Source organism: Lactuca sativa, chromosome 9 (assembly GCF_002870075.4).
Source record: "Lactuca sativa cultivar Salinas chromosome 9, Lsat_Salinas_v11, whole genome shotgun sequence".
In the NCBI taxonomy this organism is placed as follows: Eukaryota; Viridiplantae; Streptophyta; class Magnoliopsida; order Asterales; family Asteraceae; genus Lactuca; species Lactuca sativa.
The window spans coordinates 156026659-156098747 of record NC_056631.2 but is presented as its reverse complement, the minus strand read 5'-3'; the positions used below and the strand labels follow the sequence as shown (position 1 = coordinate 156098747).

Genomic DNA, 72089 nt, shown 5'->3' with positions numbered 1-72089 from the left:
GTTGGTGTAACAACCAATCCAGATGGAAAGAATTATTTTCACAGGTTTTATATTTGTTTCAAAGCACTAAGTGATAGCTGGAAAAGAGGGTGTAGGAGAGTAATTGGGCTTGATGGGTGCTTTCTAAAGGGGCAGGTGAAGGGTGAACTGCTAATAGCCATTGGTAGAGATTCCAACAACTAGGTTTATCCAATTGCCTGGGCTGTTGTTGATGTGGAAAATAAGTGCAACTGGACTTGGTTCCTTGAGCTACTCAGTGGTGATCTAGACCTTATTGATGGAAGGGGCTTGGTAGTTATATCAGATCAACATAAAGTAAGTTTCTTTATAACATATTAATCCTTTTCAAATTACTTATAAATACTTACATGTATGTTGGTTTTTGTATAGGGTTTGTTGTAATCTGTTAAAGATATATTGCCACATGTGGAGCACAGGCAATGTGCCCGACACATATATGCAAATTTTAGAAAATCTTACACTGGGGTGGAGTTGAAGAAGTTGTTTTGGGCTGTAGCTATGAGCTGTGTGGAAGGTGATTTCAAGAGACATATGGACACAATTAAAAAGCTCAATCCTGGTGCATATGAGCATCTCCTGTCCAAAGAACCCCAAACATGGTGTAGAGCTTACATGAGTACAGGGTATGTATGTGAGGCAGTGAAGAATGGTATATCAGAGTGCTTCAAATCCATCATTGTGGATACTAGGAAAAAACCATTGATCACAATGCTTGATGAAATAAGGATATACATCATGGATAGGTTTGCTCACATGATTAAGGAAATCACTAAATGGAATAGCCGTATATGTCCAGTAGTGTTAAAGAAGATGAAGCTTTTGGGAAGAACATGAGGTAGCACTTTAACATGTAACTTTTGTTTTAATTTCATTAGGTAAAACTTTAACATGTAACTTTTCTTTTATTTTCATTAGGTAGACCTTTAACATGTAAATTTTCTTTTAATTTCATTAGGTAAAACTTTAACATGTAATTTGTGGATGTAGGTTTTGGTTAGTAATTCATAGTCAACAACATGTGTTTGAAGCAAGGAGAGGATGTGATAGCTACATGGTGGATTTAGATGGAAGGCATTGTACCTGCAGGTTATGGGATCTGGCTGGGATCCCATGTGTTCATGCCTTTGCAACCATCAACTATATCCAGCAAACACCTGATGAGTACATTGATCACATGTTTTCCAAGGAACAATTCCTTAAGTGTTACTCTGCTAACATTACTACAGTGAATGGTTCAAATCTATGGCCTCAAACTGAATTCATAAAGCCCTTGCCACTAGTGTTAAGGAGAATGCGTGGTAGGCCAAAGGTCAATAGAAGGAGACATGTAACTGAAAATGATGGAAGAGTACACACCCCAAGAACTGTAAGGTGTGGTAAGTGCTTTGAGTATGGCCATAACCAGAAGGGATACAAGAATGCAATCAGGGAACCTGTCCCTATGCCACCAAAGAAGAAAGGAAGGCCAAGGAGGGAACAATGTGAACCCAGTCGAACATCATGTGATAGGTCTGAGAGGCAGGAACCTGTCCCTATGCCACCAAAGAAGAAAGGAAGGCCAAGGAAGGAACTATTTAAACCCAATCAAGCATCATTTGATAGGTCTGAGAGGCAGGAAGCAGTTCTTATGCTACCAAAGAAGAAAGGAAGGCCAAGGAAAAAGGTCCAATTTGACCCAAATCAAGCATCAGGTTCTAAATTTGTTAGAAGCAAAAAGAAGTTGGGGATAAAAAGAGGTGGTGGCATTGTTGAAGATAGAGTTCTACTTGATGAGCATGATGGTTTAGATGGTCATGTTGAAGGTAGGGGATGTGAGGAACAAATGAAAGATTTGTTTGACAAAGAAGATATTGATTATGACAGTTTGGTTGATATGATGTGCACTTTTGAAGCTTCTCTTAGCCAAGCAAAATATAATTATCAGAAAGGTGATGGATTCCAAGATGCAATGGATGCTATTATTCAAAGTATTCATCATGCTAATGATGAAAAAGGTGTTGAGGATGTTGAACCTGACCTAACAAAAATAGTTGATGAGGTTGAAGATGCAATGGATGCTATTCTTAAAGGTACTGATGAAAAAAGTCAATATGAGAATGAGGGTAATCCTGAACCTGAATTCACTGAAGGAAATGCAAGTGATGTTCTCCCAGAGATGGTGATGCTAGATCTAGAAAGTGTAGCAGATCTACTTGGGGCAGAATATAACATGGCAGAAATAGAGAGCATGAGAGGGTTTCAAGATGAATTGGATGATATGCCACCAGTTGAGATGGTTAGTTTGACTTCATCATTTTATAATTGCTAACATTAGTAACAAACATGCTTATATCTTTTATTAATAAGTATTTTTCAAATTTTTATTAACAGGATGTGAATGAAGTTGAGGATATTCCATATGTTGATGGTGTGATGGAAGGAAATGAGGGTGAGGTTGATGCTGATGATGCTGATGAAGTAGCAGGTGAGGGTGAGGGTGTGGGTGAGGGTGATGGTGATGGTGTTGGTGAGGATGATGGAAAGGGTGATGGTGATATTGAGGATGAAGGTGATGGTGCTGGTGAGGATGATGCAACAGATTTGGAGGGAAATGATGCTGATGATGAAGGGCATGTACCACCTAGAAGGACAAGAAAGCCCTCAGAAAGGATCATCCTGCAAAAGCTGAAGAAACCTTGTTTTGACAAAGATGGAAGGGGTTCCACATCTAGCTATCCAGTAGATTTGGAGTAGTTACCTAGGTATATGGGGGCAAAAGTGGGGATGGTATCATTGGGCAATTGTATAGGTAGTCCTTTTTGGTTATTTTTTGATATACACCCACTACTTGCAACATACATCCATTTGTTTATGGCTTGCCTTTTTTGGATATTTTTTAGGCTTTTGGGTACATGTTTTGGTATACAAAATGGATGGTTGCTACATGCTAGTAAAACTTATGTAACGGATGCTTTTTATTAAGGTTTATAATGGATGCCCCCTATTATGGTAACCATGATGGTTTTATTTTATTTTCTAGTAAATGTTAAGCATTAACAATGTACTTTCATTAGTGCAATTCCTTTTATGCAAGTTAGTTCAATTCCATTCATGCAAAGTTTACTTTCATTGTGAATGTAACTAATGTACTTTCATTGTACTTCCATTCATTAGCCCTTCCTTTTATGCAATGTACATCCATTCATGCAACATATACATGAGATAGCAATTAACTACCATTAATAACATTACCATTAATACCCGTAATACATTACAAACATGTAACATTCAACCGTTCAAAAAAAAACATTACAAAGATGTAACAATTCTTCATTTCATTAGTGAAATTCCTTTTATGCAAGTTAGTGCAATTCCATTCATGCAAAGTTTACTTTCATTGTGAATGTAACTAATGTACTTTCATTGTACTTCCATTCATTAGCCCTTCCTTTTATGCAATGTACTTTCATTCATGCAACATATACATGAGGTAGCAATTAACTACCATTAATAACATTACCATTAATACCCTTAATACATTACAAGCATGTAACATTCAGCCGTTCAAAAAAAAAACATTACAAAGATGTAACAATTCTTCATTACCCTTAATATATTACTAACACATGAAAAACTAACAAAACTACATCTTAATAACCACTATTGCTAGCATCAACGATATAACCACTAATAACCCTATGATCACTTCTAACAATGGCTTGATCTCCTCTGTATGACACATCTCCATATTTGATCTTGTTCTTCTTCCGCCTATTTGAAAAAACCACAGTTACCTCCTTCCACCTACAACAAAAAAAATTAGGGTTCTATTACATACGTTCCTCTTTAGGAAGTTAGAGCAGCCCTAAAATTTAAGGGAGAAATTAGTACAAAAATAAATAGATTTTTACTTGATAATTAGGGTAGCCCCAAAATTTTCATCCTGGGTTATCAGGTGTTCGTGAGATTGATACACCACAAACATCACCACAGTCGCATCTTATTACCTTCTTGTTCCTCATTCTTGTACCACCATTGAAGCTTGATCTTGAAGACGAAGTTGTCATTTTTCCGTTGTAGCTCTGTGACTAACTGTGGGGGTCGAAGGGATCAATTGCACACGAGGATGTCTGTGAATGAGTTTTTAAATGATAAATGCCACATATCTTCCACCTAAGCAAGTGGTAACCGGTTGATTAAAGGGAAACCGACTACTTGGCAACAACGACACATTAAATGCAAGTTTAAGGCAAAAATGGACCTAAATTTGAACTTTGGGCAAATCCGTCAATTTTGTGAAAATTTGAGGGTTTTTATGCCATTAGCCCATAAAATTAATCCAAATAACACTTCACTGCCCATTGGTTGATGTGATTTTTGCATCCAAATCCCTTCTTAGCACATCCATATGGAACCGACCATTAATAGAATATGAGAAAAGCCATTTGTCCGAGTGACCAGCAAGGTTGAATCAACCGATTTCAAAGTATAATCAAGATAGCTTCATCATTTTCGTGCCATTACATGAATTTTTTTTCCAACGCCAAACGGGGCCAATAAAGTGGATTTTGTTAGAAACTCTACAAGTTTTTGAACTTTCCAAAGCAGAAAGACATGAAACATGATCTTTGAATGAACCACTACCAACCAATCTTCCATTTAGAAAAAGTTTCATTTCCTTTCCCGATATTTCTGCGGATTAAGGATATAAACTCAATGCTAAAACTGGACATCTCCTCCTTATCCTAGCAATGTTGCTCTAAATCGCTACAATTGAAATGTTAGATAAACAAATGAAGGTTACAGTCCGACTATGAATGCTTCTAACTATTCGACACCAAATAATCCCTTTATCTACTAGAACTTGCCAAATCCATGTGGTAAGAAGTTCCGCATCAAGTGTTTTGAGGGATCCAATACAAAAACCTCCACCATCTTTGGGAGCAAGAACCTCTTCCCAATCAGCCCAACATATTTTTGTTTTTTTCACTATCACCCCACATAATTTTCCTTGTAGTTGATTCAAGTTCTTTTTTTCTTTTTTATCACACAAGGCCACATAAATTTCCTTCTATTTGATTCAAGATTGTTTATCACACAAGCGGACACTTTAAAAATAGAAATATAGTATAAATGAGGACTTCCCATAATGGATTTTACCAAGGTGAGACGACCCCCGAAGGATAGGTTAGAATCTTTCCAACTAGAGAGCTTGCATTGAAAACGATGTACAACTGGGTTCCAATTCTTTTTAAATTCATGTTTACTCTGACTGGGGTTTTTAGATATGTAAATGAAAATGATGTCGCATCACAATCAAGGATTCTTGCGCACCGAGAAATCTCCTACACGACACAATAATTCTGAATACTTTGGATTTATGAAAATTCACTTTTAGTCCGGATGAGATGTGAACACATCTTAGGATATAGACCATGTTTTTGAAACTTGATCTTGACCACTCTCCCGCAAAAAACACATTGTAGGCGTAAAATATATAATATATGGTGGGGTTGTTTTTTGGACCTTAAATCTTAGAGAACAACCTGTTGTTGCATGTAGATCTCATTGCCACGTTAAGACCCTCCATAAAATTATATAAAAACGGAAAAAGAGGATCGCCTTGGCCGACACGTATTGTAATAGGGAACTCCTTTGGTGGAGAGCCATTTATCAAGATCGAATCATGAGAAGATGCTAAACAACCTGAGATCCACATCCATTAGCCTCCATTCGGTCCAAACCCCAACTCTAGATATCTCCAATTGGTTAAATCAAATGCTTTATCAAAATCCATTAAGATCATCGGAAGAATCAGATCTGAGCTTTGGAGCGCATGGGGTCAGTAGAATATGGCTTAATCCATTAAGTTGCCTGACCCAACTTCAATGACATGGCGACTGGTTGCCGCAACGTGGCGGATGGGGGAAATGTGCGGCTGTTTTGTCCTTATTAGGCCACAACATGGCCAACAGGAGGCCACGATGTGGCGACCCTCTGAATTCAACTTTGGACAATTAACTTTGACCATTAACTTTAGGTATTAACTTTGATTTAGGTTGACTTTTGGTCCAAATAACTAGTTTTGAAGATTAGACTAAGGTGGGACCTTGTTTGATCTAATAGGTCTTGTAGTGTCGTTCGTGTGGTAATGAGCTGTGTTGTTAGCTGATTTCATGAGACAGGTGAGTCTTCTCACTATACTGTGTATGATGCTAGCTATCTTTGTGACACTTGCAAGTATATGTAGGGCTGGGCCTATTTGTTATATGTTGGGTTGGATCCATTTGTTATATGATGGGATGGGCCCATTTCTTATATGTTGGGTTGGGCCTATTTGTTACATGTTGGATGGGGCCCATTTTTATATGTTGGGATGGGATTATTTATTATGTGTTGGGCTGAGACCATTTATTACATGATGGGCGGGGCCCATTAGTATGGTATGTGGTATTTTGGGGAACTCACTAAGCTTTGTGCTTACGGTTTTGTGGTTTGTAATGACCCAATTTTCAAAAGAAAATTTTCATTTTTAAATAATCAAAACATTTCCAAATAATTACAAAATCACAAGAACAATTGTTTTCAAATTCATAATATCAACATTTTTATTTCAAATATCAGAGTGTCTCATAAAACGGTTGAGAGAGTGCATGCCATGCCATCAAGCCTTACCCTTGACCTTAGGCTCAGAAGTACCTTAAACAATCAACAAACTGTAAGCTAATGCTTAGTGAGCCCCCCATAGCATACCCCACACAATCCACATAATCATATAATCCATATTAGCTATAAAAGCTACATAAAACATATAAGCCATGCATACTACATATAAGGATGCCATGGAAACCTTACAACGTCTTACACCTAGTGTCACTGGAAGTCTGGAAACCCCACGTGGTCTTAACTACCTGCCATGGGAACCCCCACATGGTCTTCCTGCCATGAGAACCCCCACATGGACTTTACTACCAAGAAATATCATACAAGCTAAACATGCAAATATACTAGAATGCCATGGAAACCCTCCAAGGTCTTACACTAATGCCATGTGAACCCCCACATGGTCTCAATCTACTGCCAATGGAACCCCCTGGGGTCTTCCATGCAAAATTCTTACTAACGTAATGCACAATCAATCAACAATCCACATAACGTAAAATGGGCCGACCTTAGTGCCTTAGACCAATTGGTATAGTGAATTAACTTGTGATTAACTTGCCAAATTTCTAAGATCATATAAGTCCCAACGCCCAACTCCAATTCAACTGCCTATAATCAACATGTGATTAAATTGCCAAATCTCGGAATACCATAAATTCCCTCACAATCAAACTTGGTCAACCCTGGTCAAAGTCAAGGTCAACAGCCAAGGTTAATAGTCCATGTTTGTAACGCCTGCAAATCCGGGCTAGTCAAATTAGAGGCAATAGGGGTCGAAAACGACTTTTCTACAAAAGATTATTTAGAATAAATAATCTTAACCAAGTTTTAGAATATGTCACAAGGTTTCTGTACATATAAAGAACGCCGAAATCCGAGTTATAACGAAGAAGTTATGACCCGTCGAAGTTTCGCGACGGAACCGGCACGACACCGGGAAGCGTAAATAGTGAATTTACAATAGAGCAAGATTTAGCCTTAGTGCTCTAAAAGGAAGTCGTATAATATGTTAAACTAAGAACATCGATAAAAAGAACGCCCAAATCTGACTTCGTATGAAGAAGTTATGATTTTTCGAAGTTTCGGACTAGCAGTGTACAACCCGAAATTCGAATATTAGATCGAGCGGTTTTTAGCCGACGGAGTCTAAATGAAAGTTGTGGAGTACGTTCCCACCTTCGCGTGGATATAAAGAACGTCAAAAACGGTGCTCGTATGCGAAAGTTACGATTTTTAGAAGTCGAGAGTGAAATTTGCGAAGCCTGTTATTTGATTGATGACGTGTCCGGATCCTAGCCGCTGCTTGTTGATCACGCTTCGCCTTCGGATGCTGACACCTGTCTTTTGGACGCCCAGTGTATCCAAGAAGCGCCTCGCGTACGAGGTACGCCCCGCGTGCGAGGATGGAGCGTTGCGCGTACCCTTTCTACTTGGTCCGAGGAGTGGCCACGATACACCACCAGCGAAGCGATGCGTGTCGTACGGAGCAAGCCTTACGCCCGGCATAGCCGAGGACTACGCCCAACGTATGTCCGAGGTCTCGCCTATAAAAGGGAACCGAGGGCTGCCTCCATTTTCACACCATTTCTTCACTCTCTCTCTAATTTCTTTCTCTCTCTACAACCCCAAACCCCCCTAAACCCTAGGAAAACCCCCTAGCTCCCGAGAGAAGCCCCGAGGCTCCCGGAATCCCGAGAAAAAGGAGTCTTTCGGTTTTGAAACGCTGCTCCAATTAAGTTCCGGTTTTCGATAAAATTCGCTGTAAGTGTGCTACGCTTATGCAATTTTTAATATAGCTTTCAAATAATTATAGGAATGTTATTAGGTCCTTGAAATAATTATTTAGGCTATTATTATGAGTTATATTGAGTGTTATTTAACGCTTATATAATAATAACAATAGTCAAACTATTAATTTGTCGCGGTTATCGTTAGACTAAACCCTAGTGGTATTGGTACTAGGTTTTATCGAAGGAAAATTGTTTTAAGAGTATCGAAGCGCTGTCCGAGTGCTGAGTCACCACCTACTCAGGTGAGTGCATAGTCCCTTTCATCTTACACATAGATATGAAGTATTTTATATAAACTACGTGCTACGTGTGCATATTGTCTAAATACTTGCTGTCTATGCTGGATGAACGTTTTATACATGTTTTAAATGATTTAAACTGTATACGTATTTTATATATACGAATATGTTGGGTATGACATAGGTAGATGAATGATGAGAGATATACGATGATGTGAGTATACAGTGGCAGCTACAGACTTAGTGCCTATGGGATGAACACCGGTAGCTATGGACTTAGTACCTGATAGACATTGGTCGCTATGGATTTAGTACCTGTTAGGAATTGGTAGCTATGGACTTAGTACCTATTAGTTAGACGCTGGTAGCTATGGACTTAGTACCTGTTAGGAATTGGTAGCTATGGAATTAGTACCTATTAAACACCGGTAGCTATGGATTTAGAACCCGATGAGTAGAATATAGCAGCTATGGAATTAGTGCTTTACGAACGAACGTTGGCAGCTATGGATTTAGTGCCAGTCCTATAACCCTGGAAGTAAGGGACTTCGGAATAAATGAATGCAGGATAGATGACTCTTATGTTAAATCCTTAAGAGTAAAGAAGATAATGGGGATGAGCAATTGGGTTGAATGTTTGATTGTTTAAACATAATAATTATATTATTGTGGGTTGCAAACCCTATGTACTCACCAGGTTTCCCAACCTGACCCACTCAGTTTATTTATATCACAGGTGACGATATGAAGTGACATTACACTGAGAGATTTAAGGAGATGTAGATCACTAGTGTAAATAATTGTAAGTTCTGTTTATGCTTATGTTTTTGTATTAACGATGACATCCCAAATGTTTTAAAATGAAATAAATACGTTTCTTCGAAAATGTTTTAATAACGTATTTATCATGTTTTTCTAGGAACAAATTCCGCAACATTTTTATGTAAAGAAGTACTCTGATTTTTATAAAGCATAAACAAAAAAAATCGGTCTTTTCTGGCCGTGAAAATGGGGATGTCACAATGTTGACCCAACTCTTCGAGTTCATCTAGCAATTCATCGAGTTCCTTGAAGGTTTATAAAACTGAAATCCCGAGTCAACTCACCGAGTTACTCGAGTAACTCATCGAGTTCTTCAATGTCCAAGGGCCGAAAACTCTAAGCCGAAATCTCTAGTCTGAAACCCCTAATTAGCTCACCGAGATCACTCAGGACCCCGAAAATGGGTGCACCTTGCCCGAATCGTCGAGTTGGCTAAGCAACTCGCCAAGTCCCTTCAATCATTTTCATGTCCAGTCCTTTCCAGTGGAACTCAAGACTCCAAACTACAGATCCAATCCCCTAGGGTGTAGTTTCCATGTAAAGTTGCCAAATTTACGTGCATGTAAGGCCTTAAGAGGCTAAAACACTCAAAACTAAGGTTTATACAAAATTTAAGGCATGGAGAAAGGCTAAGGCTAGATAAAGTGAGCAACTTTATGTCCATAGAGGTCTAGGGATGTCCAGATCTGAAACTCTATCCTCATAACAAAACCAAATCCAAAAATGACACCATTATGCACCAAAAGTGACCATTTACTTCCATAAAATGAGACCTAAGAAACTAAAGGTCAAGATAGCGACTTTATACCCCAAGATGGTCGCCAATATAGAGTAGATGTCGGAGCTACTGCTTCTCTCTTTACTCCTTCTTCTTCAAGCTTCAAAATCCTTTACAACCACACCAAAATCACTCTCAAAAGCTCTCTGTCACACTCAAGAAGGTATAAGACTCGAACTAGGATTTCTATGGGCTGTAAGAACGATGAAAGAGGCTACAAATGAGCCATAAGTTCTTTAAATAGGGTACAAATCCCTGAAAATTAGGGTTTCTCTTGACAGAGTCTACTCGTCGAGTTGGGCCTTCCAACTCGTCAAGTAGATCTTAAGTCCCGCATCCAAAAACGATTTCTACTCGATGAGTGAGAGCTCCCCAACTCGTAGAGTTCTAGTCTAAAACCCTAAATTACTTGGAAAATCAAATGATACCTGGAATAGGCGTTACATGGTTTAACATTTTCAAGTACTTCCAGCTCCAAAGGGAAGGGCCAGACTGGACTGCACAACATCCCTTTTATGATGTCCGAACCGATGTTTATTATATGACTCTGATGGATGTGATACATTTTTACTATGATTGGTCTTGAAACATGTTATGTAATGATATGATGGTTATAAAAACAAAAAAATTTATCTTTGTTTTTGGGACGTTACAAGTTGGTATCATAGCCTTGGTTTGAGAGATTCAAGCACACTCTCAGGTGTGTCTGAACTCAAACCGAGGAATTGACAATCTATTTGAAAAGGAAAACATTTTTTAAAAACATTTTTTCAAAAAGGGATGCGATGCGTACAATCAGCCAAGCTCAAGTAAGTGATTCCCAAAGTAGCCATATTTGAGTATTATGATTAGTATGTTGTTATATGAATTTCATGCTAGAGTTGGGCTAAGGATACCTTTAGGATTCATATGATAGAATTTCTTGATTTGTCTGATGCATGGTAGCATAGGAGGGTTTGGATGATATGAATTACTTGGAATCTATATCGACAGGGTTAATTGCTAAGTGTATGTTTTAAAAATTGTAAATGGTTAGGATCATATATAACCTTATAATGATTGATTTAGCCTTATTTCATGTTCCTTGTTTGGTTGTGGGTTTAGGGTAGAATCATTATTCGACCATCTATCTGATCCCGTATTGTGTACAATTTTCATGCATAAGGCAACCAACAATGTTGGTAGAAATTCCTTCTATTGAGAGGCCAGCGAGATGAGGATTCCTAGGAGAGCCTAGGGAGTACTTCAGTGGGGTTATGAATGTTGCTTAACATAGGGATTGTGTGAATTGTTTTAGTGTAGTGACTTAGAGGATTTGAGACGGTTCTTGAGGAAAGTAAAAATATGTGTGGAAGGTAGTATTGGGTCCGTACTACTAAAAGCATATGATCTGTACTCAAGCCAAGGAGAGTCTCAGAGATTCTAAGGAGAATGCAGAGTGAGAGTTCCCTCAGGTTTAGTTTAATCATTTGTTTGTTTGTGTTTCAATATGGTGACAACTCAAGGAGGAGGTTCTGGATCAACTTTTGGTTCTGGATCTAGTGCCAAACTAATGTATGAGATAGTGCATGAGTTCATCATGTCTAAGATCACTCGGGATATCTTGGATGCTACTCCTATGATGTTTGGGACCATTAAGGAGGGTATTATGGAGCTTCTAAACGAGCACCTAGGGGCCTTTTAGGCCGAGATCATTACAGGGCAGTTAAGGGCAGAAACTCTGTTATTTTAGGAGTTTAAGGCTTGTAGAGCTCGAGAGTTATTTAGGGAAAAGGACTCCATAGCTAGCTATTGATTGATCATTGACATGGAGAATGGTCAGCGAATGAGCTTCTGCCATGAGGGTTCGAAGGCGGGGTTCCCATCCTGCCTTTTGAGGAACCAAGCTCGTGATAGGTGGGAGGAGGTTAGTCATGCATTGGGACCTACGGTCATGGCAACCATGATATGGGATGATTTCATGATGAGGTTTCAAGATGAGTTTGCACCGACGATTGGGGTGAAACAGTTGGAAAGGGAGTTCTAGGACCTTCACAAGACTATTGATATTGTGGCGAAGATCACCACCAAGTTCTAGGAGAGAGCTGTGTTAGTGCCGTAGTATGCAGCAAATGAAGAGACGAAGAAGACGAGGTACCACGATATGTTGAGGGATGAAATTAAGGAGTTTGTGATTTTGTTGGGGTGCAAGACCCTGGATGATATGATTGCTAGAGCTCGGAATTAAGAAATTGATTTGGAGCTTCTGAGGAAACGGATGTCAGTACAAACGCCGACATCAGAGGGTCAGGCTAAGAGGCCGAACATTGTTGACTTGAGAGCGAGGGGTCATTAGTGTCGGGGCTGTTGTGCCAAGTATGGGAAGAATCATGAGGGAGGATGTCGAGAGAAGGAAGGGAGTTGTTTTAGATGTGGCCAGTCAGTCCATTACAATAAGGATTGCACTCGTGGAGCATTGATATGTTTCTACCACAGTCAGACGGGCCATAAAAGGCCGATTGTTCGAGACTGTCAGGGGAAGCAGGGGAGGCTCCTGCACCAGTCAGTTTGAGGATTACTAATGGACACCAGGTCAAGGAGGAGGCTCCTGTGGTAAAGAGTAGGGCATTCAAGTTGATAGCCGAGGAGGCGCGAACAGCTCCTGATGTGGTGCCCAATATGTTTTATTACCATATCTTTTACTGTTTTCCTTGTTTATGCTTATATTTTGATCATGTATAAGGACTTTCTTAGTAAATGGTTTGACTGCTCATGTTCTGTTCGATTCGGGTGCTACCCGATATTTTGCATCTCTTGCGCTTAGCAAAAAGTGTAGTGACGCTCCAGGGACTCTGGATTTCCCTTTGGAGGTAGAGATTGCCGACGATCATTATAATCAATGCTTTGAGGGTTCATCAGGGGGTTTGTTCTTAATATGTTCAATGAGAGGTACTTGATCAATTTTGTTCTAATTCCTCTACGAGGGTCAAAGGTTATTGTGGGTATGGACTGGTTGGACCTCGATGGGGCTATGATTTATTGTGAGAACCAATTGGTGAGAGTTCGAACCCTAAGTGGGGGAGAACTGGTTATTCGTGGAGATGGTGCTCAACATGGACCAACAATTTGCTCAACTACGAGAGCTAGGAGGTGTAGTCAACAGGGATGCTTCGGGTTCCTTTCTTATTTGATTGATACGCGAGAGGAGGGGAAGAAGACAGTGGATGATGTGAACATTTGTTCTGGATTTCCCCAGTGTATTTCCCAAGAATTTTTCGGGAGTGCCTCTTAAGAGGCAAGTTGAGTTTTGTATTGATATGATTCTGAGTGCGACACCGATAACCAAAGCACCGTATCGTGTAACACCTACGGAGATGCACGAGTTGTCTATGCAGTTGCAAGAGTTGTTAGACAAGGGATTCATTAGACCCAGTAGTTCTTCGTGGGGAGCACCGATCTTGTTCGTGAAGAAGAAGGATGGTTTGCACCGGATACGTATTTATTACCGAGAGTTGTACAAGCTGATAGTGAAGAACCTTTATCCGCTCCCGAGGATAGATGATTTATTTCAAAAAAAACCGTTTAATATTTGAAATAATCATCATGATCAACATTAAAAAATTGTCAAATATGTAACATCCCAATTTTCAAGGCCAAAATTTTCATTTTTAATTAAGTAACTCATAAAACAGCTTACCAAAAACATTGCCAATGTCAAATCAATTTATAAAAGTGTATCAACATGTCTCAAAACCATATCATCAATAGTAATAAAAATCAAAGTACAATCCCAAGAAATCCCATAGTGCGGAAATCATGCATGTATGTGATGTGCCGCTACCGTGCCAGCTCCTTCCCCTTTGACGAAGAGGTACCTGAAACCAAACTAAAAACTGTAAGCATGTAGCTTAGTGAGTTCCCCCATCATACTGCATACCATACAATCACATAGCATACATACTGTCGAGCAATTCTGGGGTGCCCGACCTACCCGGTCCGGCCATTCTCGGGTGCCGACCTACCCATGTCAAGTAGTTCTTGGGTGCTGACCAACCCATGTCAAGCCATTCTGAGGTGCTGACCTACCCATGGCAAGCCATTCTGGGGTGTTGACCTACCATTCGGTCCTAACAACCGAAATACGAGGACTGTTTCACCTCCTACTACTACCACATGATATCATATCACATAATCATATTTTTAGCCATATATGGGGTGCCCGACCTACCCTTCGGTCCTAACAACCGAACTGGGGGATAATCCCCTCCTTCTATCTTTATCACATATAACAAATCTTGCTAGCACATACTCACATCAGGTAGTAGCAACCCTAGATGAATACCACAAAGACAATCATCTAACAAAAAACTCCTACTAGTGGGCCGACATTGTGGCCGTAGACCCACTTCTACTGGATGGTAACTCACCTCAATGTCGTGTAGTGTCTGCACCGATCTCGATGTGGAAATCGACTCTCCTCGACTCCTCAGTCCCTACACGACAACTATTCCAAGTTATCAACTCACCTTATGTGTGTTTTTCTTGATGAAGGGAAGGTTGTAGATAGAAAGTTTCAAGTCAAGAGCACTTGAAGAACACTTTGAAGATTTCAAGATCCAATGAATAGTAACAAATGATAATGTGTGTAAATGGATTGAAACTAGTATAGATGTGTGTAGAATCACTAAATTAGGGAGGAAATACTTACCAAAAACTCAAGAACAAACTTGGAAGAATTTAGATATGGAAGATGAGAGATTTTTCTTGGAGAAAAAGATGAAAATGAAGAAAATTATGGTGAAGAAGGCCTCTTTGGCCAAGAATAAAAGAGAGAGGGGGAAGAAGCGTGGGTAGGGTGGGTTACGGGGGTGGTATGGGGGGACATGGATTTAATTAAAGGTGTACTAGTCTAGGTTAGTGTAATGACATAAAGGTTGTTTGTTTAGGATGGGGAACAGTATATTAACTAGTAACTTTTATAAAATAAAATAAAATAAAAAGTCAAACCTTTATAAAAAAAGTGATATTTTTATAAAATGATGGTGTTTTATAAAATAAATATCGTATAAAGGATGTATAAAATATTCAATTTGAATTATAAAAATTCAAATTATTATAACAAAAATGATTATCAAAATAATAATATGTTATATTAAAGTTAGGTTGAATTTCCAAGTTCGTTTCCTTAAAAATTTGGTGATTAGTCAGGTATAGACTTTGTCGCATTTAGTGACGAAATCACCAAAAGCTTGTGTTTGTAGCCTTTGTTATGAGTTTCCCCCTAGTGTTAGGTTTATGAACTCCACTATATTATGTTACGAGTATTATTTATTCCCAAATAATATATAGTTGAATTATCGAATTTCACGTTGTTAACCGTAAATGGATTTGTATTCAATAATTGGTGGAGATAGAGGTACTCTATATTAATACTTGTAAGTTGTACATTAGGAACATTAGGAAACATAACGCTTATCCTAAAATCCTAATATTGGTCGAGTTGACATGGTTGACTTGTTGACTATATTTGACCCAAAATTGACGGTTGTCACATGGCAAGTTACTATTGGAGGTTTATTCAGGATTTCTCCAAGATAGCAATTCCTCTGACTCGATTGATGAAGAAGATTGTCACTTCTCGCTCGGGGCCTGAGCAGCAGGCATCTTTTGAAACCTTGAGGCAGAGATTTTGTAAGGCGCCGATTCTGACCCTACCTGAGGGTGCTGAGGATTTTGTGTTTTATTGTGATGCGTCGATCATGTACTTTTCCCCTGCTGATCGTACGCCTAGGGTACGTGAGTGCCTCCGTGATCATCCCATCTAGCCAGTACGCCTAGCGTACTCGGCTAAGGACCAATTTGCAAAGATTTTTAAATGAAGGGTTACAAGGAAAAATACCAAAAAATGCAAATGTTACATGTGGTGTGTAACGCCCGCGTTTCCAGGCTAGGCATTATCATTGATGTAATAGTCTAGGTTAACCTTTGTAACCCATTTTGAAATAATAGAAGTGTATTATTTGAGTATTATGTGTTTTGTGTTTAATTGCTTAATTATGTGGTTTGATTAATTAATAATAAAAATAAACGTCAAAATTTAAGTGCAAAATAAACTTGTTATCTTTGGATAATGTTGTAGTAGTTGAAACGAGGTTTCCAAATATATATAGAATGCCCAAATCTGACTTCGTATGGTGAAGTTATGATTTATTGAAGTTTCGACTTAGCGGTATGCAACCCAAAATACTCGATTTGAGATCGAGCAGTTTTTAGTCGAATCGATCTAAACAAGAATCGAAGATCTCGTTGTTGGTATTGAAACGATGAAAAGTTAGGCGAGAACGGACGTCAAACGAAGAAGTTATGAATTTATAACGAAGTTTTTCTGTCCCGGCCTACTAAAAATAATTAATAAAAATAAAGTCAAAATTAGCCGACGGAGTCTAAACAAAAGTTGTAGAGCATAGTCTCACCTACGCGTGGATATAAAGAACGTCAAAAACGGAGTTTGTATGAAGAAGATATGAATTTTAAAAGTTTATTAAATAATTAATATTTAAATTTAATTATAAAATCCGGTATGATCCGAAGGGGAATCATCGGACTCATCCGAAGTACGCCCAGCGTACTGCTGTACGCCCAGTGTACAGCGAAGCGTGACGTCCCTCGCACTCGAGTTCTTCGGATGACGCATGCCATGACGATTCGGACGCGTACACCCCGCGTACTGCTGTATGCCCAGCGTACTCCGAGGCTCCAGCCTCCTATAAATAGGATGCGAGGGCAGCCGGCTCATTTGCTCTTTTTCTCTCTTCTCTCTCCCGTTTTACATCGTTTTGCGTGCCAGAAGTACCCCAAAGCCCCGGTATTATTCCCGAGCCCCGAAGCAAGTTTCGAAGTCCCGAAGATTCCGAGAAGTAAGATTCCCGAGTCGAAGCTCTGCCCGCGAGGAGTCCGGTTTTTGTGAAGATCTTCCAGATCTGCTGAAGAATACTACTTCTACAAGCCGTAGTGTTGCCCGATCATCTTCTGATCAAGTGAGTGTGTAGTTACTTTCTTCTAACGCATAATTATGAAGTATTTTTTACGAAATACGTGTTATGTGTATAATTTTGTTGTTATATGTGTGAATGTATATTCATTCTCTTCTATCTCATAGATCTGATTATTTTCTATGAAATACGTGTTATGTGGGTGTGCCTCATCTGTTATGTGGAATATGTATTGAATGAAAATGCTATACAGGTTTTTAAACTATGTAAGAAAATATATATTTTTATCTACTAATATGTTGGGTAGAACATGGGTAGATAGTTGGTGTGTAATAAACAGATGAGAGGCCTCGATGTTGTTGTTGTTGTTGATCTAGTTATTCAGCGGAGTATGGATAACGACCATAGACTCTTTCTAGACAGTCCTGTGGAAAGCTAGCAGGTTAATAACATGTAGGTGTTGTGAACGATGTGTTCACCGGTGTACTCTATCCCCCTCATGGTTGCCTTTAGGATATCTATTGTTGAGGAAACCCCTTAGCAATAATGTCCGTCCCGATGAAAATCCTAGATTAGGTCCCTTGAGATAGATGTTGTTTTAGGGACGTAAAGTGAGGATAACGGGAATGGGTAATCGGGATAGTGATTGGTTGGTGAAATTAAATATAATTTATTTATTGTGGGTTGAAAGCCCTATACGCTCACCAGACTCCCAAGCCTGACCCACTTAGTTTTATTTGTATTACAGGAAGTGGCGCAAAGGCGTAAGATGGATGAATCATCGAGTTGTTTTGTTTACAAGTCTGTATATGTATATATTTGTTGAATGACTTGTAATGTTATCGTTTATGCTTTATGGTCTGTATCGGAACATGACATCCCGAGTTTTGATTATATAATGAAAATGCATCTCTTGATGAAATGCTTTGATAAATATTATTTTATCATGTTTTGTTTTGGGAACAAATTCCGCAACACTTTTAAATCAAAAGGATTTACTCTGAAATTATTTTAAAAAGCATAAATGAAATCGGTCTTTTCTGGCCGTGATTTTGGGGATGTCACAGTTGGTATCAGAGCATTAGTTTAAGCGAATTAGGAATTTGTAGGATTTCTAGACTTAAACTTAGAATGCTAAGTAGAATTTTGAGATGTGTGTATGTTGGATTTTAGACACGAGCACTAGTTTATTTTTAGGAAAGTTGCCTAAAATGCTTTTATGTGCTAAATGTTATATGTTGCCATATATGATATTATTTGTTCGGATCTACGGTTTGTTGCCAACTGGATCTGAAGGTTTATGTGTTTAGGATTCTAAGCGTATGTATACGATATTAGAACTAGCATGTAATCATTTCGGAGTGATAAGGATGATTTGAAATCTATCGTGAATGAAGATCTAAATTTCACCTTATTCGGTGTGTAGATCAAAAATGGTGAGAACAAGGAGTGGCGTTGGAAACGCGGATGAAAACAGGAATCAACTACCAGTGATTGAGCAAATACCTGTTGTAGCAGCAGCACCAGAACCAATAACAATGGTTGGGGTGCAAGCCATGATTCGGGCTATGTTAGCCGAACAAAGGGATGAGATGCGACAGATGTTGCATGATAATAGGGACGAACCTATCATACCTATTGAGGAACCCAAATTGATTCCCGAGCAATCGGAGGAAGGGAACAATAGTCGCATTATGAGTCAAGTTGGGACTCAAGGAGAACGAAGGAACGATCCAGAAAGGAGAAACAACAAGGATGGGCGAATGTACAAGAACTTCTTGGGCGCCAAGCCGCCAAGTCTTTCTGGAAGCCCAAAGCCTGTTGAGATAATGGATTGGATCTCCGAAATGGAGATGGTATTTGAAAGTTGCGACTGTAGCAACAAAAAAAAGACTATCTTTGCAGTTAGACAACTGAAGACTAGAGTATTGAGTTGGTGGAAGTTGTTGGCAGATACTATGCCACGAGGGGAAGCCCTGAAAATGTCATGGGAGGAGTTCTTGGAACAACTAAGGGTGCAGTATTGTTCAGAGATAGATCTGATTGATCTGAACAATGAGTTCCAAAACTTGAAGAAAGGGAGGATGAGCATAGATGACTATGCTACTGCATTCACTAAGAAAATGAAGTTATTTCCGTACCTAGTGCCAATGGAACTCTCCAAGATTGAGAGGTTTGCTAATGGACTGCCTGCCGACTTTGGTCCGACAGTCAAGATGGCAACTACTCTGAAAACAGCTGTTCGTGCAGCTAAGAATGTGGAGGCCCAGCAAAAGGAAAAGGGTCTGGAAAGGATAGATGTTGGTGAAAAGAGGAAGTTCGATGGAACTTCAGGTTCCAACAAGAAAAACAAGTTCTCAAAGTCTAGTTCGAGAGGAGGAGGAGGTGAAGCGAAATGGTGCAAAAAATGTAAGAAGAAGCATCATGGGAAATGTGAGGTAGTGGCCACGTGCTACAAGTATGGAAAGCCAGGGCACTATGCCAATGAGTGTACCCTCGCAAAGAAAGTTTGTTATGGTTGTGGTGAGGAGGTACACATGTCGAGGGACTGCCCGAAGAAGAAGGAGGCAGCTAGACCCAACATTCCCCCAAAGCTGAAGGCGAGAGCATTCCAGATGACACTGGAAGCTGCTAAAGATGAAGCTGATGTCGCTTCAGGTACCTTTCTCGTAAACACATTGCCTGCCCAAATTTTATTTGATTCTGGAGCCAACTACTCCTTTATATCGCATGAATTTGGTAGAAAACTAGCTTTGCCTGTTGTTAGACTAGATAATGCCTTATTAGTCGAAGTTGCTAGTGGCAAGTTTGTACCTGTTAGCCATCGTATGAAAAACATCTTAATTGATCTGAATGGGAATAAGTTCTACGAGGAATTATTGCCTATCGAACTTAATGGTTTCGACATCGTGCTTGGAATGGATTGGCTTAGCGCCAACGATGCCAAGATTTTATGCAAGAAGAAAATAGTCAAAGTAAACCCGCCTAGGAAAGAATCGTTTATGGTGTATGGAGATAAACGCAGAGTAAATTCTGGAATCATTTCTCTAATGAAAGCGAGAAAATGTTTGACCAAGGGGTGTACATCATACTTAGCATTCGTGATCGATGCTAAGAAGGAAAAAAAGGTGATGTAGAATATTCCCGTTGTGTGTGATTATCCGGAAGTATTTCCCGAAGATCTTCCTGGATTACCGCCTGATCGACAAGTGGAATTTCGTAGTGACTTGTTGCCCGGAACAACGCCAATTGCAAAAGCACCTTATCGATTAGCAGCGACGGAGATGAAGGAGCTGATGATGCAACTTCAGGAGTTATTGGACAAGGGTTTCATTAGACCTAGTTCATCACCTTGGGGAGCTCCGGTGTTATTTATGAAGAAGAAAGATGGAAGTATGAGAATGTGCATTGATTACCGAGAGTTGAATAAGGCAACAATAAAGAATAGATATCCGTTGCCGAGGATTGATGACCTGTTCGATCAACTGCAAGGTTCAAGTTATTTTTCAAAGATCGACCTAAGGTCAGGATATCATCAGCTGAAAGTAAGAGACCATGATATAGAGAAGACTGCATTCAGAACCCGATATGGACACTACGAGTTTTTGGTTATGTCGTTTGGACTAACCAATGCTCCAGCAGCATTCATGGATTTAATGAATAGGGTTTGTAATTCGTTCCTAGATAAATCTGTGATAGTGTTCATAGATGACATTCTGATTTATTCGAAAAGCCAAGAGGAGCATGGCAGACACTTGTGAGAAGTGTTAGAAGTTTTGAAGAAGGAGGAGCTGTATGCAAAGTTCTCCAAATGTGATTTTTGGATTCGTGAAGTCCAATTCTTGGGTCACGTGGTCAACCAGGAAGGGATAATGGTTGATCCAGCAAAGATTGAAGGTGTAATGAAGTGGGAACGACCGAAAAGTCCCACGGAGATCCGAAGCTTTTTGGGATTAGCCGGATATTACCGAAGGTTTATCTAAGGCTTTTCTTCGATCGCTACTCCGTTGACAGCTTTGACCCACAAAGGAGCTACCTATGCTTGGAGTGATAAGCATAAAGAAGCATTTGAGAACCTAAAGAAGAAACTATGTGAGGCACCGATACTTTCTTTACCCGATGAAGTTGAAGACTTCGCTGTTTATAGCGATGCGTCTGGGGTTGGATTGGGTTGTGTTTTGACCCAACGAGAAAAGGTGATCGCATATGCGTCTCGACAGCTGAAAGAGCATGAAAAGAACTACCCGACTCATGATTTGGAGTTGGCAGCGGTGGTTTTCGCTCTGAAGATATGGAGGCATTACCTCTATGGCACGGACTGCAAACTTTTCACTGATCATAAGAGTCTCCAATATCTCTTTGGTTAGAAGGAATTGAATATGAGGCAACGACGCTGGCTAGAATTACTTAAAGACTACGACTGCGAGATACTTTACCACCCCGGTAAGGCTAATGTTGTTGCTGATGCTCTCAGTCGGAAAGTCAATCTTGAAATTAAAAGGCCAAGAGCGTTGAGAATTGAAGTTGTCTCGACCATTGTGGAAAGTATAAAGAAAGCTCAAGAGGAAGCTTCTAAAAATAATGACCGCAAGGAGGAACGTTTGGGCAAAACGTTGGTGTTCGGTGTAAACAGTCATGGACTGAAGGTGTTCCTAGATCGGATTTGGATACCTAATACAGGAGGAGTCAGAGATCTTCTGATGGAAGAAGCTCACAAAACCATGTACTCGATTCATCCCGGTAGCACTAAAATGTATAGGGACCTAAAACCCTACTACTGGTGGCCGACGATGAAGCTTGATGATGCAAAGTATGTGGCTGAGTGTGTGACTTGTGCGAGAGTAAAGACACAACATCAGAAACCGTACGGGAGTTTAGAACCATTGCCTGTGCCTATGGGTAAGTGGGAAGACATTGCTATGGATTTTGTCACTAAACTGCCCAGAACAAAGAATGGTCACGACATGATTTGGGTGGTCGTTGATCGATTCACTAAGAGTGCGCATTTCATAGCAGCTAAGGAGAAATGGTCTATGGAGAAGCTTGCAAATTCTTACGTGAAGGAAATTGTGAGGCTTCACGGTGTTCCGTTAACGATTGTGTCGGATCGTGATAGTCGTTTCACCTCGAGGTTTTGGAAAAGTCTACAAGAGGAATTGGGTACCAAGTTGTGTTTAAGTACAACTTACCATCCGCAGACTGATGGTCAGAGCGAACGAACGATACAAACACTTGAAGATATGCTGAGAGCATGTACTCTGGAATTCCTAGGTAACTGGGATGAACATTTACCTTTGGTAGGATTTTCCTATAATAGTTTTCACTCGAGCATTAAGATGGCACCTTACCAAGCTTTGTATGGACAGAAGTGTCGTACGCCGTCTTGTTGGCTTGAGGCTGGGGAAAAGCAGTTTATGGGACCGGAGATGGTTCATCAAACTGCTGAAAAGTTGAAAATAATTAGGGAAAGAATGTTAGCAGCTCAGGATCGTCAAAAGAGCTATGCTGACAAAAAGCGAAGACCGATGACTTTTGAAGTTGGGGATTCGGTTTTGCTTAAAGTCTCGCCGTGGAAGGGACTTATAAGATTTGGTAAAAGGGGAAAATTAAGTCCAAGGTTTATTGGACCGTTTAAAGTTCTTCATATGATTGGGAACCAAGCTTACAAGCTCGAACTACCAGAAGAACTGAATGGAATTCATAACACTTTTCATGTGTGTTATTTGAGGAAGTTCACGGGGGAAGTTCCCGACATGATTCCACTTTCGGAGTTGAGAATCAATGAGAACAAAACGTTGATTGAAGAACCAGAGGCAATCGTTGACCGAAAGACTAAGAAGTTGCGACGCAAGATGGTCGAGTTAGTGGTTGTCCGATAGAAACACACGAATGGGTCGAATCTCACTGGGAGACGAAGAGTGACATGATGGGTCGCTATCCGCATTTGTTTGTTGATGTGTGATTTCGGGGACGGAATCATTCAAAGGTGGAGAGAATTGTAACGCCCGCGTTTCCAGTCTAGGCATTATCATTAATGTAATAGTCTAGGTTAACCTTTGTAACCCATTGAGTATTATGCGTTTTGTGCTTAATTGCTTAATTATGTGGTTTGATTAATTAAGAATAAAAATAAGCATCAAAATTTAAGTGTAAAATAAACTACTTATCTTTGGATAATGTTGCAGTAGTTGAAACGAGGTTTCCAAATATATATAGAACGCCCAAATCTGACTTCGTATGAGGAGTTATGATTTATTGAAGTTTCGACTTAGCGGTACAGTGAAGCGTGACGTCCCTCGCACTCGATTTCTTCGGATGACGCATGTCATGATGATTCGGACGCGTACGCCCCGCGTACTGCTGCACGTCCAGCGTACTCCGAGGCTCCAGCCTCCTATAAATAGGATGCGAGGGAAACCGACTCATTTGCTCTTTTTCTCTCCTCTCTCTCCCGTTTTGCATCGTTTTGCGTGCCAGAAGTACCCCGAAGCCCCGGTATTATTCCCGAGCACCGAAGCAAGTTTCGAAGTCCCGAAGATTCCGAGAAGTAAGATTCCCAAGTCGAAGCTCTGCCCGCGAGGAGTCCGGTTTTTGTGAAGATCTTCCGGATCTGCTGAAGAATACTACTTCTACAAGCTGTAGTGTTGCCCGATCATCTTCTGATCAAGTGAGTGTGTAGTTACTTTCTTCTAACGCATAATTATGAAGTATTTTTTACGAAATACGTGTTATGTGTATAATTTTGTTGTTATATGTGTGAATGTATATTCATTCTCTTCTATCTCATAGATCTGATTATTTTCTATGAAATACGTGTTATGTGGGTGTGCCTCATCTGTTATGTGGAATATGTATTGAATGAAAATGCTATACATGTTTTTAAACTATGTAAGAAAATATATATTTTTATCTACTAATATGTTGGGTAGAACATGGGTAGATAGTTGGTGTGTAATAAACAGATGAGAGGCCTCGATGTTGTTGTTGTTGTTGATCTAGTTATTCAGCGGAGTATGGATAACGACCACACACTCTTTCTAGACAGTCCTGTGGAAAGCTAGCAGGTTAATAACATGTAGGTGTTGTGAACGATGTGTTCACCGGTGTACTCTATCCCCCTCATGGTTGCCTTTAGGATATCTATTGTTGAGGAAACCCCTTAGCAGTAATGTCCGCCCCGATGAAAATCCTAGATTAGGTCCCTTAAGATAGATGTTGTTTTAGGGACGTAAAGTGAGGATAACGGGAATGGGTAATCGGGATAGTGATTGGTTGGTGAAATTAAATATAATTTATTTATTGTGGGTTGAAAGCCCTATATGCTCACCAGACTCCCAAGCCTGACCCACTCAGTTTTATTTGTATTACAGGAAGTGGCGCAAGGGCGTAAGATGGATGAATCATCGAGTTGTTTTGTTTACAAGTCTGTATATGTATATATTTGTTGAATGACTTGTAATGTTATCGTTTATGCTTTATGGTCTGTATCGGAACATGTCATATATAAAACAATTTTACCATTTATATATATATATATATATATATATATATATATATATATATATATATATATATATATATATATACATACATACATACATACATACATATATACATACATAAAGTAATTTAAATCATTTAAATTTTATGTCTATTTATTCTGATTGGACATGTAAGGACGCAATGCCAAAAATTATTACATCCAATCAAGATCCAATTTTGTGACTTTTAATTACTTTTAATTATTTAATTAAACATTTAATCAACTAATTAAACCAAGAAGTATAATGTTTTCCAAATTTAGTAAAATTGAAAATTTTACATGTTGAACTAAATCAAGACAGATAACATAAAGGGAAAGCAAACGAGGCAACTAACATTTTTTTAATAAACCAAATAAATATGTGAAAAGTGTTATCATGTCATGGCATAGTAGCCACTGCGTCGTGGTGACACAAAAACGCATTTTTCTAATCAGACCCAACACGTCGTGGAGGAAGACCTACCACGTTGTGGTGATTAGAACATAGTAAACACGGTTTTTTTTCATATAGTTCTATAACATTCCAAAAATTTCAAACAAAAATTTCATTTTTAATTCATTTCAAAACATCCAATAATCATGTCAAAACAACCGAAAGTGTATCATAGTGAAATAATATCAGAGTAAAAATCCCAAAATTACATAATGCGGAAAACATGAGCAGATGCAGTACAATCAAGCCGAGACCTTCCCCTTCAAGATGGAAGTACCTTAAACATAAACTGAAAATCGTAAGCACGAAGCTTAGTGAGCTCCCCCCAAAATACCCCATACCATGCATACATAACAGTCAAAACATAACTAGGTCTATTTCACCCCCACGATATCTCTCAATCGGTAGTGGGTCTATTTCACCCCCCCTTCGGTATCTTTCAACCGGTACTTGGTCTATTTCACCCCCTGCTGTATCTTTTAATCGGTATTTGGTCTATTTCATACCCTTCAGTATCTTTCAACTGGTATTGGGTCTATTTCACCCCTACAGCTAAGCATACAATCATATCAGCAAAAGTCACGAAGACAACAACCATAAACATACATAACATGAAATTGTCATGAAGACAACTATCATCCTACTAACATAATCTAGTGGGACAGAATTGGTACCTTCAACCCACGAGTACCATGAGGAAACTCACCTCGCAAAGCAGCTTAAAAGCCAACATGTTCTCAAAATCCCACAATTGGTGCTACGCCACCTAGATAATCACACAATACGACCAAATAGGCGGGAAAATTCCAGCCTGTCATTAGCTGAAAAAAATGTCTGCAAGTCAAAAGTCAATCCTCAAGGTCAATGGTCAAAGTCAACAGTCAATGTTGACTTCAACCGGTCGCCACGACATGGTATTCCTGGGCCACGTCGTTGTCCCTATACGACCAAACAGGCGGGAAAATCCCAGCCGCCACGTCGTGGTGACCTAGGACCACGTCGTGGTTGCCGAGGTTCCAACAACTTAATGCATTAAGTTGTTTTCTTTGATTCCAAGAATCCCAAGGCTCAAATCTGGTCCAAAATGTTATCTTGAAGGATAAAGTTTCTAACTTTATCCATTAGGGCCATCCAAAGGTCCTAAAAAGGCTTAATAATGCAAGAAATTAACCAAGAAGCACTTATTCAGTAGGGTCCAAAATCCATCCTTTCCAAAAGTGATTCTAGCACCAAAACTAACTTAAAAGTTGGTGCTTTATAGACATGCATGTCCAATGGATAAATTTTCTAACTTTATCCATTAGGACCATCCAAATGTCCCAAAAAGGCTTAATAATGCAAGAAATTAACCAATAAGCACTTATTCCATAAAGTTTGAAATCCATCCTTTCCAAAAGTGATTCTAGCACCATAACTAACTTAAAAGTTGGTGCTTTATAGACATGCATGTCCAATGCATGTCTTGAACCCATATTAGGTCACAATGAGGGTTTTATGACCTAATCTCATGCATGGACCAAAAATCCAACCAACGTCCAGATCCATGGCACAAAATACTCCAAATGGCCCAAAGATTCATAAAGTGGCAAAATTTATGAGATCTCATCTTCTCAACAAACAAGAACCAGAAGTTAATGGGACAAAACTCAAGATCTAGCAACCTAGCATGATAAAAATCGAGTATTAGACACTTACAATGGTCCAGGAGAGTGCTAGGGAGAAGAACGGAGACTTGCTTGCTTGATCTTTGTTTCTTTTTTCTTCCTTCTTCCTCCTTTAGCTTCAAGGAACACCAAAACTAGCTCAAAATGAGCCAAAACCACCAAGAGAGAAAGGATTAGGGTTTTTCTAAGTTTGGGGGATAGAGTCAAAAACACGAACCCTACAACTGAGTTAGGGAGGCTTAAATACGAAGGGATCCCTAAAAGAGTCGTGAGCTTGGGCCTGATCAGTTGCCACGTCGTGGCTTTCCTTGGCCACGTCGTGTTGGTCCAAAATATCATGCGAATCATTTAACCAATGCCATGTTGTGGCCTTCCTTGGCCACGCCGTGGCACAGAGTTTCCTTCAAAACTCTATCTTAGGTCCTTTCTACGATTAAGTTTATCCAATCTGGACACGAGTGTTACAAGTTCAGTTTCTAAATCATGCAAAACTATTTAAAATTATACCCTACATCAAATCTAAGCATACAAACACAATTAAACACACAAGAATGAAAATCCTAAAGTGCAATAGATATGTACAGACCGCTTTGATACCACTGATGGGTTATGAGGATCATTAGACAACAATAAGGGATAGTGAAAGCAACATATTTTAATCCTCAATAGGACCTAAAACGGATCTATGAACAACCTCTCAATTGAAAATTTAATATATTAGAATACATACCTTTTAAGGTTCGTCAAAACCCTCGTAAAATCCTTGATTAATTTATGAGCGCTAAGAGTCCAACGTAGAACTCCTCTTTCGTAGTCTCACCCAAAGCACTCAGATCAGCGACATCCGACAACAACCAAACTTCCGAACACATTGAACGAGAATTCCAAAACTCGGATCTGCTGGAACTACGTCGTCAGGTTGTGGCCATGAAGCCATTACGACGTGGTGTCGTGATTTTGGTGGTTACTGGAATAAAAAGAGACAGCCGAAATTTGATTAGGGTTTTGAGAAAACTCATCATCCAGTTTCGTCCATATGTCTCTCTATTTATAGGGAAGGGTGTAAAACCTTAAAAGATAATTATTTAGTCACCTAATAATTATCCATATAATTGGTAATATCGGACTGCTTAAATTATGTTCTTTAATCCTCCAAAACATTCCAGAGCTTATAGATTTCATTTAATTAATTAAAGACTATTAATTAGTTAACAAATCAAGTCTATATAATTTCACATGTCATTTATTGCTTAAATTTGCCCCTGCGTGTAACCCAAAATGACCTTACCATTACTAGTAATATTATCAATTGTTGTGATTGTGGGCACCATTCTCCAACAAAATTATGGTACAGGAACCAAAGGCACACAACAAATTAAAGGCGACAACGAGATGTGAATGTGAGGAGTAATAAGCAACATGTGAGTTCTGACGTTCTTTCTTTCTATGTTACGAATTTCCCTGCTTTCGTTCAAACCAGTGATATGTAGCATGTTTGTGCTCAATTAGGCAAAGTAGTGGATGTTTGTATTTCTAATAAGAAGTTTCGCATGGGGAAACATTTTGGTTTCGTAAGGTTTTTAGGTGTACATAATGTGGAACATATGGTCCAATAACTGAGGCGAGTTATTTTAGCACCTTATCTGAGTCTCAGGCACTGTTTCCTCATGTTCCTTTTTATTGAGATGAAATTAAAAGGGTGGTTTTGGATTGCGGGTCATGTAAATCACTTATATCTAATGGTTTTTCTTTTGGTTTTATAAAACGCTACTTAGATCTGGTGTTTGATGATGTAGTGGAATTTGTCTCGCATTTTTATAGTCATTCCTCAATTTCGAAGGGATGTAATGCGTCTTTCTTTACTGTTATTCTGAAAGTTAAACACCTGAACACTATCATAGATTTTATACTTATTAGTCTAATTGGATGCCAATAAATATTATTCATAAATCGTTGGCTAATAAGTTGGCATAGGTTATTGACAGTGCTGTCAGTTTTGAGCAATCACCTTTGTTAAAAGCAAACAAATTTTGGATGGTCTTTTTCTTCTTAAAGAGGTGGTGGCTTATAGTAAGGCTTGTAGAAATCCACTTACGATTTTTAAGGTGGATTTTGAGAAGATGTATGATTCTATTTTGTGGGAGTACCTTCTTGAGATTATGCAAATCATGGAATTTGGTTCGATTTGGTATGAATAGAGTTTGGAGCTCTTGCGGTCGGCTAGGGCTTCGGTCTTGGTTAATGGGTCCCCTACCAAAGAATTTTAGTTATATAGGGGTTTGAGATACTTTGATCCTCTTTTTCCTTCTTATTTATTCCGACTATGGAGAGTTCCATGTTGCTTTTGTTCGGGTGCATCTGGAAAATATCTATAGGGGGATCTGCATTAGCAGGATTGAAATTTCCACTTATTTTACGCTAATGATTTGGTGGTGTTGTGGTCTTCTTGGGATCCTGAGAATGATAATCGGATTGTTCAAATTATGAAATGCTTCTTTCTTGCATCGGGTCTTAGAATCAATTTGCATAAAAGCAAATTGATAGTACTGGTAGGTTTTTTTTTCTCAATTTGAGGTAGTTGCAGAGAGGGTGGGGTGTGCATCAGATTCTCTTCCTTTTGTTCGTCTAGGTGTACCAATGGGTCACAACATGTCTCAGGTTAATGTTTGGTCTTTTATCTTAGATCGCTTTTGGAGTAGGTTGTCGGGTTGGAAGGCCAAATGTCTTTCTTTTCGTGGTTGGCTTACTTTGTTAAAGTCGGTTTTGGGAAGCTTGGGTAATTATTTGGTGTTGATATTTCTAGTCCCGTTTTCTGTTCTTAGATACTTGGAGGCATTGAGAGCTAGGTATTTTTTTTGGTGCAGAAAGTATTGATGGAGAGGTACGACGTATACGATGGTGGTAGGAGCGACGACGTATAGAGCAGTGGTGGTGAGAGCCCTATAGAATACGGTGATCTTTCTCTTTAATAACGGTTTCTTTAAGAAGCAGTTGGCGTATACGGTGGTGGTGGTGGTGGTGAGAGGGCTTTTGGGTCAACTATGAAGAAGAAAACCGATAGAAAGAAACGCAAAAACAATGGGGAAGCAACGTAGCAAAGGAGAAATGTATTAAAAAAACAAGGTAACCGAACTGTTCATAAGGCTATTGCTTTTTATTCTATATAATAATAATAATAACAACAACTAGTAAAAAAACCATGCTTTACACTCGACAGAATAGGGAGAGCAAAAGGAATGTTTTTTGTATATAAATAACCAAAAATAAACATTAAAAATAGGGAAAATCGCAGAAAACAGCAGCATACTTTACTCTTTTTATGGGCAATATACTTTACTTTTTTAACCATTTAATAGCAATCTAAACAGTAACTTTTTTCTCGGCTACATGATAGAGTTAATTTTAGTTTAAGTCCGTGTGCTATATCACAATTTGGACATGGAACAAAAATTTGAATTTTTTTGTCCCTAAATCGTTTTTTGGTCATCCACCCTTTTGTCCATGGGCCCTTCAACAATGAATCTGCAATGATGCAATAGACAGTTATACCCTCCCTCATTAGTAAAGTTAAGAAAAAAAAATGTGCCTTTCACCTAATCTTGCAACTCCCTTTTTTTTTACTCCAACGAACATACATACCTGATGACCACCTCTCCTTGATCCTATTATAGACAGACATGCATGACCTGTTTCAAACAAATTACAAAAGCTAAAATTACAAATCGGATTATAAATGATAGTAACAGATTAAAATAATGTTTTTACTACATACATGTTTACATTTTAAAAGATTAACATCTTACTTACCTTGCATTTAGAAATAGGAATAGAGTTATAACAACATAAATCAAATAGGGATCATTTTAGGGAATGAAACATAATTCCTGCTAAGTGCTAATTATCCATTTCATCGGTGATAATTTCAGCAAATGTAATATTTTTAGTTGACTAATAAAGAATGTCTGAATATATAAGCATGATGTTCGTTGTTTAATAGAAACAATGGTTTTTATCAGTTTTTATAATTTTACCCAAATGCATTTTACCTTATTATTTATCCACACAAAACATTAACATAATATAAACTAGAAAGGTTACCCCCGCTACGCGGGGGCCAAAAGCTTTCAATGTTGTTTCCGAATCGATAAATATGACAGACGTAGAAAATGCAAGGATGACAAGCCCGGGCTTTGACCCGGACCGTTTTGTTCATGTTTTTATGAAAAAAAGTAAAAGTTTTGACTGCAAGGACCAGAAGTGTGAAAATGGCTAAAGAATTAAAGCGGTAGGAATTAGCAAGTTTTTAGAAAAGGGATCAAAGTTGTCGAACCGTTAAAGTTTTGTGGCCAAACTTTAAATATTAAAAGGTTCCTAAATAGAAAAGGGATCAAAGTTGTCAAACCATTAAAGTTTTGTGGCCAAACTTTAAATATTAAAAGGTTCCTAAAAATGTAAAAATATCGATTATAAGGACCAAAAGTGTCAAAATGGCTAAAAAGTGAGGACCAAAGTTGTCAAACCGTTAATGTTTTGTGGCCAACCATTAAATATTAAAAGGTTCCTAAATAGAAAAGGGATCAAAGTTGTCAAACCGTTAAAGTTTTGTGGTCAAACATTAAATATTAAAAGGTTCCTAAAAAATGTAAAAATATCGATTATAAAGACCAAAAGTATCAAAATGGCTAAAAAATGAGGACCAAAGTTTTCAAGCGTTAAATTTGTCAAACCATTAAAGTTTTGTAGCCAAACTTTAAATATTAAAATGTTCCTAAATAGAAAAGGGATCATAGTTGTCAAACCGTTAAAGTTTTGTGACCAAACTTTAAATATTAAAAGGTTCCTAAAAAATGTAAAAATACCGATTACAATGACCAAAAGTGTCAAAATGGCTAAAAAATGAGGACCAAAGTTGTCAACCGTTAAAGTTTTGTGGCCAAACTTTAAAAATTAAAAGGTTCCTAAATAGAAAATGGATCAAAGTTGTCAAAGGGTTAAAGTTTTGTGGCCAAACTTTAAATATTAAAAGGTTCCTAAAAGATGTAAAAATATCGATTACAATGACCAAAAGTGTCAAAATGGCTAAAAAATGAGGACCAAAGTTGCCAAAGTACAAGGACCAATTCTGCCAAAAAAACAACATAAACTCCAGGGACTAAAATAGACAAAAATTGTAGAAGTTCATTATTCATAAGAAACAATTTCCATTATATATATATATATATATATATATATATATATATATATATATATATATATATATATATATATATAATACTAGCCGTTTACCCGCGCTAAGCGCCGGGCGGTAAAAAGTTTCTTTCGGAAGATAGTTTTAATGTGATTATTAGTTTCCTTTAGACGTGAGTTATTCATTGCGGCCAATTGTTAGACTATTTTGTGTCGAATAGTTCATTTCAACATATAGTTTCTTGCTAGGTGCATAGTTATACAATACGACAAAAGTTGAGTCTGCATCTCAAATAATGCATCTAATAGTTCATACTTGATTTTACAATATATAAATAGCAACAATCTGCAACCATATAGTTTTATACATTTATAATATGTCCAATATATAAGTTACACCAATCTGCAATCATGTTGCTTCATCTGCTAGCCCTGCATTAAACATCAAATAAGCATCTAAGATACATATTTGAAGAAATTGTCAAATAATAAGTTGTTGAATGTACATTGTTAATCACATAACACTTCTTTGTACACAATGTTTGATGTGTAGATTCCATCATTATCAAACGTTTTTTCCGGCTTTACTAATACCTTGGTATTGACACGTGATATTCCTCTGGACAACGCCACATAAAGCTGGCCATGTGAGAATACCGATTCTGGTAGATAAACACCTACATTTGGAATTGTTTGTCCCTGAGCTTTATTGATTGTCATAGAGAAACTAAGCTGAATTGGAAACTGCTTTCTCTTAAGTTTGAATGGGAACATCTCATCGTCAGACGGACATAGAGGAATTCTTGGTAAAAACACTCTTTTTCCAGCATGTTGGCCAACAGCTATCTCTGCATCAATGACATTTTGTTGGAAAGCTCGACATATCAATCTGGTGCCATTACATAACCCATTTGAAGGATCGATATTTCGCAAAAGTATTACAGGGCACCCAGTTTTTAACCGAAGATAATGAGGGGGTACACCACTAACATTTAGCGAGTTCAAATACTCCATCGGATATAAGTTATTTTTGTCATCTTCCGCTTCATCAAAACTATAGTAAACTTTTTGTTCGCCAGAAAATCATTCAATCAACTTATTATTAATCTCATCAACACATTCATTTTTAGTTGACAATATCGCCCTCGAAATGATAAATTTTGAATCGGCATCGTTGGATTGCAAAGAAGGAAATATTGCATAAATCAGAGCGTCCACTGATTTAGTTTTATCAGTGTATCAAATGGACATGTTATCAGGTATACGAATATAGGACTCGTCCAATGTTTCCTCCTTTCCATCACCGACTCATAATAAAAAAATCAGAAAACCATGGGTCATTTACCGCTCTCATGTTGATATTTAATCGAAGCCTTTTAACTGAAGCCCGTAGAGGTGACATTCGTAAGCTAGAGTCGACAATTTGTGCTCGAGTGCCACGTCTCACGACCGGCAACACTTGTCTAAAGTCACCTCCCATAACCATTATCTTTCCACCAAAAGGGAGCTTCTCATCTGTGATGTCTTGCATTGTCCGATCAACTTCTTTTACTGCCTGCCTCTTAGCCATTACTGCTTCATCCCATATGATTACCTTTGCCTCGCGAAGTATCTGATCCTTCCCACTTTGTTTAGTGATCTTGCTCATCGAGTCATTATCAAGATTGAGGGGAATTCCAAATCGTGAATGAGTTGTTCTCCCTCCTGGCATGTTGTTAGCCGCAACACCTGACGTGGCAGTTGCAAGTGCAATAAGACCACGGGCACGAATATTGGCCAACAAAGCTTTGTACAAAAATGTCTTTCCAGTTCCACCGGGACCATCTATGAAGAAGACACCCGGAATATTTTGATCCACATGCCTCATTATCTCATCATATGCAAACTTCTGGTCTGGATTGAGAGAGTCCCGCGCATGTAAGTCTTCATATTCCACATTTATAAAGTATTCTTCTTGCACCTCACGATAGCCTCTTGATTGTAAATCAATGTGTGCACTGACATTTGGAAGGTCGTAATCACTAAGCTTTTTACTCATAGATTCTAGGAAGACTCTAATGTCGATGAGGACCATATTTTGCACTCGCTCGGCACATCTATATTGTTTCCTATAATCTTCGGAAAGAGAATCATAGTGGTCATCCCATAACTTGCGAACATTTCCTGGTTCACAAAAAATCAGCATCGTCGCAAATAACCTTCTAAGTGTGCTGGGAAATTGAAATAAGGAAGCCTCTTCAAGACACTGTGATAAATTATCATCCGTCTCTATTAAACCTCTTTCAAGAGCTGTTTTTCGAAATGTAGGGTGTAATACACCATTGGCTGTGTATAAATCTTCAAAACAGGTAGGCCCGGTGATATGACACAAAAGCAGGCGTAGGTAGTATCTCTCTCCTTCAGCTGGATTAGCATAAACAAGTCAACCAACCATTGATTTATGTGCCAGGATCCTCCAACAATGGTTGCTCCGATTCCATGTAAAATGTTTGGGAAAATCCTTATACAAATATTCTCTCGCTTTTGAATCTTCTTTATTCTTCTTGAAAAATGTCGTCAACATTGAATCTTTTTCTTTCTCCCTATCAACAATGTCTTCCATTCTGTCACCGTCGTTGAACCTAACCAACTGTTGATTCGGGAGATGTATTTGCAAGGCCATCACACAAGGGTGGATTTTTGAAAGAGGAAAGCTAAAAACTCGCCATAATGCCTCAGGAGGGGACACATAACGTGTGTCTTGAAACTTTTTTATCTCATTAATAACAACATTTTCTTGGTCTTTATCAATATGGATAACTTGTTTGTCATGGCCCTTATAAACATATTTGAAGAGGTACTTCACAGACTTTATACTCGAACAAACCTCAACGTTGATATGACAATTAAACATCATTAACAACTTCAGGTTGTATGGAGCCATCCATCTGTTATCCAATGATGTATTTCTTACAGTAACCTCAATTCCATTATTTATCCTTCTATATAATGGATATGAGTCCTCTCCTTGTGATGTATTTTCATTGAATTGCCTAGGATATCTGAAACGACATATTTTTGGCACACCCTGCATACACGGACTTTTTTCTCGTAAGCTACCACAGGGACCGTGCATCATGTGACTTTTGACAAGATCATGCATTTCAGGAAACCTTATTGGGTCGGGAATTTCCGCACACACAAGTTTGTCATAATCGTCTGGATTATTCATCTTATATCTAGGGGTCATTATTAAGAGGAAATGTGCATGTGGCAATCCACGCTTTTGAAACTCTATCACATACACATATGACCCCACCACACCGATTATATGTCTCTGCAATAACTGTACCTTGAGATCCTCTAACTTAGCATGAAAAACTCTTGCAACAAGGTCCGGTCGATCTTGAGTTGACTGTCCAGGCAATAACTCATCATCGATTTCTTTCCATTTTGGGTTTCACGTCATTGTAAGAAATATTTCAGGCCTCCCATCATCTTGAACTAAAGCCATGGCATCCAGAAATCTTTGGCACATGTCACGTGGACCTCCAATGAAACTTGCAGGTAACACAACTCTCTGTCCAATCCTACTTGGTTGAGCCTCACCGGCATTGAAGCAATCAACAACGCCCTGGTATAAATCGGCTCTAACTTTTGTTTGGTTCTTTTCAACAAAAACCAAACGTGTAGTCTCAATCTTTATATAGGTATCTACTGCAAACTGTTGGAACAATCTCCCTCCCATCAAAATCACATTATCATTCGTCCGTATCTGGAACTTGTAACAATAGTACTCCCGCATACTTACAGTATTTCTACCTTTTTTTGAAGTAGATTCTGTGATATCATAATTTATGTGAAAAATATAAATTTGATATCCATATATTTAAGGCAATAGCTGTTACATGTTTTAAATATGTAAAAGAATGTTAAAGGCGTACCTTCTAAACCTTCATCATTATCTTCATTGTCACTATGAATTTCATCCATGGCGACGCCATATCTTGGTATTTTAGGATGCCATCCAGACTCACCATTGGGAAAGAATAAAGGATACGACAAAGGATCATAACAACCAAAGTGAGGTTGAATTTTAGTACTATAGTTATACCTCCCATAGACAATAATACTTCTTTTATATGCAGTGATGTTGTCATTTCCTTCAACCCAAATACCAGCAACCTATGCAAAGGTGTAGTTCAATAGGGTGATTAATATGATATGTATAATAATAAATATGACACATTTAATTTTAAAATGAATAAAGATAAATGTTAATATTCACACCTCAGATGTGGTCGGCTTATTGTACACCCTTTGGTCAAGTTCCACCGACGCATTCAAAGTCACTCTATAATTATCAAGCGGTCCTAGATCAGAAAGACGTTTAAATGTTCTAACGTACGGATTCGAAGCTAGAATACGTGTTAGTTTTTGAATGATTCTTCTATCAACATTCTTCCAGGAGGATCTCTGTGATATTTCAGCTTCACCGTCATAAAAATACAACTGTAAATACCTCGATTTTCCATCCCTTGAAATTAACTGATCGATATTATGATAGAGTGTTCCGTGCGCACAAAAAGTGTAAACTCCAGAATTCATATTGGCCAATTCTTTATCCACCTTTACACCCAGTGATGCGAAAGAAAAGTTTGAGTTATACGTCATTATCATACATACTTATAAAGCTAGCATTTTTTCTTGAATCTCATGCATTTGAAACCCCGATTATTTTTTCCTTTCACCACATTCATTTGAAACTCCCATGACTTTTCAATTTCTTTATAATAATAATAATAATTATAATTTGGTAATTAGGTTAAATAAATATCAAACCTAAAGTGTAATCATATATAAACTAAACTTCAATATTAAAATAATATTTTTACTTCTACTTATAAAATTATGTTTTTTATTAAAATAATATATTTAGTTCTACTTATAAATGATGCATTTTTCCTTTCACCACATTCATTTGAAACTCACATGTATTTTTCATTTCCCCACATTCATTTGAAACTTCCTTGACTTTTCAATTTTTTCTAATAATAAATATAAGTTGGTTAATAAGGTTAAATAAATATCAAACCTAAAGTGTAATCATCTATAAATTAAATTTTAATATTAAAATAATATATTTACTTCTACTTATAAAGTTATGTTTTTTAACTTTTAACATATTATAGTTAATTTATTAGTTTTAATATATTGTTGGATGTAACTATTATCATTTTAAAGATACAATTTTGGGAACAATTTGTATAATATACTTACATTATTAATTTAAATATAATATTATAGGGTCAACTTAAATATAAATTTTAGTTTAACTTAAACAACCCAAAAAATATTTTGTAAATAGTTAAAAATGATAAATTGTAGTGTCTTTCTAATAATGATTATAAGTTGGTTATTAAGGTTAAGTAAATATCAAACCTAAAGTGTATTCATAAATAAACTAAATTTCAATTTTAAAATAATATCTTTACTTATACTTATAAACTTATGTCTTTAAGTCTTAACATATTATACTTAATTTAATAGATTTAAAATGTTGTTATATGTAAACCATTATCAGTTTAAAGCTACAACTTTTGAACAGTTTGAACAAAATACTTAAATTGTTAATTTAAATATAAAATTACAGTGTCAACTTAAATATAAATTTCAGTTCCACTTAAAAAACCAAAGAATATTTTGTAATAGTTAAAAGTGATAAATTGTAGTGATGAATGCAAAAACTAAATTGTAATATCAATTTAACTAAAATATTTCCTAAAGATATTTTTATAATCGTGAAAAAAATTTCAAATAAGTAGCTTAAAATAATTTACAAAAAAAATAGTTAAAAATAAATCTATATAAATAATTATATTGTTACCTTTAAAATAAAAAAAAAAAACAATGTTTGATATTTTAACAAGTTATGATGATAGAAATTAAAATATTAAGCAAATAAATTTTAAAAATTAATTATTAATAACAACAACTATAAATAACATTAAACCAGATATTATATTTAAATGTATTCATAAGTAACTCGCTAACAGAAGTCATACAAACGATTGAGATTATGCAGTTATAATAGATTTATATATTATCATATAATTCAAAATAATATATAAATTATATCAATTTAGTATACAAATTATTATATCAAATTTAACAATAACGTTATTGTTATATTTTATAAAAAAAAAAAAAACATATGTTTGTAAAGACTTCAACTATATAGGTGTTTCTGCGCAACGCGCGGGTATTCGCCTTGTATTGTACCTGAAGCTTTCTTCTAGCTGCTCTTGCCTTGTGAAGAGTTGGTGCAATTCTGTGGGAATAGGGGAGTGTGTCAGTTTTGTCTTCCCACTCATGCAACAAAAGGTACGGAATTCATATTGTAGTCGCTTTGCTCCACAATAAACACAAGGATTTTGAGCCTTTAATATACGATGTTCCATACGGATATTTTCGTAAACAAAATCATACGGATCCTCCTGAAAGGCGTATACTCTTCTTTTTGTCATCATAGTTCGTTCCTTTCTTCGTTGATAATATTCTTTATTATAAGTACTCGTCCTCTAAGCAGCACTTATAACACTCAAAGAGGAATCTTCGTTGATATTTGTTTCGTTTGTCTCCATTGTAGTGCAACTTGTGAGTGTTGTAGGTTGACTACATCCTTCACCGTTAGCTATCCTTCTCATTTTGTTTTTCTCCTTTTTTCGTGCATAATAGTTTCTATTGTATCTTTTTCGATTTTCGACAAATATATTATTTGGATAAATAGTCATATATTATAAATGCAAATATATACTCATATAAACGACATACCTTTTTCTATATCTATCGGGTTTTGGGAATCATCACAGTTTTCGTTTCCCTTATCTACGGTCCTCATTGAACACTATAATGGAAATGTTAAGAATAAGAATATATTATATCATCAAGAATGTAACATTTTGTAATGTAGACCATGTGATTTAGTAGTGATGTATGTGTGTGTTTCAAAAAGCAACACAACCCTTAATAAATAACCAACTATAAAAACTTGTAATCCAAAAACATAATAGAAAAATAAACCACACATGAAGATTTTCATAGATATCCAAAAATTATTATTTATCAATTCATAAGTCAACACAAGAAAAATTATTATTTATGATAGAGTGTTCCGTGCGCACAAAAAGTGTCAAAATGGCTAAAAAATGAGAACCAAAGTTGCCAAAGTAAAAGGACCAATTCTGCCAAAAAACAACATAAAGTCCAGGGACTAATATAGACAAAAATTATAAAAATTCACTATTCATAAGAAACAATTTCCATTATATATATATATATATATATATATATATATATATATATATATATATATATATATATATATATATAAAGGCGAGTACAAGTATGTATGTACCTGGTTTTTCTAATCTTTTCGTGACTTTATGCAGAGAATCTAAGCGTAGACCCATATGGCATCTTTGTATGATTCAAAGCCTGAGATCACCGTATTTAATTTTAGTTTAATTTTTTATGTAGCATTATAACATAATGGATTATTGTTTAGTTTTATAAATAACAATTTCTTGTTATTTACAATTTTAATTTCATTCAAGTTTCCATTAATTGACTCAAGATTTAAATAAATAAGGTTAAATGATCGAATGGTACTTGCATGATGAATAGTCATTTCTTCAAGGTTAATATGCCTAAAGTTTAGGGAAAATGACTTATATAGGTAAGTATGTTTCAAAATCGTTCAAAAAATAACATTGAAGTTTGGTGTGTCTAGAAAACACCATCCAAGTAAAGCATTTGTACAAAAAACATCAACGAAGTACATTCTTTGTTCAAATTTGACCGTATGGTAACCGGCAATTACCGGTAAAAATAGGTAAAGGAAAAAAAAAAACAATAGGAAATGACTAAAATGGGAAACTATGTTTCAAAATCGTTCAAAAAACATCATCCAAGTTTGGTATGTTCAAAAAACACCATCTAAGTAAACTTTTTGTACACAAAACACCAACAAACTATATGTTTTGTTCAAATATTACCCACCGGTAACTGACTCTTACAGGTCAAATGAGGACTTGGTTTAACTATTATAACATGGTATAATAATTATTGACAAAACAATAAATGATATATTCTTCCTTTAAAAGTCGATTTAGGGTTTCTTCATGAACGAATGACATTATCTTCTCTTATGATTGCTCTTCTTCTTCTAAAGTGATGATCTTAAACTCAAGTCCAAAACCCTAATTCTTGACTTAAGGCAAAAAGGGCTCCAATAGGCCTCCCTCCCCCCTAAGGCCCAAATCCATAAAAAGCCCAAAAAGGCATCCAAGCCCAACTACAAGGCATCTAAGGCCTAATAGGTTGCTCGTTGTTAGAAGAGTTTATAGTCTTGACTGGTCCTTCATTTATTATCTGGTCTATAGATAGGCACGTCTCTTGTCCCTTCCTTGCTATTTTATTGTTTATATCATTTCTTTTGCATGTTTCCTGGGATATGGTTCCGATACTTGTGTACGATGTATTCGAATTTATATTTGTTTGTAACAAGTCGTGGTGTTTGTAATGCCCATTTGGTGATGGATAATGTAGGTTTTGGGGACCGAGTGTTCGGTTTGTGTTGGAGCCCAAGGACATATCAATAAGTATCAATTCGAGCCTTTATGAGGTTTAGGTTTATGTTTGAAATTTTGTAAGGCAAGGGGGAGTTTATAGAAGTGTAGAGCTTCTCGTTTGCTTCCTATGGATATAAAGAATGACGAAATCGAACTTAGAATGAAGAAGTTATGGTCTTCAGAAGATTGACGGTTCTTGACCCTAGCCGAGTACAATAGGCGTACGCTAGAAGTATGTCGAGCGTACTGGCTTGAAATCCAGATCGTAGAGGCTTCAACATATATTGGGCATGTGCATGGACTTGTTTAACTTAGGCCTCAGTCCCACCTAATTGTAGCAGGTCATTTTTTAGGCTTAAGGTCATGTTGGGGTTCTTGGGCCATATTGGGCCTTAGAGGCCTTGTAGTTGGGCTTGGATGCCTTTTTAGGCTTTTTACGGATTTGGGCATTAGTCGAAGGGAGGCTTATTGAGACATGGGTAAAGGAGCCCTTTTTGTCTTAAGTCAAGTACTAGGGTTTTGGACTTGAATTTGAGATCATCACTTTAGAAGAAGAAGAGCAATCATAGGAGAATATGAAGTCATTCGTTTATTAAGAAACCCTAAATCGATTTTTAAAGAAGGAATATATCATTTATTGTTTTGTCAATAATTATTACGCCATGTCATAATAGTTAAGTCAAGTCATCATTTAACCTGTAAGGGCCAGTTACTGGTGGGTAATATTTGAACAAAACATATAGTTTATTGGTGTTTTTTGAACATACCAAACTTGGATGGTGTTTTTTGAACGATTTTGAAACATAGTTACCCCTTTAAGTCATTTCCTCTTGTTTTTTTTCCTTTACTTATTTTTTACCGGTAATTGTCGGTTACACAAAATCAAATTTGAACAAAGAATGTACTTCGTTGGTGTTTTTTGTACAAATGCTTTAGTTGGATGGTGTCTTTTGAACGCACCAAACTTGAATGGTATTTTTTGAACAATTTTGAAACATAGTTACCCATATAAGTCATTTTCCCTAAAGTTTATCTTTTGCCAAATCAATAATATCACTGTAAAAAAATACTAAATTAATTCGATAAAAACAATTTTTAAACTCAAAAAAAAATACCAATAAATATTAATATTTTTACCTTCGAGAGTGTACATCCAACAATGAGTCATTATCATCAACTATAGGAATTGAGATAACTTCAGCTGCAAAAAAAGGAAGAAGATAAAACTACATAAAATCTGAAAATAATCAAAATGACCGATATACCCTTAATTGCCAAAAAAATTAAAAAACATAGAACTGTATAAAACCTAACATAGTCAAAATGACGGATATACCCTCAATCCTAAAACTAAAACACACCTTGCACAAACAACTTTAGTGTTGCTTCTCCAATTTTTGGAACCCATATAATACCCAAAAGTACCCAAAAGAGGTACTAACAAAAAGTAATGAATTAATAAACTTGAGATTGTCTTCTAGAAATAAATTAATGAACTTTGGAACTCGATAGAAAGATGTCATAGAGGGAGGCACTAACAAAAATCTTAATGAATTTAATTTAAAGAATAAACACGAACATTTTCAAACTTTTCTTTTTAATAAAAACCTATGACAAGAAATAATCAAAGGGCAAATCAAGACACCACGAAAACATTAAAAAAGGGCAATTAAGATGCAAAAAATTTCATTTCATAATGATATTACAAAACGGGGAGTTTTGTTAACATTTGACCTACGCTAATTTCATACAACTTGTCCAAGAATCACCAGTCCGGATGCAAAATTCTATGCCTTTTTGGGGGATTTTGCGGCTTTTTTGGGAGATTTAGGCGTCTTCTCAGCATCGACAGCTGCAGATTTCTTGGGCAACAAAACTGGATTGATGTTTGGTAGAACACCTCCACTAGCAATCGTCACACCAGCAAGCAATTTTCCCAATTCTTCATCGTTCCTCACAGCCAATAGCACATGTCTAGGGTTAATTCTCGTCTTCTTGTTATCTCTTGCTGCATTTCCAGCCAACTCCAAAACCTAGATTTCAATTTTGCAAAACAAATCAATCGCTAATTTCAACAACTATGAAAAAAATTAATAAAACAAAATCAAAACTTTAAAATATAAAAAAAAAAAAAAAAAAAAAAAAAAAAAAAAAAGAACTTGAATACTAACCTCAGCAGCGAGGTACTCAAGAACAGCAGCAAGATAGATCGGCGCACCAGATCCAGTTCGTTTAGCGTATCGGCCTCTTTTCAAAAACCTTGAGATTCTACCGACGGGAAACTGAAGCCCGGCCTTAACAGACTTTGTCACCGATTTCTTCCTCTCTCCGGCGCCTTTCCTTCCTCCCGCACCCTTTGTTGTCTTCCCGGACTCCATGATATCAGAATTGGAATAGTAATAGAGAGATTGAATTTATGTGTGTGATTTTGAATTTGAAAGCTCGATGATAAAACAAGAGAGGGAAGAAGAGTATATATAGTGGTGTTCGGTTGAATTGAATGTGGTAAGATCTAAATTAATCTGACGATTGAAAAGCATGCCATGCTGGCAATCCGTAACCAAAAAAATGAGCCCCGGATTTGGAAGGCGGATTTGTGAGATTTTTATCCAACGGTCAGAGATATGACATGCTGGCATCCGTGATCAACATGGTTCAACTGATTTTGTATTTAAATTTTCGATGTTACATCATCCACGAGGCCACAACTCCTTGTAAGATTTTCATATTATTTACCATACACTGGAGGTATTTTAGCTGCTTTTAAATATATTTGTAAGAGTAAATTACACAAATGGTCTCTATGGTTTAGGGTAATTTGCATATTTGGTTCCTAACTTATTTTTTTAACTCGGAAGGTTCCTACCGTTTGTTTTTGTTACGCGCTTGGTTCCTGTCTTACCTAAAAAAAACTATTTTGCCTTTGATTTTTTAATTTATTTAAATAAACACGCATTTAACCCAACCCTCATCACCTTACATTATCTACTCATTATTTTTTTCTATTTAAATAATAGTCTTTTTAGGTAAGAAAATGACCAAGCACGTAACGAAAAAAAACAACAGGGACCAAAAGCGTAACAAAAATAAATATTAGGGACCTTCCGAGTTTAAAAAATAAGTTAGGGACTAAACACGCAAATTAACCCAAACCATAAGGACCATTCCTGTAATTTACTCTATTTGTAACCAAACGATCAACGATCTGAGTGGCATTGATTTTCTTTGGTGACTACATTTTTTTAATAATCTTCACCCAAATCCTCAAAAAAGATTAATATGTTTCATCTTTATAGAATGGTTTTTTTTCGAAATAATAAAATTAAGGAGGTGTTGCAAATTCTTTTCAAAGTGTTTTTTTTTTAATCAAACAAAAAAATTTTATCATAACAATAATATCATTTTTAGTTAAAACGTTTTAGTTATCATCGTACAACGAATGAGAAGACAAATTGGGTCAAAGAATAAAAACTGGATCAACAATAAGCATGTGGACCATGAACAGTGAATCAACCAAGAGTTTGGGTCAGATCAAAATATGATACGAATAGATCCAATTGGGTCAAACACAAAGGACTAAAATCAATTGATTTTTGCATTAAGCAAATGAACAGATCCATCATGAACAGAAAAATACCACGATGGACAATATAATACACCATAAATATTCATGAACAGTAGCTTGAACAGAATTTTGATTTCAATACACCAAAACACCTATAATCTTCAATAACTTATGCAGAAAATCATCAAACCAAGAACCGATACTTTAAAAATCAATAGATCTTCAAAGACCCACTCTGATACCACTTTGTTGAGATTAAAACCCTAATTGTGATTTGATGAACAATATACGGAAAATAAGAACACACACAATAAAGAAGATATGTCGAATGATCACTCGATTTATTCAAAACATGAGGAATAAATTACACTTTCACAATAGACTAAAGAATCTAACTCTACATAAGAAACCTCAAAATGTTTGGCGGCTACATTTTGCCTTACTCTTAACCCTAATTATGAATAATACATGATTATTTATAGGGAAAAGACAAGTATTGGACTTTTAACCTACACTTTATCAAGGGGGCCCGTTGCCATAATCCATGGAGTACTTTGAACCTTACAATATATCGACTTAATGCTTAGCATGAAGGATATCGGTCTACTAAGAGGGTGTCATTTGAACCGCTATGTATTGAGTAAGACACAATTATGTAATTTTGCTTGGATAGAACTTTACATGTGTATGAATACTAATTGCTTTTTGTTTTCCACTATGGATTGTATTTGATGTACTATGTGGGTTGAAGATGCATAGGATGTTTAATATTGGATTTGTAATGTAGCTTTTGGTGAACTTGTGGTAGTCATCATTCAGCCCTATGGTTAGTAATTGCTTTTTAGGACAAGGATAATTGTCAATGCAATAGTAGAGGATGTTATGGGCTATAAAATTGGTACAAAACATGTTTAATTATGGGATAACGGTACACTTTAAATTTGTTACATCATTAGTTACCTAATGGTATTTGCATTTCATTAAAGATTGATGCAATGGTTATTGAATAAGAGAAATTTTGTATATATGAAATGTGTGAAGGATGATCTCACACTGGACGAATTTGCCCCTAATTACCAAAGGATGTTGTATGGTATTACTTATATATGATTGCTAATGTTAGGTTATTTTGTTGTTCCTAAAAACCAAGTTGATGTTGGTTGGGAACCTCACAACTATTAAAGAGCAACATTGAAAGATAACTTATAAATGAGATAGATTCTTGATGAGATACATTATAATCGAGAGATGGATCACATTCAAAGATAGACTAGTTATGAGTAATTTTTTATATTAGATTTGTAATATACATGATATATATATATATATATATATATATATATATATATATATATATATGATATATGTGATATACGATACATGAATTATATAGAGATTTAAATAATTTATTGTTGTTGAGAAACTAATCATTACTATGAATTAAATCATTATCATAAATAGATTTTAATTAATAAATTAACTACGATTGATAGATAGATCATGATTGAGAGATTAATTATCATTGTGAGAGATAGATCTTACTAGAGATGTTTATTAACATTGAGAGGGATAGATTATGAGAAAGAGATGGAGAGATAAATATATATCGAAATAGAGGGAGAGATAAATAGAGATATTGAATAAAAGGCTGGTCGTGATTGAGATAGATCACGATTGAAAATTGATTTCGAGTGAGAAATTGATTATGATAAAGAGAGAAATATCATTAATGAATAATAGACCATTATTTAAACACTAATTATTATTATTATAGCTAATAAGAGGATATGAGAATACCACCAATTGTTGTAATTTAGTTGTTATTGTTGGATTATGTGGCTAAGCCGATAACTAAATTAGTATAATCTTTAACTATTAGCAAAGTTCCATTTGGGTTGCCCTCGTAACTTGAAATAACTATAAATGATATTAGGATAAAGAAAGATAAATATTTCGTTAATATGTTATGTGATTAATACATTAATTATAAATTGATAATTGATAGGTTAATTTATTATGTAATTAATAAATTATCATGAGATCAATTGTTATATAATTGATTTGTTAATTTATATGATTAATAAATTAATAAAAAATCAACTAGATTTAATTAATAATTGATTATAATTAATTTGGAATTAATTTGGGATCAATTGGAGTTAATTGATTGTACAAGGGTTGCTTTATAATTATTCATTAGTTGAACAAGAGAGAGATTCTAGAAACCTCCATGCTTGGACGATTTTGATACCTTGTTATGGTTATCTAGAATGCTTCAAATGGATAATTAGGAAACTAGATAATTACCTATTTATGGGTTTTCATTATCTATGGTTTCTTAGGGATATCCAACAACTATATAAAGACCCCTTGGGCTAGAAATTTCGTATGACTCCTTCTAAGAAGCATATGAACAAAAATTCTTAGTCTCTTCTCCCTCTCTTCCACATTCTATGGTTTCTAGGGTTTTCGGTGTGAGCCATTAGAGGCACGATATTTTTGGTGTTTGTTTTCCAAGGTTTTCTATAAGGAGTTTGAAGTGATTTGTTTACTACAACAAATCAAATGTATGTAACTCTAGTTAATGTATTTGATTATACTAGGGTTTTATTAGGGTTCAAATTATGTTGTTGTTCATAGCATGTTACACTCAAAGTGATAAAGACATAGATTCTTTAGGTTGCATGTGCCTTTAATTGTTAAGTGAAATTCTGCAAACTGATAGTTATTGTAATCTATAAAGCCCATCAGTTACATATTTGTGATGATTAACTGATTACTATATATAATTTATATGATTATGGTATTGTAACTGTTATTCACTAAGACGTGAGGCTTATGTTGCTATGATGATTTATTTTGCAGATAATATATTGTGACGCTAGACTCGATCTTGTACTTGAGGCCAATACTATCTTTGTGATTACTACTTGTCTTCTTAAGTGCTAATGTACACCGAAACTGTTGTAAACTTTTAAATGATAAATGTATTTTTTGGGGTGTACTTAGTATACAAACATGGGCATTACATCTCAGTCTCCCTTAGTCTTATAACAACCATTGAGAGAAACCTTAGCCTCATTCGAGTGTTGTGAGCTCATTCTTCCCCCTTAGACCATTTTTGGTGCTTATTTTGGTGTTGAAATCAAGAAAGGTTGTGCATGGAAGCTTGAATCTTGTGGATCTATGTCATTTCTACACTTATGGACCCTTGTAAGTCACAAGGTTTCGTGCTTTATTGAGTTTTTGTCTTTGGATGTAAGAATATTTGGAGTTTAAGTACATCATTTTGATGTTTTGGTCCCTTTAATGGTTTGACCTATGGAGTCTGGACAACTCTATGATCTTTATGTTATATTTTACTTCAGATATGATATTGGGATGGAGTAGAGAATGCATGCAAGAGCTCTCTTTACTCCATACATGAAGAAAATGAGATCTTGGACTTTTAGGAAACTAGGGTTTTTTATATATAGTTAGCTTGGAGTGTTTGAATGGATAAATTTGGAAACATTGTCCATTAAGACATCATTTGGGTTCATATATGAAATTTGGAAGCTTGGACTTAATGGATTAAGTCATTTTGGGGTTGCTGAAACAGAGAATACACAACATGTATTTTAGGGCCGCGGCACACCTTCTGGTTTTTCTGATGTGCGCCTTTTTAGTGAGAAATACCTGACTATTTTGTAGTGTAGTGATTGCGGGGTGGCCAGGAAATGGCACAACACGCCTGGTTGACCGGGAGTTGACTTTTGACTTTTTTACTAAGTTTAACCTTGGGTCAAACTTTAGGGTTTAGGTCATGGGCTGATATTTAACCTTTATTTAGTGTTAGGTGGTTTGTGAGATTGATGTTTACATTTTTTGTGTGTTGTGGTGATTATCTAGTTTATCTTCAAGGTGAAATTTCTCACTGAATTGCTTATGGCATAGTTTTTGTGGCTAGGTTGTGTGTATAGCCGAACTAGAATGGAATTGTTTGTTGCTTGTATGTTTACATGTGTCGTTGAGTCAGTACAAATTCATGGTTGATACGGACCTGTTCGTTGGAGACACACCGGTTCGGTTGATACAAACCTGAGGTTGATACAGACCCATTGGGTTGAAAACAAACTCGTTATGAATGTTTATTCTATGTTATATGTGATATTTTGGAAAACTCACTAATTTTTGTGCTCACAGTTGTGGATTAAATATTTTTCATGTATTTCTTCAAATTGTATGAAGGTGAAGGCGTGACCATACAAACATACATAAAAATTTTATGATTCAAGATTTCACAATGCTTTTCTTTATAACTCTTATTTTTATCATGATTTACAAACAAATGATTTTATTTTGATTATAACTTTATGAAAAACAATGTTTAATTTTATAATAAAAATAAAAAAATTATACTGAAAATTGGGATGTTACAATGTCATTGATGAATAATTATGGTTGTAAAACTTTAATGAATTTTATAATGTATTGTTATAAATTTCAATATGAATGTTTATTTCTATAAACCTTGCACTAAACATACGTTTGTTATCAACATTTGTAATGGTATTTTTGGTTGTTTAGAACAACAATGTGTGCAGTCTCTTCCTCCGTACAAACATATATTTCAGTATTGTTAATGGTATTATTGGTTTGTTATAATGCACCAGGCATATCTATGTTGACAGCATTGGCAATGGTATTTTTGATCGAGTAAAAACTATAAAATATTGCAAGTCACGTTACTTACACCTAATATATCTTGGTACGAAGTCAGAATATATTTTGATATAATTTTTTAATTTAATGGTATCCTTGAGTCGAGTAAAATGTTTGAAGTTTCTTTTTGTATACAACATATTTATTTGATTAAGGCTGTGTTTGGTGCGCCACAGCTAGCTAATAAGCAAGCTTATTTTTCGAGCTTTTTTATGTTGTCGTGTTTGGTAAGCCAAAAAGTAGCTGATAAGCTAGCTTTTTGAAAAGCTACTTAGACTAGCTTTTTAGGAGTTTTTTTTAAATTTTCCAAATACACCCCTTAATTAATTATAGAAACACATATTCTTACATGTCCTTTTGTGTAATTTTATATATTTCAGCTAGCTTTTCAGCTAGTTTTACCAAACATTATTTTTTATCAGCTAGCTGCTAGCTTTTCAGCTATCAGCTAGCTTTTTATTTAACAGCTAGCTTTTCAGCTAGTCCGCCAAACATAGCCTAAAATGTTTGAAGTCTTTTTAATCGCAATGAATGTATTTAGCTGTGAAGAAGGAACATGTGTTGTTATTGTAACATTACAAAATCACGATAAAAATTTTCATTTTTAAACTAAGAGAAATCATTACTTTCAAACAAAACCTATATCAATACCAAGTATCAAATACAAATATCCCATGATCAATGTATCATGAAATCTCCAAAAACATGTCATCGAAGGATGTGTACGATCACGCATTCGCCTTGCCACAATCATATGAAGTGCCTGAAACAATAAATTGAAATTGTAAGCCAAATCTTAGTGAGTTCCCCCAAAATACCCCCACACAAACATATAACAACATGCATATTGGGTCACTGCTAATAGACTGGATTACCCATGAGCCCACATGTAACATTCCAAATATGACCCAAAAATTTCATTTTTCATTCAAGTGAAAACAATATTTCAAATCATAGTTCATACAACCCAAATAAAATAAGTATGTCAAATATCAGGAAAAATCGAAGAGTGTCCCATAAACAGAATCCATATGGTGTGAGCAATGCAGTCACCTTGAGCTCTTCCCCTTGCCACTGGAAGTACCTGAAACATAAACTCAAAACTGTAAACACAAAGCTTAGTGAGTTCCCTAAACTACCCCATACCATACATAATAAATCATACACTAGGCCCCCGCCCGACATCGAGCCTCACTCGATATACAAATATGTTATTCTCATGCCTCGCTTGTCACTAGTCCTCGCCCGCTATACACATACAATTTGTCACACCCCAAAACCAGAATGACAGAAACGTTCTGGGGTGGATGACGTCATGTCAAGTATCACAACATATGCAGTATAGTAATCAAAGTAGAACAACCATTGCATTAATAGTAACAGTTTTACATAAGTTACAATTCATAGCAACATCAAAGTAATACAAGTAATAATATAGGTGCAACTTGGTACTAGGTTGTCTCCACAAAAGCTCCTGGGATGCACCTGTCTACTGCTGACCTAAGAATACAAGTTATTTTGAAAGCGAGTATCAACATTTTTATAAATGATGGTGAGTTCATAAGTATTTAGTGTCATTTGTGTAAGTAAGTATTTGATTCAAAATAACTTTATGAAAAGTAGTAGTTTAGAATCTACGGTGTATTAGTGCCCTTTCCAAAAAATCCTATATTTTCTAATTAAAAGCAGTCCTCTACCAAGACTTGACAGTGTTATGTTTTAAAGAGAAGCTTTCCCTGAAATACTATCATTACCAAAATACGGTACTTGACTTTAAAGAAAGTAAGAGAATATCACTAGTAAAAACATTAGGGAAAATAACATATGCCTCAACATAAAATACTGTTGACTATGGCAAAAGAAATCATAGAATCCAGGAGAGTATCGAATGAATGATACGCCTAGCTCAGTCTAACAAAAGGAAACACAGACCCCAGACGGTATCAAGTGTACGATACAGCTAGCAAGGTCTAAAACAAAGAAACACAGACCCCAGACAGTATCAAATGAAAGATACAACTAGCAAGGTCTAAAACCAAGAAACACAGACCCCAGACAGTATCAAATGAAAGATACAACTAGCAAGGTCTAAAACCAAGAAACACAGACCCCAGACAGTATCAAATGAAAGATACAACTAGCAAGGTCTAAAACAAAGGGAAGATCCTAAGTGGGTTGTTTCAAGAATACAGTGTTAGATTCTCTTTACCTTAAGGCCATGAATTATAAGGTAAACATGGAGATACTCGTAACCATACTGATTGACACTAGAGTACTTGACGCCCTGCAAGCGTCAGAATACATATGACATTTGTCACCCCTTGGCTTGGTAGGCCGTGGACTGTAGCTAGCAGTCAGGGTGCGGGAGTGTCAGTCCCGTATAGATTTATACACACAATTCCCGGTCTCCTTACAGGAGACTCTGGTTACCAACTCGACGACGGGGAGATCCGTGTCTTGAAGATGCATCTCGTATTCTGAATTCTATTAGAGGCGTTGGAGAAATGATATAGACTCGTGTATGAACTGACTCCTGTGGAATCCTCGTACTATAAAGAGTGAATAGAACCTCCTAACTATTCCTATAATAGTTACTAGTGTCTCTGATCTATGAATGATGAATGGAAGGATGCCCTTGCTACCCAAGGGAAATGAACTGGCCGATGTAAACCTTTATGTCTATACGTGTATACATGATATATAATTAATGTTTAAACGACCTTCGGACGGATATCCGATACCCACCAGACCACATCCCAACGAGGAAAAAGAAATAGGGCGAACTAGCCTTCCTAAGTCTTTTAAACGTTATTTATATAACTATACAAGTACAGGCATGCATTTAACGAAACATAAGTATAGAAGTATAGAAGAAAACTTTGGTAAAACCTTTTAAAAATAAGAATTTACGACTTGATATAGTTATGTAAAAACAAGCTTTGAAAACCGTTCATAAACACGTTTTGAATATAATTTGATAACACAATATAAGTAAATAAAACATTTGTTTAAAACACTGTTGTAACTGGTTTAGAAGTAAGACATACAGCACGAGAGATAATTTGAGAAAATATTTAAACAAGTAAAGACGTTTTGGAAAAACCTTCTTTAGTATTATACTTGGTAAAATAGCTGAAAGTATAATAAATACTTGTGCATGCGGGTTATTAATCACATATGATTGATATGATAACTAGCATGTTTTAACTTGTATTCCCCCCATAAAATCATGTAAAAACATTTAAAAGGTTAATTCAGTGGTATGAACTCACCTGTTGTAAGTGGATCGGATGGAGTGCCGGTTGGATGCTCGGTGTCAAGTGAAGACTTGAACACACTTAGTGACCTATTAACATATGATGACATATGTTTACATACAATTAGCAATTATAATACTAATTAAACACATATACGCATCCTAATGAGCGGAAAACACTTTGGTCAAGTGCTAGGAGGCTATTGGGTTGCAAATAAGGGAGTGTATGGCCTAGATAGGGAGTTTACTCTTCAAGAGTAAACTCTTTATAGAGTTTACGGCCCTAAGACCCTATCACCATGAGTTTACGGCCGTAAACTCATGGGTGGTGTGCTCTTGGATGTTTCAAGGTCTTATATCACTCATGGAATTAGGCTAGGTTTAAATCTAGGGCATATGAAGGGTTTAAGGCCTCAAATGGACCATTTTTGGGAGTTTACGGCAGTAAACATGGAGTTTATGGCCGTAAACTCCTACTTGCCCCTTCCTTTTGTGTTTTAAGGTCTTAAATGGTAGAGAACAAAGTTCTATGCATTTTTCCAAGTCAAATGAAGAAGTTAGGGCATCATTTGGCCTCCTTTTGGGATCAGCCAATTGAAAGGGATCAGCCATAGTCAACTTGGTTGACCAAATGGTAAAGAGAAAGGCTAAGTCTGAGATTATCCCATGTACCATTCCCAAAGGATCCATATGGTTCTATTGCCAAAAAGGAAAGGGCATTGGTTGCGAAGCTGTCAAATTTACCTAAGGGTGTTAAAGTCAATAAGTTTGACTCTACTTCAGGTAAAATCCATTGTCTAACTCTATTAAGTTCCTACTTGGAGATTCTTATTACATGATGTGACTGGGTCACATGTTGACATTTTAAGAATCAAAGAAAAGTGAAGAAACTTAAAGAATATGCTGAATCTGATCGCGTAGATGGATTTATATCGCATAGTTTGAAGATCGGATTCTTGAGCTACTTCTTAGGAGTTATGATATATTGTTGGGGAATAGATAACAACAAAGTTTTCATGTGCTTTTGCACTATAAGGATAGTTTTTTCCGCAAAGTTTTAAAATAAAAGGAAATTTTTTGATTTTATTTATTTTAAAATATCCTTACAATGGCATTTGTGAAAATATTTGTTGCTTATAAGATATCGTTAAGAGCAAGAGTGGAAATATGAATTTGATTCTTTCATTTGTGGTAATGTCTAAATTTACCAAATAAGGAAATATTCTCATCACCCAAGTTTCAATTGGACCGAAACTTGGAATCATACAAGGTGTTGAGTGTGATGTATGAGAATTTTCAACTTTGGAAAATTAAGACTAGTTCCGTGGTCACATGTATATGTGACTCAAGAGAAGGACTAAGGGATCAAGTAAACTTTCGTGTGCACTTGTCAAAGTCCACCACAAAAGATGGATAAGACTATTCGTCATGATTTACTAAGGTTCAGTAAATATGATTATACTTACAATTCTAAGACATTGGAAAAGTTTCAATGTATGACAGAACGAATAAGAAGAATCAAATTAGGCAGAAGGATAAAAGTTTCTCAAATCTGAAAAGATGGGAGAGTACTTTAGTATCATGTTTTAAGATCATCTTACTGATTTTGAGACCTTATCACAATTCATCCTCTAAGTGCATTCTGATAGCTAAGAAGAGGAATCTTGAATTGTTGGAATGGTTAAATCAAGAAGATGAGGCATACTTCGTTCCAAAACAAGTCTTAGAGTCATACTCCAAGACTGTAAGTTGAGTGACATATCTTAAAGAAAGGTTTAAAACACTTGTCAAATGTAATAGTAAAAGTGTCCTACTCTTGTACATTTGAAATTGGTAAGTTGTGATGTTTTGGATAAAACAAAGACCAACTGAGGCCAATTGTATGAAGTGTTTGTCTTGATAAAGAATCTGCACTATCTCTTGAATATTTGGCAAGATAGTCTTATATATCAAGAGGACAGTGGGAGTCTAAAAGATCCTGAAAGGGTTTCAAGAAGTAATCAAGAATAAAAACCTGTATTTCATCACTAGCGCACAACTAGAGGTTTATAACCTATCGTGTTGACATTTCTGTGCCCATTCCAGTTAAGTTGGCTATACATTTGAGTTCTACATGTTCTCAATTGTTTGCATAGCTACTTGGAAGCAATGGCAGGCCCTTGAGCTGTCAGGTGGCAAGAAGTTAAGATTACACAAGTTCAATCCATATGAGTTAGGATTTGTCACTAACCTAGTCCTGTGATTATGGTGTTGACAAATTCACATGGATAGGAACACTTACACCATAAAATCTAAGTGTCATAAGGTTTCTCTTCGATTCATGAAAATGATGGTAAGGAAACTCTTTCACTAAGTAGATTTTGAGTAGATAGAAATTGTGGGAATGACAAAAGGTCTAAACATTATGATTACGACATCCCTCTTCATAACTGTTTAGACACACCTGTGAGCTATCTAAGGCAAGGTGTATGATTTTGATAAAGTTTTATCAAAGCAATCTAGTATCAGAAATCTGAACTTTTGTAAGAAAGCCAATAAAGTATTGATTTCTAGAAGTCCATCTGATTTCTGAGTACATGTCAAAGCTAGTGGGAGTATAAGTGTTATTCTAATAATCATCATGTTAGTGGGAGCATGATAATTATGATAATTATTGCAAGTTAGCAATGCTAACTATAGAAAACAAAAGTTTCAATCCATGAGGCTGCAGGGGTTGAAAAAAGTTGTTTTGCTATAATTAAGGGAGAGGAAATTATACTTCATTTCAATTCTAAAAGCTTAGATTGAGATTTTAATCAAACTTAGTCAAGGATATATATATATATATATATATATATATATATATATATATATATATATATATATATATATGTGTGTGTGTGTGTGTGTGTGTGTGAATTTCATGTTAGAATGGCTCAACATAAGGAAATTCTATATATGGGTTCATTATTTGCGTTCTAAAATTCGATTATGATTACGACATCCCTTTTCATAATTTGAATTATGAGAACTTGGCAAATAGAAATGGAAATATTATAGCAAAAGACTGGTTTAGTCTTTATGTGAGACATCATGAATCGTGTTCCATATGCTTCAGATATAGGATCGGTTACATGTGCTATATTCATCCTTTCTAAAACTTTCCAAATGCCTGGGGCATTAAGAAGGGAAAAGGTCTAGAATTGGATATGACTAAAAGGATTAAGCAATTGTCGAGGACAATCTAAGGTTTACCAAAGATTGGTTGCTCAGGGACAGTTGGAAGTATAGTGTTAATTGTTGGAAGGACCATATTGACATATTCTGAAAAGAGGCAACTCTTGTTCAGAAGTGATAGTCAAAAAGGGAATATGGAAATGATCCCATTGGTGGAAGTTGTTCAATAAGTCTGTATAAGATTAGGAAACTTAATGCAAGAAGGATGTTTCTAAGGAGTTGATCTCCTTTGGAATGCTTTGTAATGTTTGTTGTCAGATCTTTGTGACTTTATACATAATCATTACAAGAGAATCATTGCTTATAAGTTGAGAATCTAACAGATTTAGGTAAAATGGCATGAATTTGGAATTCCTGCATTTGCCATAAGAATTCGGGAGTGTGAATTTAGAATCATTGAAAGTTTAGTCAATTGGTTTATTTCACAAAGTAAGGGTCATAGACAAACATAGTATGCATACTTGGTGTATGGCATGACTAGTGTTTAGAAAACATAGCGTACATGCTTGGAGCATGGGACAACTATTGTTTTAAATTCAAGAATAAAGTTGATAGCGGAAACAGTATACAATGAATAATGTGCAATCATATGGTGATAAATAAAAGGTGTTTTTATTTATATTCATAAGTTCTGAGACCATATTAGATTCATTTATTCTTGTGTTTCACTTTGCATGTTTTGACTTCCATAATAACTAGGTTATTCTTCTGGAATGACTAAGTTATTCAAACCATCCACAGTCGGTCATATGTTGGAAGTAGATATGAATCAAGACTGTCATGGGTTGGCTTGTAGAGGTCCAAGTTGGTGGACAAAGTTGTGCTACAACACTCATGAGTGCTCATAGGTTCTGAGTATTGGATTCAACCTGCGCTTATTTGAATCACTTCATGGATTTTATCACGAGTGATCATGATAATATCTTATATTCTTCAAACCTAGAGATATGAGTTGTTACTGTGAGCTGATAGTACATTGATTGCACGAAAACGCATTGGTAACTCGATTTTATAAAACGTGCCTTTATGTATGATTCAACAAGTAGCGGAACAAGCCATATGAGTCGAATTTTATCCATTCCTTTTACCTTTGGGATAAAAGCGATATTTGTGGGCCCCACGATGATTTAATGATGACACATGTGAGTGCTTGGCCAAGCCAGGAGTGATTTGATTTGTTCAATCAGTCAGTCATCATGAATCAGAAATCGGGAAACAACAAATGGACAAAGAGAATGATTGATAATCCATGTCTCAGTCCATACGATATCCAGAATGGAGGAATATATGATCACTTATCTAATGGACAAGTCATTGACAAAGGTCAGAGTTCATCGGCAAGGTCAGAGTTCGACGGAAGCTTTTGAGAGCTACGATTGCCAATCGGTTCTTGAAGTCATACTTGCAATAATAGTTTTAGACTTATCCAAGTGGGAGACTGTTGGATTAATGTCTAAGTCCATAACTATAATCGGTAAGACTTGACCCGACCTGGCATGGTCTATTTGGGTTGCATGGCATCATGCACTTGGATAGACTATAATGAGAAAAATAACACTTAAGGTTAATTAATATATTATAAGTTCTAATATATTAATAGGATTATTTAATTAGTATTGATCAAGAATTAATCTATAATTAATTAAGTGATCAAAAGAAGACTAATTAAATATATGGTTTGATTGTGTAAATCATCCATACTTGTATAGTGGGCTAATGCTCTATGGATAATCAAGTTGGGCTAAAACCCATAGGATGGTTCATGGATGCTCCATGGTGTATTTGAACCCATTGATCCAAGGAAATGGAAGGCCATGACAATTAGGGTTTACCATAATTGTAACAACTATATAAGATCATATTCTTTAGGAAAAATCGGCGACTATGAATAATAAGAAAGGGCTAGCCGATTTTAGGAGTGTTCAAGTTTCTCTCGAGTTATTCCAAGTGTATTTGGTGTTGTGTGAACCATTTGAGGTGTCACACTTGAGGCACTACACACTCAAGCTTCATGAAGACATTCTGCATCAAAGAGGTATGTATTCTATCTTGTTATATTCATTATTTTGTATGCTAGATTAGGATAATACCTTGGATGTTCATAATTGCATGTATAATAGAGAAAACATAGATCCAAGGTATTTAGGGTTGCATGTACACTTAGAAGTGTCAGAATGCTCAAAACCCAACACAATCATGGCCTAATTTTCCAAATTGGGCCTAAACCCCAAAATGGGCTTTGCCCTAAGGCCTACTAAAACTTCTTAATCTAAAAGCTTGATTCCAGATGGCCCAAAAGGCCCAAAGCAACAAGGTCCAAGAAAATGGCCCTAACTGAGGCCTAAACAACACCAAGCCTAATTGCCTGAGTATGTGGGGGGTACTCAGTTGTACGCTAAGAGTACACGCTGCATGGATTGTACGCCCAACGTACTCACTCAATAAGTCATTTCTCCAAAAAGCTCTTAACCACTGAAGTCCAAGAGTCCCAATCATAGATATGAGTCATTTGCAACGTCTTAACCCATAAAGTCGACAACTTGGTGGCTTTGCATGCCCCAAATGTGCCCAAACTCGAAATATAACATTCTACTTCCATAAAAATGGCCATTACTCAAACATGGTTGGATTAAAGCTTCCAAGGTGTCAACTTTATGACTCTAGGACTCAAAGAACACAAATAGTTGAAGGGTTTTAAGCATTACAAGATTCCTATGGTGCACATGCAACCCTAATGCTTTAGACTTAGGTTTTTCTCAAGTTATACATGAAAATTAACTATCCAAAGCAAAACCCTAGATCTAGTATATATAATTTCGAAATCCACATATATATTAGGGTTTGATGATTACCTCACTTGCTATGTTGTAATAACAAGGACAATCCTTGGATATCATTGACTATTGAAAGCTTAGAGCCCCAAGTGTTGCACCTATAATGGAGTCACAAACATTGAACACGACAAGTATGAGAAATGAGAGAAGAAAACCGTCTAAGGCAACTCCTAAAAAATTAGGGACGATTTCCTTATGGTTTAGAGGGTTTATATAAGGCTAGGTTGCTTACCCTTTAAGCTGGACTTGAATATGGAAACCCTAGTTCCTAACTTAAGCCCAAAGCAACCCATGGACCTTCTTGGCAAGCCCTTGGATGAAATCTTATGGGGTAAACCATAAATTTCGTCCACTCCACTTACAAGGAGTCCTAAGCCCAGTTTCACAACTATCAATGATTTGCAAAACAGCCCCTCCATCATTAATCAGTTCCTTTAATCCGAAAATTAATACTAGATTAATTTCTGATTAATTACCAATTAATAATATGATTTCCAAATAATATATTAAACTTATAATATATTAATAAAATCATTATGAGTACCGATTTATTATTCATATAATAAATCCTACTCCCTCTCTCTCTCTCTCCATTAATCATCCCATCAAGTTGCATGAGTGAAAGCAACCCAAAAGGACCATGCTCATAATCAAATCAAGTACACACCAAATATAGTTATGGCTTAGACACATAATCCAACAAGAGTAGCAACTCTAAGCTCTAGAAACGAAAATAATCCACAAGAGCTCATCTATGGGACCAATAAGGGTCCAAAAGCTACAACATGGAGATCTAGGATTTTAAAGATCAAGATCAAGACTTTATACGTTGCACAAGCTAGAAATGGAGTAGATAATCCGGATCTACAAGCTTATCCTTGAACCACCACCTTGCTCCAACCTTATCTTACTTGTAAATGGGACAAACACACCAAAATGTACTCAAAAGACCTTCCAAGCTCAATAACACTCAACAATGGGGTTAAGGTTTCGTGGAGGCTATTTAGGGACAAAAGGGAGGCTGATAAAGAATATCCTTAGGTCATAATGTTCTTTAAATAGTGTTCAAATCCTAAATATTAGGGTTTTGGGGACTGGACACGTATGTTACACGTACTCCTTTGTACGCAGCGCGTACGTGCATGGCACCCGCAATCATTCCACATCAGTACACCCAACGTACATAGGGTGGTACGTCCCGCGTACTGCACACCTTAATCCCAATAAGAAAAGATCCAATGATTCAAACCCCAACTCATAACAATTAAATAAACCTAAATTAAAATAAATACCTTAGAAATTATCGAACGTTACAATTCTCCCTCACTTGAATCAGACATCGTCCTCGAAGTCCGCCGTCTCGAAAAACTGTGGATAGTGCTCTCTCATCTCATCCTCGGCTTCACAAGTCCACTCTGACTCTTTACGGTGCAACCACTGCATCTTCACCAGCTCCACAACCTTGTTCCTCAAGGTTTTCGTCTTTCGATCTAAAATTGCCATCGGTCTCTCAATATAATTCAGGCGATCATCCACCTGGATATACTCAAAATGTACAACTGCAGAATCATCCACTAAACATTTCCGTAGCTGAGAGACATGAAATATGCTATGAATTTGACTGATCTCAACTGGAAGATCTAAACGATACACAACCCGGCCCATCCCGACGAAAACCATGAAGGGACGAATATACTTGGGGACCAACTTGCCCCTCTTCCTGAACTGGATGACACCTTTCTAAGGTGACACCTTCAGGAGAACCATATCTCCCACCTGGAACTCCAAGTCTGACCGGCGCTTATCGACATAGCTCTTCTGTCGACTTTGAGTTGTCTGGAGCCTGATCTGAACCTACTGAATCAGCTCAGTGGTCTTGAGCACCACCTCGGTATTCCCCATAACTTGCTGACCGACCTCACCCCAATAAATCGGGGTCCTGCATTTCCTCCCGTATAGCATCTCAAAAGGAGGTCGATCGATGCTGGCATGATAACTATTTTTATACAAAAATCACACTAAAGGAAGATACATATCCCAACTTCCACCAAAATCCAACACACACGCACGCAACATATCCTCAAGGGTCTGAATAGTCTGCTCACTTTGACCATCGGTCTGCCGATGAAATGTTGTACTAAAAAAGAGATGAGTGCCCATCTCGTCATGAAACTACTTCCAGAATATGGAAGTAAAATGAACATCCCTGTCTGAAACCACTGATACCGAAACACCATGACGTACCACTACCTCCCGGACATAAATCTCGGCCAACTTCTCAGCAGAAATACTCTCCTGGATCGGAATGAAATATGCGCTCTTGGTCAAATGATCCATGATGACCCAAATAGAATCCACGTCGCGCGCAGTCCTGGGAAGCTTCGTGATAAAGTCCATAGTGATGTCTTCCCATTTCTATACAGGAATCTCCAACGACTACATCTTTTCATGAGGATGCTGGTGCTCGGTCTTAAATTTCCTGCAAGTTAGGCATCGCTCAACATACCATGCTACATCCCGCTTCATGCAGGGCCACCAATAGTCAGGACGAAGATCCTTATACATCTTCGTCGCCCCAGGATGAATGGAGAACCTTGACTTATGGGACTCCTCCATAAGAACCTGGTGCACACCTCCCCAATAAGGTAACCATACTCGCCGATGTAGAGTCAACAATCCACGACTATCATAATCGAAGGAAGCCACCTGACCCACAATGCGCTCACTATTCCAGTGTTCTTCCTTCATAGCCTCTGCCTGAGCCTCACAAATCCGCTCCGACAATGGAGTAATCAAGGTTATCCTCAAACATATATCTCTGATTGGAGTCGCGACCGCCTTGCGACTGAGTGCATCGGCCACCACATTGGCCTTTCCTGGGTGATAAAGAATCTCACAATCATAATCCTTCACCACATCTAACCAACGACATTTTCTCATGTTTAGATTCGGCTGATCCATCAGATACCTCAAGCTCTTGTGGTCCGTGTAGATGGTACAACTGTGACATCCCCAAATTCACGGTCATTTTAAAATTTTAATTTATGCTTATTTGAAAATTAGAGTACTCATTTTTAAAGAATAATATTGTGGAATTTGTTCCCAGAAAACATGATAAATATATTATAAAAGCATTTATGAAGAAATGTATTTTGTTTTTATTAAAACTTTGGGATGTCATCGTCAATACAAAAACATAAGCATAAACATACCTTACATTCATTTACACTAGTGATCTACATGTCCTTTAATCTCTCAGTGTAATGTAGCTTCGTATCGACACCTGTGATACAAATAACTGAGTGGGTAAGGTTGGGAAACCTGGTGAGTACATGTGGTTTTCAACACACAATAATAAAATTATTATGTTTCATCATCAAATAATTAACCGAATTACTCATCCCCATTATCTTCTTTATTTCTCAAGGACCTACTCTAAGAATCATTTATCACTAACTCATTCATTCCTAAGGACCGTCCTAAGGAATAGGCACGAAGTCCATCGCTGCCAGGGTTCATTTAACAGGAACTAAGTCCATAGTTGTCGAGATTATTTGTTAGGCACTAAGTCCATAACTGCCAAGGTTTATCTCTTTTATTGTCAATACTATTTTAGGGGGTCCACCCAAAATACATGTAAATGGGTTTTTAAGTTAAATCTGATGAACATATCGTTCACAACACATACAGGTTGCAAGTCTGCTAGTGTTCCACTGGATTGTCTAGAGTAGTTTGTGGTTGTCATCTATACTCTGCTAGATGACTCGGCCATCGCTTGGGTCATCTCTTCTCATTATCTTTCACCTTTAATCATCTATATCATCTTTCATCTCTCATCATTCATCTCATATTTCATCTCTCATCTCATCTCATCTTTAATCTACCCACCTTTACCCATCATAATTATAGGTATAAAATATGTATACAATTTAAATCGAATAAAACATGTATATTTTGTTCATCCAACATATATATCAAGAACACAGATAATATGCACACATAGCACATAATTTATATAAAATACTTCATATTTGTGTAAGATGAAAGTAACTATGCACTTACTTGTTAAATTGATGATTCCAACCCGGGCAGCGCTTCGCTTCTAACAATTCTATTTTCCTTTGGCGAAACCTAGTATCATTACCGCTAGATTTTAGTCTAATATTTATAGTGCCTATTTACAAACGATATTGTTTTATAAGTGTTAAACAATACTTTTCAACCACTATGTACAGACATGGGCCATACATGAAACACCGAAGGGAAAGACCATTTTGGCATTATAGCACTTCTGAAATCCAACAACCCTATGCGGCCCTTCAAACCAGATTTCCCATACCGCGAGTAGTTAAAAGATATTATAATAACAGTTTGCATATTATATTTTTTAATATATATATATATATATATATATATATATATATATTGTATATAAGTTCATAATAATGATATTGAACTTAAACATAAGCTATACTTAAAGTAAGGTAAGCATAACTCACTTACTAGGAGGTTTGGCTAGGAACCGAGCTCTGTGGGGGCATAACTTTCGAGTTGAAAGCTCTTTTTCTCAAAACCTTTTGGTCGTTACATTTCTAAATGTTGGGCGTTCATGGCCAGGTGTCATCATCTTGTGCCAAGCTGTGTGAGGAAGCAGTGGCTCAGATCGCGCCACGTGTCACCTCCTGGTTATTCCAAAAACTAATTATCTTCTAAAATCTGTAAGTTTCGCATACGAGCTCTTCTTTTGACGTTTTTTTATATCAACGCGTAGGTATTGGCAAGATCTACAACTCTTATTTGGACTCCATTGGCTAATTCTCGACCAAATTTTAAATTTAATAGTATGAGAAGATTACACTGTTAACGACCGTGTAAAATTCATAACTTCCACATACAGACTCTGTTTTCAATTCTCTTTTTATCGTTGAACTCCCATTAATAAGATCTTCAATTCTCATTTAGGCTGTGTTGGCTAAAAATCGATCGATCTAAAATTCGATTTCCGAGTTGTGTACTGTTATGCGAAATCTTAGAAAAATCATAACTTCCTCATACGAAGTCAGATGTGGACGTTATTTTTATGTACGTTCTCGGTTTAACATATACTACGACTCTCATTTAGATCTTTAAGGCTAAAAAGTAATTTATCAAAAATTCACTTTTTATGTCACACAAAGTCGTGCCGGTTTTGTCGCGAAACTTCGACATGTCATAACTTCTTCATTATAACTTGAATTCCGGCGTTCTTTATATGTACGGAACCCTTGTGACATATACTATAACTTGGTTAAGATTATTCATTATAAATAATCTTCCATCGAAAAGTCATTTTTGACGCTTATTGTCTCTAAATTGACTAGCTTGAATCTTAGGGCGTTACAACAACGAACCCCATAGAGGTAATGCCGCCAAATCTTGAGGGCGAAAACCACGGCCCCTAACTCCAAATCATGCATCGGATAATTTGCCTCATGAGGCTTCAGCTGCCTCGAAGCGTAAGCAATCACACGACCACAAACCAACATTTCCTCAAACCAACCATACTATATTGACATATACATAACAAATAACATATATCCAACAAACTGATAATCATATAACTAGTCAATAGACAAACATGCAGATCTATAGATCACTACTGCATAAAAACATCCTATATACTAGGACACATATCTAACATATCAATACAACATAGCAACATCCGCTATACCAGGATACATAACCCAATAGGCAGACATTGGTGCTTTCGACCCACAAGTATAATGAGGAAAACTCACCTCTCAGTCTGAAAAGACAACTGAACACAACACAAATCCGTATACCAACTATACAGGTCACATGTACAGCAAACAATGACGTTGTCTCAAACTATTGCTCAAAATACCTAAAATGCCCCTAGGTCAAACTTGGTCAAAAACCTAGTAAAAGGTCAAAGTCAACAAGTCAAAATCAAAGGAAAAGTCAAGTTGGCTGAGTATACCCTGCGTACTCAGATTTTATGTTGGGCATAGTCGAGGATCAGGCGGACCATCGGGGCTTCAACCCAGTACGTGCAACGTACCATTTGGTACCCCCGATGTACTGCATCTAACCGTATTTTCTTTTCAAATAAGCTTATTCCATTAAGACATTCCACCTAAACACATATATAGGCTCAAAACATTGCTCTAAGTCATAAAGTTTCCACCTTTATGACTTTCTATGAGTAGATAACGCCCAAAAGCTAAAACCCTACCTCCATAATCCGTTTAGACTCTTTAACTCTTGTATGGAAGGAAAAGAAGGACCAATATCAAATTTTTATCAGTTTAAACACTCCAAACGTCCAAAAGGACAACTCATTTGGTCTAGAGTAATCCATACTCACTTAGACCAAGAACATGAGACTAAAAAACACAAAACTTTATATCTAGCAATATCTAAGCAACTAGCTTATCAAGATTCAAACTTTATACCTATAAATGATGCTTGAGGGTGAGGTGTTTCTGGATCTAAGTGGTCATGATATTCCAAGGTGGTTCTTCAATCTTCTCATTGCTTCAATGAAACCAAAACACACACTTTCAATCTCAAAATGTACACACAAGAGATTATGGTTTGCTATGGACGAAATGAGGGGTGGAGGCTGATGAGGGTAAGAGGTCGTGGGAGTTAATGGTGCTTAAATAAGCTCCAAACCCTAAAATTTAGGGTTTCAGTGTCGACCATGTACGCCCAACATACACAAGTTTGTGCCCAACGTACGCAACAGAGGCACATTTATCACTTAAGGCTCTTTGGGACCAATTTTGCAAACAATTCCATATTAAGGGTGTAACTGGAAAATACCTAGAATCGAGGTTATATATATATATATATATATATATATATATATATATGGTCTGCTTAATTCGGTAAAGTTCTTCTTGCAGTTTCCTTCGTAACATCAAACATATATGTGTTACTAGCGTCATCGATAAAAAGCCATTTAATATGAATGTTTTTGAATTTTCATTTACAATACAATATATATTAGTATTAGTATTATTAACTAGATTATAACCCGCGTTAAACGCGGGGAACATACAAAAAAAGTATAAATCGTTGAATGCCATATATGTGGACAACTTTTTATATTAAAAAGAATTGGATGCATTAATGGGTTAAAATGAATTTTTTCAATTCTTCAATACATATATTAAACAAACTTAATATCATAAAACAAAATAAGAGATGAGTTGACGATTAAAAAATTTACCCTACATTTGATATCTTTTCCATCAGCCACTAATTAGCATGGTGAATAACATCTTTAACATGATGGTCAATCAATACAAAATGGTTCAACATTAGTATCACCATCATTCTTAATTACTTTTTTTGAATAGTCATGACAATAAAAAGAATACCAACATTCGTCTAAATCAAAACCGATGACAGTAACAATGATGGACAAACCAATTTCCTATTTCAAAAAAAAATTAAAAAATATATAAAAAAATTCATACATATATTCATTATCATACAATTTTAAATTCTTTGATTTCAAATTCTATAATTATGAAAGGTAAATACAAATTACTTGATTTTAAAAAGGAATGAACCATATTTATGTTTTGACAATTATTTTAACATTTATTTCACTTCAATACATTCAAATTAAAAAATTCAATCACCATTAATAAGTTTTCAACTTCTCAAACGTAGTCAACTTAATTTAGTTAATATTAATTTTATTTTATTTTATTATGGCATCATCAAAATGATCCAATGATTAAAATTAATTAAGAAAACAAAATTAATGGTCCTGATTGTTGAATGTGATGTCATCAAGTTTCTCTTTTAATATATATAGACACTAAACCCTTCGAGAAGGTACTCTATTTTTTTTTTCATTCAATCCAAACACATAATCCAATTCAATTAACACAGAACTAATTAAACTGAATTTTACTTCATCTAATCCAAACATAGAATCCAATCCAAACACACACAAGCACACAATCGCAAACACACACACACACATACAGAGAGAGAGAGAGAGAGGGAGAGAGTGTGTGTGAGAATAGAAAATATGTTTATCAAAAACTCACTAATAAGCCACTAATACATATATTGAACACATAAACTATAATCAAATGTAAGAAATTAATCAATAAATCAAAAAAAAATGTTAACCTTATGAAGCTGGTATTCGAACGTGATGCTGCAAAGTCCTGATTTCATGAAATTGTGATAACAGCTAAATGAGTTTATACTTATACATAATTTTGAACAACGATTTTGGAAATGATATGAAGAAATTAATATTATGATTCATATCATACTATTTTGAATTTTTTGATTTCAAATTCTATAATAATGAAAGATATATACAAATTACTTGATTTTAAAATGGAAGGAACCATATTTATGTTTTGACAAATATGTTGACATTTATTTCACCAATACATTCCAATTAAAAGTTTCAGTCACCATTAATAAATTTTCAACTTTTCCTAAAGTAGTCAAATTAATTTAGTTAATATTAGTTTAATTTAATTTTATGATGACATCATCAAAATGATCCAATGGTTGAAATTAATCAATGAAACACAATAAATGGTCCTGATTGTTGAAGGTGATGTCACCAGGTTTCTCTTTTAATATATATTAGATTATAACATGCGTGTTTGTTAAACACGAGGGAACACATGAAAAAAGTATAACTCATTGAAGAACATATTTGTAGACAAATTTTTATGTTAAAAAAGAATTTGATGCATTAACGGGTTAAAATGAATTTATTCAATTCTTTAATACATATATTAAAAAAATTAATATCATAAAACAAAATAAGAGATGAGTTGACGATTAAAAAAATTAACGCTACCTTTGATATTTTTTCCATCAACCACTTATTACCCTGGTGAATAACATTTTTAACATGACGGTCAAACAATACAACAGAAGCAGACTCAGTTTCATATTGAACACGAATTACGACCCCTACCCTAAAAATTATAAAATGACACTTTAATGGACAATGAAATAAAATTGGAAACATTCGAATATAGATTAATGACACAAGAATTTTACAAATGTAAAATTATGAACTTACTTGCTGTAAACATCAGAAACTCCACCACAACCATCACAATTAAATGGTTCAACATTGGTATTATCATCATTCTTACTTAACTTTTTTGAACAGTCACAACGATAAAAAGAATACCAGTCTTCGTTTAAATCAAAACCGATGACAGTAGCAATGATGGACAAACTAATTTCCTATTTTATAAAAAAAATTAAAATATATAAAAAAAATTCATATATATATATATATATATATATATATATATATATATATATATTCATTGTGTTATGCGCTATAAATTTATAAAATTAATGGAAAAATATTAATACTGTTAAGTATACCTTATTGTAATCTCGAATATCATCAATGTTCTTGATTGGAAAACCGAGGTAGTAATCTTCTGTCTTGGCCACAATGGTATCAGTGTTAAGTTGTGTAGTACTAATGGAAGACTCAACATTCAAATCCATATCAACAATACTACATATAAGAAGAAAAAAATGAAGAATTTAAACAATATAAATAATTAACGATTAAGAATAAGGAAAAACAAACATTAAACTATTAATTAATGATAAAAGACGTACGTGTTGGGTCGTGTTTTGTGTAATGTATTGCGTCTATTGGGCTCGTTAGCTAGTCCATTTTGTATCTCCGGTATGGGTCTGTCCATCCGTGAGTTTAGTAGGGTTTAGTATATATAGGAGCTTGCATGCATCCTAGAAAGCAACGATAGAATAGAACGATCAGAGAATTATTCAGCAAGTTTATTACTATCGTTCTTGTAACCCTAAAATCCTCTACAGCGGAAGTTCTTAGTCGAGCTCTGCTGGGGATTGTTTGATCTAATCATTCGACACATCTTGATCTATACTTGTGTTATTTACTGTTTTTACTTCATCGCATTACCTGTTAAGAAGATCTAATCGATCATTAAGTTTGTTAATATCTTATCAATTGGTATCAGAGCAGGAGGCTGTGTAATTCATACACATCTTTTCTGTGAAAAAGGTTGCGATTAGGGTTATTCCGCATTAACTAATATTTATTGAGTCGTCTTCACATAATTGACGTAACTCAGCATTTATTTGTTTTGCCCTAATCTTATATATATTACAGTCTGATCTTTCAAACAGGTCATACGATCAAGCATGAACGAGTCACAATCAAATCCCATAAACATCTCAAATAGCATTGGATCAACGACGAAGATTCCCATCCTTTACACCTAGGATTACGAAGTTTGGGCACATCACTTTGAAGATTATGTCATTGGATCTGAAGACAATGGATATCTTACCTGGGAAGCAATCGTGTCTGGACCATTCGCTCATTCAGCAACGTCTAAAATCATTAAAACTCAGAAAGAGTATAATGATCTATTGAAGGACGTAAAAGATATTGCTCAAGACGAAAAAGATAAGTTTCAGTGCAATATTAAAGCATTGAGACTAATCAGATTCGCTCTTCAATCGGATACTTTCAGGCTAGTGAGTTCATGCAGCACTGCCAAAGAAATATGGGATAGGCTACGAGAGTTATACTCCACAGACGAAGATCTGGAGCATTCCATTCAGACCCTACTTTTATCTGAGTTTGGAGAATTTAAGCAGAATACCGAGGAAACTGTTACTCAGACATTCGATCGCTTCAATCATCTTCTCAGTAAGATGATTAAACACGATATTGAAAGGAAGTTGATTGAACAAAAAGTTACGTTTTTGAATGGTCTTAGATCTGAGTGGAGAGCGGTTGTGTCCACTATTAAAGCTCATGAGCAATTCAAATCTTATTCATTGGCTAAGCTGGTAGGAATTTTGAAATCCCAAGAAAAGATTTTCTTGCAGGAGAAGAATGTGGTTTCAAGCTTGGGGTCCTTGGCCCTTCTTTCTAAAAGCAAAAGTGTGATGGAAGATGAAGACCTTAACTTAGAAGACTATGACCTTACCACTGAAGACTATGCAATGATGGTGTCAAATCCAAAGAGGTTTATTAAGAAAAGGTTTCCTACCAATAAGAACCGGAATTGGCAGGGAAGCTATAGTTCTGAAAAGTGAGGGAGGAACCGAAGGCAGAAGAAGCAAAGAAAGAGCCGAAAGCTGAAGGAGATTCTGGGGTGAACTGCTACTACTGTGGAGGAAAGAACCACTATTCCAAAGACTGTGTCCTAAAGAAAATGGCAGAAAAGGATGAAGAAAAAGATGAAGAAGCTGTGTTGATGAAAAAGCTGGAAGAGATCAAGAGAAAGAAAACTACTGCTAACCCTTCTATGAATGCTTTAATTGTGCAGGGTTCGGTAGCGGATGATGAGTTCGGTGGCGTGGAAGTCTGGTCAACCGATTTTGAGGATGATGAAGTTACAAAGCCATCTCATGGAAAGGCTTATGTTGCGAAAGGTGAAGGAAGCGGTGGAAAGTGTCTGATGGTGTCGGATGTATCTCAAATAAGGGGATACAACACAGACGGTGGGAATGAAGACAAGAAGGAGCGAGAGGACTTGTGTTTCACAGCAAAACCTCTCAGCGTGCAGTTTAATGAGCTTGATGAATTAATCAAGAAGGTACAATCCATTTTTTTTCATTCAAAGTCCCACAAAATTCATATGAAAAAGAATTAAAAAAATGTAAATTCAAGAATCTCATATCTAGACAGCAGTTTAACTCAAACACGGGTCACCAATTCTAACCTAACTGACCAAATAAGCAGGGTGTCTTCAAAGAGTGAGGAACGGAGGATGTGGATAGAGCTGAAGGAGTCGGAGTTGATCAAATCCAAAGACGAAAACATTTATTTACAACGAGACAATTTAAAACTTTTGAAACAAAGAAATGTGTTTTGTTTGATTGCTAAGCGTCTTTATTCTAACATCACTCAACTTCATCTTAACTGTGAAATAGGACAGAAAATTCATCGCATGATTTTGCCCTTTCTTGAGTTTAAGGAAGATGAAATTGACGCTAAAGCATATAATTGCGAAAGTGTAGTTTCGTCTGAGGATGTAAATCCGACGTATATGTATGGTCTAGACAAAATCGAATCTTTCATAAAGTCCAAGGACCATAAGGACATGCTGAAAAATCTTTTGGATGAAAATGATAAACTGAAACTAAGGACCGAAACCATACAAAAGTTTGACTCATTGAATGCCAACTTGAGTTCAGAAACTAAAATTGATGTTGAAAATGCATCTGAGATTAATGAGGATGATGATACGAGTGAAATTTCTGTAGAGGATGAAATTGACTGTTCTGAGTTTGTCAAAAGCGAACCCGAAAACCACAAAAATCTTATTTCAGAAAATTCCGTGGAGTTTGCTCGTTTGTCCCAACAAAAGTCCCCGATCCTTGAAGAAAAAGCTGTTGTATACCAAAAGGTAAGGACGACTCCAAATCAGGTGTATAAGGTCACAGGAGTAACCGAACATCAGACAGCCGAACTCATAGCCATTGTAAATGAAGATAATGCTGATGGCTGTGATGAGTTCTTCTGATCTGCCCCCATCGACAATGCTGATGAAACCGTTGGTCTGTCAGAACGGGCGTCCTGGAAAACCAAAGGCGGATATGTGTCAGAGCCACTAAACAAACCTGACAACTTCGACGTGCCAAGTACTAGTGGTACAAAAGAAGTTCCTGAAGAAAAAGGAGTTCCTGCAGAAGAAGTCACTCCTTCAAGCGAAACATCATCAGTTCAAAGTGAACCAGCTGACAAGAAGCAAAAGCAAAAAGCCAACATCCACCGACAGCCGAAGCAAGTAAAGGATCAGAAGCAACAAAGGAATCAGAGATACAAGAAAAATCTCTCTGAACGAAAACAGTTTTGGCAATCTCAAAACGCCCATTTCTCTTATCATGAAAGAAATTCAAAGTCAGAGAAAAGTGTTGTTAGGCAGCAAGAAAGTAATATTAACCGAAAGGAAAGGTTCGGTTCTGAGGATCACAACAACCGAAGGGAAAGGTTCGGTTCAGAGAACACCAGCCACCGAAAGCATAGGTTCGGTTCAGAGAGCAAAAGCAACCAAAGTTCGAGATTCGGTCCCACAAATGACCAAAAACAAAAGTGTCACTCAGGACCTTAAATCAATAAAACTTATCAGTCTAACTTCTCTCGTTGTAATTCTTCTAATTCCTCTCAACCTTATTCTAAATCCAATTATGTTCATACTCAAAATCCAAAATCTTCAACAGATTCGAAAGGAAAATCGAAGGTTTCCGCAGTCAAGACTAATCAAAAGCATTCCAAGGCCCAAACGTCAAATCCTGAACCCAAACCGTCTGTAACAAATCCCAACAAAATTAAAGTTTTCACCATTAAAAAGAAAGATGAAACAACTTTAATAAAAAGAACATATCTTGTTGACATCTCTCTTACTATTCCTGTTCCTGTGAAAGGCTCACGTGGACCCAAGAATCTTTGGGTTCCTAAATCTGCTTAATTTTTGCAGGTTATCAGTGACGAGCAGTTTGACGAAGAATGGTTTATTGAAAGTGGCTGCTCACGTCACATGACAGGAAGGAAGGAAGAGCTGAGGGAATTTCGGTCTATTTCAAACGGTGGAAATGTCAAGTTCGGGAACAACTCATTTGGCACGATAAAAGGCTATGGAATGATAACAAATGGAGATTTCACAATCAGAAAAGTTGCATACGTTGAAGGACTGCAACACAACCTCATTAGTGTATCTCAACTTGTTGGAGGTATCGGTCTCAAGGTCTCATTCGACGATGAGGGTTCAGAGATAATTGAAAAGAAAACAA

The 72089-nt window shown here is 36.2% G+C and overlaps 3 protein-coding genes across 3 annotated transcripts; all 3 read right to left on the bottom strand.

Annotated features, from left to right (window-relative positions):
• Positions 1-32600: 32600 nt before the first annotated feature.
• On the bottom strand, positions 32601-33104 carry LOC111884513 (uncharacterized). Its single transcript, XM_023880824.1, has one exon. The coding sequence runs from the start codon at positions 33102-33104 to the stop codon at positions 32601-32603; it is 504 nt and encodes a 167-aa protein (XP_023736592.1).
• A 69-nt stretch (positions 33105-33173) lies between these two features.
• LOC111884514 (uncharacterized) lies at positions 33174-35319 on the bottom strand. Its single transcript, XM_023880825.2, has 3 exons — positions 34551-35319; positions 33564-34493; positions 33174-33307 (listed from the first exon to the last, which is right to left on the bottom strand). Exons 1-3 carry the CDS (start codon positions 35317-35319, stop codon positions 33174-33176), a joined length of 1833 nt encoding a protein of 610 aa, XP_023736593.1.
• A 7052-nt stretch (positions 35320-42371) lies between these two features.
• On the bottom strand, positions 42372-43151 carry LOC111884544 (histone H2A.1). Its single transcript, XM_023880860.3, has 2 exons — positions 42874-43151; positions 42372-42735 (listed from the first exon to the last, which is right to left on the bottom strand). Exons 1-2 carry the CDS (start codon positions 43078-43080, stop codon positions 42490-42492), a joined length of 453 nt encoding a protein of 150 aa, XP_023736628.1. The 5' UTR covers positions 43081-43151; the 3' UTR covers positions 42372-42489.
• Positions 43152-72089: the final 28938 nt, after the last annotated feature.

Coding starts and splice junctions, on each gene's coding strand:
- LOC111884544 (XM_023880860.3), bottom strand. CDS start 43,080: ATGGAGTCCGGGAAGACAACAAAGGGTGCGGGAGGAAGGAAAGGCGCC. Junction 42,736..42,873: donor TTGAGTACCTCGCTGCTGAG/GTTAGTATTCAA, acceptor ATTGAAATCTAG/GTTTTGGAGTTGGCTGGAAA.
- LOC111884514 (XM_023880825.2), bottom strand. CDS start 35,319: ATGACCCCTAGATATAAGATGAATAATCCAGACGATTATGACAAACTT. Junction 34,494..34,550: donor ATGGAATCGGAGCAACCATT/GTTGGAGGATCC, acceptor ATGCTAATCCAG/CTGAAGGAGAGAGATACTAC. Junction 33,308..33,563: donor AAAGATAATGGTTATGGGAG/GTGACTTTAGAC, acceptor AAACTAAATCAG/TGGACGCTCTGATTTATGCA.
- LOC111884513 (XM_023880824.1), bottom strand. CDS start 33,104: ATGGAGTATTTGAACTCGCTAAATGTTAGTGGTGTACCCCCTCATTAT.